General features: G+C 32.7%; 3 protein-coding genes and 3 pseudogenes across 3 annotated transcripts; 4 read left to right on the top strand and 2 right to left on the bottom strand.

Annotated features, from left to right (window-relative positions):
* The first annotated feature begins 6490 nt into the window (after positions 1–6490).
* Positions 6491–15154, top strand: LOC115979859 (annotated as a pseudogene).
* A 3735-nt stretch (positions 15155–18889) lies between these two features.
* LOC115980204 lies at positions 18890–27685 on the top strand. The gene is made up of 5 exons (XM_031102481.1): positions 18890–19801; positions 20849–20905; positions 23700–23737; positions 24701–25579; positions 27172–27685. The coding sequence occupies exons 1-3, from the start codon at positions 18890–18892 to the stop codon at positions 23718–23720; spliced, it is 990 nt and encodes a 329-aa protein (XP_030958341.1). The 3' UTR covers positions 23721–23737; positions 24701–25579; positions 27172–27685.
* Positions 27686–37329: 9644 nt separating this feature from the next.
* LOC115979860 (uncharacterized GPI-anchored protein At5g19250-like) lies at positions 37330–39173 on the bottom strand. Its single transcript, XM_031101929.1, has 2 exons — positions 38849–39173; positions 37330–38017 (listed from the first exon to the last, which is right to left on the bottom strand). Exons 1-2 carry the CDS (start codon positions 38928–38930, stop codon positions 37509–37511), a joined length of 591 nt encoding a protein of 196 aa, XP_030957789.1. The 5' UTR covers positions 38931–39173; the 3' UTR covers positions 37330–37508.
* Positions 39174–39291: 118 nt separating this feature from the next.
* Positions 39292–52124, top strand: LOC115980203 (annotated as a pseudogene).
* Positions 52125–55457: 3333 nt separating this feature from the next.
* On the top strand, positions 55458–56531 carry LOC115979858 (annotated as a pseudogene).
* A 10403-nt stretch (positions 56532–66934) lies between these two features.
* Positions 66935–69011, bottom strand: LOC115982397 (uncharacterized GPI-anchored protein At5g19250-like). The gene is made up of 2 exons (XM_031104984.1): positions 68911–69011; positions 66935–67551 (listed from the first exon to the last, which is right to left on the bottom strand). Exons 1-2 carry the CDS (start codon positions 68993–68995, stop codon positions 67055–67057), a joined length of 582 nt encoding a protein of 193 aa, XP_030960844.1. The 5' UTR covers positions 68996–69011; the 3' UTR covers positions 66935–67054.
* Between the last annotated feature and the right edge of the window lie 3078 nt (positions 69012–72089).

Raw genomic sequence — 72089 nt, 5'->3', positions numbered from 1 at the left:
AAACATGAATTTTTAAGAACAGTTGTGGGTTTCAAATTTGTGTCTATATTTAATTTTTGTGATGTGTTTGTTTGCCAAGAAAGTTTAAGAAAAGTTGCTATAAATTTTTTTTCTCAATCTTTAAAATTGAAAATTAAATTTTTTTTTTTATTTTCATTAATTTTTATTTTTTTCCAATTAAACTAAAATTGAAAAATCAAAATGTATTTGTTTTTATTTTTTTAATTAAAATTATGACGTGTCATTTTTTAAGAGTCAAATAAAAAGATTTATTATTATTTTTTTGGCCACGTTAGTATTTAGTGTGTCAATAGTACATTCCGTTTGTCATGTAAAACTTTTCTGTTAGTGGGTTGATGGCAGAAACCAAAATAAAAATGATTTTATATTTTCAGGGACTAAGGTAAGTGCAAAATCAATTTAAAAATTAAAATAAGATTAGAGCATCTCCAACCCAAAATTCTCTCTATAATAGAGAGTGAAACCCAAAAAAAGCTCTCCAATGGACTCTTTATTCCTAGATTTTTTTTTGGCTCATGAACAGTAGCTCATGAAGTCTGATGAGCTACTGTTCACTCTTCAAATGCATTTTTCCTATTATAATAACTAGTCGCTAAACCCGTGCGATGCACGGGAAAAACTATAAAATAAGTTTAGAAGAGAGTATCATTATATTAAGTTGAAATAGTTAGCATAATAATAACTAAAAAAAGAGAGGAATATTTAGCATAAATGTATGAAATGCTTTTAAATAGGAAATGACATTAATAATACAATGTAAGATGCCATTTGAAAATTATTGATATAAACTATCCAATAGACATTGCATTCATTCTAAAATAAGTTATAGTCATAAATAGCATTTTTTTTTTTAAGAAACAAATCTTAATAACATTGTATAACTAAAAAAAAAAATGTCTATTGGATAGTTTAAAACATATATTCATAGATAATTGCATTTTTTATAGTATATTTTCTTAAAAAGAAAACATAATACATAAACCTTTGAATTATTATTTTTTATTTTTTTGACAGTAATGATTTATTAGCAAAATCTAGCAAAAATAATAATATTAATACTAAATGTAACACATTTAAATAAAAGGTTTATATAACATGTACATATTAAAAAGTTTCATTCTAATGTTATGAATGTAGTTTCGATGCCCATTTCAGTTTGTCTATTAGAATAGAATATGAACAATGCTAAGGATATTAAAAATCCCACATCGCCACAAAACAAAAATTGTGTCCTTAACATTTTCTATAAAATATTTCAACGTTGACATATTAGGTCCGTTTGGATTGAATTTATTGTTGCTGAAACTGAAAACTGAAAACTGAAAACTGAAAACTGAAAACTGAAAACACTGTAGCAAAATAATTTTTAAATATGTAAATAGTACCGTGGGACCCATTTTTAATATTTTTTTAATATGTGAATAGTGTATGTACAATGCATGAACAGTACATACACTGTTCATAACAGTATATTTTGTCCCCCAAAGTCAACAAATGCGGGCAAAAGAGGAAAAAAAAAAAGAAACAAAGGAAAACGCAACACTAAAACGTGGACGCAGGATTCCTTGGAATCCAAACGCCCTCATTGTGGGTTATTGCTAATATATATAAATTAGTTCTATAATAATAATAATATATTATTATTATTATTATTATTAATCTAATGCACAGTAAAAGAATATTTTTTTTTTTTTTTGACGGAAGAAGGTAGAATTGATATATTAAAAAATGGCGACTGCAGATGGTCTTCAGTTCCGGTAGGTTATCCAGACTCAAAACCCTCAATTTGGGGAGAGTGATTTTGGTAGCGTCCATTCCTTTCTCCTCTTTTTCCTCTTCATCTTCTTCAAATTCATCACATGCTTCTGCTATTATTTCCTCCAATTCCAAACAACTCACAACCCGAATCTCTTCCAGGTTGTGCAGGTGCAGTAACAATCCAAGCGGAAGCAGCTTCTTTATTGGACATTCATAGATGAAAATTACTTTGAGACTGGAAAATGTATCAAGTGGGACCCGTGCTGATGCAGCTCTCTCTTTCATAAACAACCCGCGTAAGTTTTTCAATTTTAGAAGTTGTAAAATCTCGAGAGTTTGAAGAGAATCAGTAAAAGAAGAGGACGGGGAAGTAGAAGAAACCACGTGCTCTATTCCTTCGCAGTCGTCAATTCGTATTTTCTTCAATTCAGTCGCGTGCTTCAAAGATGGAACATCGCACAGACTTCTTAAAGAATATCTTTTTTTGATGGTCTGCATTTTGTTTGTCGAAGGTGAAGATCTGGGATTTGGGGTGCTGGTTTGGCCTTTAGCATAGCTTCGTGAAAGGGAAAAGCAAAGTCGGGATTTCAAAAAGTTTTATTACGTTTTTTTTTTTTTTTTAATATTATGCTGACGTGGAAATTTGTGGGAGCTTCAAAAGCTTCGGTTTTATATGTATATATAGATTAGGTGTTAAATAAAAAAATGTTGGAAGATGTGTAGTTAAAAAAGAATAAATAATGAATGAAGAAATAATATTTAAATGAGATAGAGAATCTGTTGGAAGTGTATTTAAAAAAATGAGTGACTAAAAGGTAAAAAGTACTGTTATTCTTCAAATAGTATAAAAATTTAAAGATTCTACTGGAGATACTCTTGGAGCCAAAAAAAATTAAAGACAAAAAAATGTGTGTTTATATATATATATATATATATTATATATTTTGCCCTTTACGCAACCACAAGTTATTTTTTTTAAAAAGACAGTCATTCCCTGTGGCTTTCCAGGCCCCACCTCCTTTTTGATATTACCAAAAATACCCTAACCTCCTTTCCCTTCTCTCTCAAACCCACCCTCATGCACCGACACACAAACAGAATCACACACACTCTCTCTCTCTCTCTCTCTCTCTCTCATATCAACGTAAGCCTGGTCTGCTTGTAAGATTGAGATCTCAAATTTGCGTATTTGGGTAAGTGTCTTTATTGCCTAGAGTTCTTTTTTTTTTACCATATTTGGCATTAATTTTACAAGGGTTGGATTCTAGTGATGCTTGTAATTTGCAAAAGTTTGGTCTATTAAACTATATATGAAAAATATACTATATATATATATATATATATATATTATATTATATGTATAATAGTATATCATTATACAATTTTTTTATTTATGTATATATTTATTAATTAATATTTATATATTGAGAGAGAGAGAGAGTACCATCGCAATCACTCATTGCGTTGCCTTGCAGTTGCACAACATGAAGAACAAGCAAAACAAGGCTAAGTTTAAGGATGGCCATGGTTTCGGACTTGAGAGCTGTGCCTTGTGATGTGCAGTATATAAAAAATTAACATGTGCCCTAAGGGCATATGATAGTATACTATTTTTGAAAAAATTTTATCGGGAATTGAAAAAGTTTTAATAGTTTTTTCAATTCTCAATAAAATTTCTCCAAAAATAAATTTATTAATTTGTTAAGGGTATACATTAATCGGACTCAAAATAAAAACACTATAATAATTAAGAACACATTAATAGGACAAAGAAGAAAAGAACTTGTAACTTTTCTTAGCTATAATTGTCCTTAGAATCTCTGCTTTTTTTGTCAGTTTGCCGTGCATGTCAAGGTTCTCTAGGTTCCATCCCTTTTTCTTGTACCAGTAACAAGTGGAGTTGGATTCTCTTACGGCGATAGTTTAAAAGATATTTTTGGTAATGCATTGCGCTTACAGTATATCATTGCAAAGATAGATATTTTAATGTGAAAATTCTCGCTTTGAAAATATTAGAGTGTTTGGTACATGTGTTTGAAAGCATGTGTTTTATTATTTGAAAACATGTGTAGAAATATGTGTGGGTAAAAAAGTGTATAAAAATACGTGTAATATTGTTTAAAAACTGAAAACATGTGTTAGAGTTTGTCTACCAAACAACGCCTAATTTTTGCTGTTACAATGACGTGCTTTATCTTTTCAAAATTTTTGCTCTTAAACTTTAATATCTCTGGCAAATTGGTCCTTCGATTTTTTGTTGTCTATAAAATTGCTGATAAAGTTCAGAATTTTAGTGATAAAAAAGTCAAGAGTCTTGCAGATTAATTGGTTGACACTTTTTAATGTTTTCAAAACATCGATCCAAGATTTAAATATTTGTTTCCCGTTGTAACTATTAACTTAAAAAAAAAAAAAAAAAAAACTAAAACAAGATGAAAACTAGACTTTGAGATGAAAATGACAATTCATCTAAACGTAGAGGATGCTATTTACATTTTAGCAGAAAAAAAAAATGATTGGCATGAATTATATAAAAAAATGTTGATAAATAATGGCCACATAGCAGTAAATTGATTAAAAACATCGTAATCAAAGTTTTCATCATCCATGTGTAATATTGTAATTACCACAATCTGCTTCAATCAAATAAGCAATTCTTGTTCATGTATTCTTTCACAAGAACAATCCACTAGATATATTTATCAAACTTATAGAGCTCATATAATAGCCATGGTTATTAATAAAAGAAAAACACAACAGAACCAATAATTGTGTTAGACCCAATTAGAGGTTAAAATAGATGTTATAAAGGTATGGTTTTCCTTAAAATAATTCACAGATTTATTGTAAATGCCTAGGCTATAGAACATACCGATTCAAAAAGTAGTAAACAACCGGCTTGCTAAGCAAAGCTTCTCTCTCCCTGGATGCTTCCTCAGAGGTACTTGCTTCTGCACTCCAATCCCTTGTGAATCTAACGGTCCCAGCTCAATTGCTCAAACCACCCAAATTTATTTAAGCCCCCCCAAAAATACCTTAAAATTAAAAACCCACTTCAGCATATGAAAAACAAGTCTGAAACAAACAAATATAGTAATCAGAATTTTCGAATTTCAGATAAAAAAAGAAGAAGAAGAAGCATCTTTCTTTAGCTCAATTGGAAATATCTTAAATCACAGTGGGACTGTGACTGGGTTTATGAGAGACTGCGAACGAAAATGATAAGTATTTTTTTAAAATTATTTTTGGTACAATCCTATAAGTATTATTGATTAAGGTATGGATGAAGGTTTTGGTACAATCCATAATGATCCTCCCACATAACTCAATAAGTAACAGAACTACCAAATTGACATAAAAGATAGACGTACGTATAACAAAGTCACATGTATTATGGCTACAGTCTAAGGTTCAGATCATAAACTATCTACTATAGTGTGACGAGAATATTGTAAACCACATATGGAAATTGACTTGCAGGCTGCAACTATTCAAAAACAATGAATCTTGACATGTTCCTTCTTCACAGTGCCAGCTTGCACAAGGAAGGTGGAAACGTTCTTCCTCTTATCACCCTGAAGTTGTATAACCTTAACTTGATATACAGACCTTAAGTTGTAGACCATAAACTCAATACCCAAATAGAAAAATATAGAAGAATTAACCCTAAAATTTTTAATATACATGGAAAATCAAATTTGAGTATACCTTAACTTGATATACAGACCTTATAGCCAATGTAAATGTTGACAGCTCGTATCGAGGAGACAGCTAACAACTCCTCACCATTAAAGTTAACGATGGCCTTGAACCTGGGCCTGTGGTCAAACCAATTTGCCTCTTGCAAAAGGATACGAATAGGAAATAGAGTGTTGATTGAATTACTAAAATACAAAAGAGAGAGCAATGCGGTCAATAATTGAAATTAGCAAAATCTACTACAGGGCTCTAAACCCATCAATCTAAGCTAATCATTTAGAAGAAACACTCCTAAATGAAACATTAATTTTTAAGAAAAGTTGTGGGTTTCAAATTTGTGTCTATATTTAATTTTTGTGATGTGTTTGTTTGCTAAGAAAGTTTAAGAAAAGTTGCTATAAATTTTTTTCTCAATCTTTAAAATTGAAAATTAATTTGTTAATTTTCATTATTTTTCAATTAAATTAAAATTGAAAAATCAAAATGTATTTTTTTTTAAATTAAAATTATGACGTGTCAGTTTGTAAGAGTCAAATAAAAAAATTATTATTATTTTATTAGCCATGTAAGTATTTATTGTATCAACAGTGTACTCTGTTTGTCATGTATGACTTTTTTGTTAGTGGGTTAACTGCAAAGATTAAAATGAAAATGATTTTATGTTTTAAGGGATTAAGGTAGACACAAACTCAATTTAGGAACTAAAATGAGATTAGGCCCAAAATGTAAAGAGCAAAAATATATTTTCGTTTTTTATTTATTTTACACAACTACAAGTTATTAAAAAAAAAGAAAAAAAAAAAAAAGACACTCATTCCACGCGGCTTTCCAGGCCCCGCCTCCTGTTTTTTATATTACCAAAAATACCCTTACTTTCTTTCCCTTCTCTCTCACACCCACCCTCATACACCGACACCCAAACAGAATCACACACAGTCACTCTCTGTCTCTCTCTCTCTCATCAACTTGTAAGATTGAGGTCTCAAATTTGCGTATTTAAGTAAGTGTTTTTATTGCCTAGAGTTCATTTTTTTTTTTTACCATATTTGGCATTAATTTTACAAGGGTTGGATTCTAGTGATGCAAAAAATTAATGGGTTGAATTGGTTAAACTTAATTTTCCTTTGTTTGCATTCCTTATAAATTTCACCTGATAGTGTTTTTTCCTGTCAACCTTGTGTGAACTATTTTCTTGTAGTTTGTCAGTACTTGGGTAGTTGGTCACTGTTATTGGGTCAGATTTGAACCAAAACATGGTCTGAAAATGGGCACAAAAAGCTCATGCCAAAAGGGATGTTTCGGAGGCATTCTCTCGCTGTCACTGATATTCTGCATCCTAATGGTCAAAACTTGCTTGCCTTTCTTGTTCATCCACCAGATCATCTAGAATTACATTTATGATTTTGGATCCCATGCAAGTGGAGTGATGGAGTAAAAATCTAAATTTTGATATGCTTGGAATACATGCAATTTTACAATAATTTTTCTTCATGCTAGATTGGAAAAGATGTTGCAACACAATACGTTCTGGGTTGGGATTGGATGGCTCCTATAAGGTGACTATATTTGTTACCTTTGATCGTGGTTAATTTTTTTCCATAATGATATTGTTATCTCTAGTTTCTTGTTGGAAAATGAGAGACAGTAGATGCGTATTGATAAGAAATTATTTGAAATTTCCTGTCAGAACAAAAATGAGACAGGTTTCTACAGATATTTGAAACTTATTTTTAGTGAACAGTGTCAGTGTGATAAATCGTTGAGAGGTCAGTTATACAATGGAGAATTATTCAGTTGAACATGGGTCACAGCTATAAGAATAATTCTTATGTAGTTTTTTTTTTTTATAAGTAATGCAATTCTTATTGATATGAAAAATAGGGTTGCCCAAGTATACATGGAATATACAATAGGGGACTGTACAATCAATTATACAAAGTACATGAGTCTATCAAATCAATAGCAGAACATAAAGATAGACTAGGCAAAACTGACATCCAATCCAACAAAGTTCTAAAGATAACGAATTTTAAGGGACACAAAATCTTGTTAACTGAGTTTGACCTGGAAGAACAAAATATAGACATACAATATACAGTGGATTCATCAAAAACAGATAATTTTTTATCCTTCAAAATTCCAAGCTTTTTTTCATTTCATAGATCCTTATATGAGTGGATATCAGCTTCAGGACAGTTTCATTTCTAATTAGATGCTTGATCTTTGTAATTTTCATTAATAATTGTTGTTGTATGTCTTGCATACTTCCCTTGTAAATGGGTTGCACCTCTGCTATTTAATATATTATTTACTGAAAAAAAGGGTTTTGAAAGAGAAAGTCATGTGATGCCGGAACTTCTATATGCATCCTCCCATGATAAAAAAGGGAAATTCCACGGACATTCACTTCTTATTGTGTCTTTTGCATTTAAGAATGTGCTTTTTTCTTATTGTAACTTATCCATATGTTCTCTTGACAGTTGAATGAACCATATATTCATAGAATATATCAAAGAAAAATAATTCTGTTTCTAAGTACTTGACATTTGTATGATTACAGGGATAGGAACACTAGCATATGGGATGAGGTGTCTGTATCAATAACTAGGGTGAGCTGTATTGCATAACTTCCTTCCATAACAATTGATATGTGATAAACCATCATGTTAATAATATTTGGAACTTTTAAATGAATGCACTAGTGTAAGTGTAAGATTAATGGTACCCTCATAAGCTGTCGATATGCATGGTTATGAAACATGTAGTATAGATTTCTTCTGTAGTTCCTTATAAACTTTTATTTGTAGTCATGCCATTCTTTCTGAATTAGAATTTCAATATTTAATGGTTAAATGAATGCACTAGTGTAAGATTAATGGTACCCTCATAAGCTCTCGATATGCATGGTTATGAAACATGTAGTATAGATTTCTTCTGTAGTTCCTTATAAACTTTTATTCGTAGTCATGCCATTCTTTCTGAATTAGAATTTCGATATTTAATGGTGCTATTGTTTTGTTGGGAGAATTGTTCTATTTATTTTGTAATCGTATAATTTTGATATTGATGCTTTATTATTTGATGCAGCGAGTGAAAATAATTGATCCCCACTTGGTTTCATCGTTTTTTGATGATTACAAGAGGGCATTTGCATGCTACAACAGAGTTAGAAAATAGAAGTGCCTGAGTTGCTGAGTGGTCTTTGAATATCCAAGTAACAATGGGAGTTGAGGGAAACATTTGTTTAGTACAACATCTTCAGACTCAAAACTTGTCATTCCCTACTGGATCACATATGCAATATACATTTCCTGAGGTCAGTGATAGCATTCATTCTTATGAGAATTTTGAGAAGAATTGTCTTCTTTCAACTTGCCTCTTTCATAAGCAATTCAAAATTTAAGATACTCTTCTTTTGCTAAGAAGTTACCAACCATTTAGAGCAAACTTCATAGTATCTCTAGCACTATATTAAGTCTTTGCCCCCATTGGATTGCCCCCACATGGAAAATCTAAAAACAAGATTAGACCAGCTTGGAAATAAAGTTTAGGAGCTAGGCTATGTGAGCTATCTACGTCCTTCTTCCCAATTGAGGTGAAGAAGACTTGTCGACTTATTCTAGCATCTTATGTGACCTTTAATATTTATCATAGAAGTCTGATTATTAATAACCCTGTCTCTTTTGGTGTTAATATATTCCTCCTAATGCTTCTGACACTTGGTATAGCCTCTCTTTTTTACTCAAGTACTTGTTCTTCTTTTTTCAGCTAAAGGATTGCTTTTGTTTCTACTCATTAAATATGCTCTTAGGTCTTATCTATTTGATGTATAGAATTTTCTGTGGTGATGGTGGTTCACCTTGTTTTATATATATATATATATAGAGAGAGAGAGAGAGAGAGAGAGAGTTATACTTGGTGTAATTCCACAAGAGTTACACCTTTTTATAGTAATTGATTTTCATAAGATCTAAGTGTGAAAAAGACACCACTTAACATGTCATTAATATAGAGTTATTAATTGCCACATTAGCTAACTTTCGTAAAAAGACCCACCCACATTCATTGTACCTAACACTTAATCTTCTTCCATTTAAAAAAAAAATAATGAAGGAAAATGATATTTTCATAATATTGTTCATACTTTCGTAACTATCTCTCACATATTGAATTTCTCGTAGATTTTGCGATTGAGGGCGTTTATTACACAAATAATAAAAAGAAATTAGAAAATTAGTAATTATTTAGTAATCCATTAATGATGATCCCTCCCCCCACTGTCTCTGATCTTAACAGTACCAGTTAGTCAATCTCATTCTATGGAATTGTAACATGGGATCCTTACTAAGGCAGTGCACTTTTGCACATTTAATATTGCATGTCCATGTAGTAAATCGTGTAAAGAAATAAAGGCAATGAGAGAGAAATTTATCAAAATTAAACACAGAATCACATCATCAACAAAGTCTTGACCAAGTAACAATAATTAGCTAGTTTTCAGTATCCAAAGAGGATGAAACACAACAAAATTAAATAGGGACACAAGTGCAACTTAGGTTGAATTAAGGTTTTATTTTATTTTATTTGTGTAATAACCTTCCTCAATAGGAAAATCTACCAGAAATTCAATATGTGAGAGATAGTTATTGATATTGTACATTACCATTAAAGAAAGGTGGAGCCATAAAAGACCCCCTCCTCCCCCAAGTTAAAAAATTGCATACTTCGCCCAAGGAATATAGCCTTAATTACTTATCCGTGCCTTGAATTATCCAGAATGGTCTCAGTTGGGAGAGCGTCAGACTGAAGATCTGAAGGTCGCTTGTTCGATCCACGCTCACCGCATTATTTAGATTTAAAAAACTTATCAAAAAAAGAATTATCCAGAATGGTATCTAGAGATGTGTAATTTCTGATTACTGAGCATTTGGAGCATCCGATTATTATGGATTCAAATATCCTCAATTCTCATTAGGAGGTCGAACCAAGGACCTATGGAATTTGGGGTAGCCCAGTCCCCATGGGCGTTTTTACCTAGTTTTAGGCTCTCAATACTTCTGTTGTAGGTTATAATGGAATGAATTTGCAGCTTTTCTTCTACAATCTTGACTTATGGTGGCCGAATGGTTTGGGAAAACACTCCTTGTAAAATGTTCATATTACTGTTGATGTAAAGGGATATGGAGAATCTGATGCTTGGAGCCATCTATTTGGCTTCCGAAAAATTGAGAGCCATATTGATAGTGCCACGGGTGGAAGGTATTGCTTTATATGCCTTCTAGAACATATCACATAGGTTTTTATTTTGATATTATGATATGTAGTCTATAAATTTTTTATTTATAGGTTGTTCAAGGTCAATGGACAACCTATGTTTATCCATGGTGGTAATTGGATATTGTCAGATGGGTTACTATGTCTTTCAAGGGAACATTATGAAACAGACATCAAGTTTCATGCTGATATGAATTTTAATATGATCCGCTATTGGGGTGGTGGATTGGCTGAGAGGCCAGAATGTTATCATTATTGTGATATATATGGACTTTGGTGATCTCTCTCTCTCTCTCTCTCCTATGTGTGTGTGTGATCAATTTAGAGGGTGTATGGAAAATAGAAATAGAAATTTAGAACAAACAACCACATAGGGAACATAGAAATAGAGACTTACATGGTTCAGCTTTGGACATATGTCCAAAGGTGGGCATTGAGGAGAAAAATTTACTAACAAAGGTGACTGCAATAGTTGCACAAAACTAAACTCCAAATACACCCAAGGAGCTCTTTCTTAATAATAACAAATATTATGGCTACAAAGTCGGACCAAATAGGACTGGCAATACTATTTGCTTTCTCGTACACAACAAGAAGATGAAAAACAAACCATACCAAAGTCAGCAGCTGTTCTTAGTGCACATGTAAGGGTTAGTTCCACATCGAGAGAAAAAGTAAGGAAAGTGAGAAGTTAATGGACATAGTTGGGTCTAAACCATTTGGCTTAAGCTTGAGTGGTACCCCAATATATATCAACAAGTACCTCTATATTTCTATAGGCTCTTGGTGGACCTCAGGGACACTTCTCAACCCAAAAAATTGGTATTAGAGTTATGGTTCAACTTTTGGTTCGAAATTTTGGACAAGTGTTATTTATCAAAAAAAAATTATGAATAAGTGTCTTGGTTTTCATGTGGTTGGTGTGAATTTGGTTATTGTTGCATTTGATGCAACTCTTGTATGCATACTCTGGATTTGCTAAAGACTCACATGCAATTTGAAGCTAAGTGGATGTGGTAGAGGTTCACATGGGAGGGGGAGGTCCATTGTGAGTGCATGTGTGAGGGTTGAGTCCCATATTAAAAAAAGTAAAGAAAGTGAAGAGTTGATATATATAGTTGGGTGCAAAACCTATTGGATGAAGCTTTTGAGATAGAATGATGTCCCTATATGTATATCAATGGGAAGTTGGTGGGTTACTAAAATTGGGACATCAAAGTTTTCAGTTCACCAAAATTTGTATGCTTTATACTGAGGGTATTGTCACAGGATGCTTGTAGCGTAAGATGCTGAGAATGCCAAGAAAGTGTTGTAGAGAGTTTTATAACTGATAAAAGCTTTTTAAATTACATATTCTCCCAAAAGCTTAAGCTATTGGGAATAGTAAATTTAATCATTTAACCACATACTTCTAGTATTGTTACATGTGGACTCAAACTCCCGTTTATAAGGGGAGGCCCAACACATGAGATTTTAATTGAGAGGTTGAGTGGAGGAGTAGGGATCGAACTCAAAACCTCCCACTCAGATACCATGTTAAATTACCGATTATCCTAAATGTTCAAGTGATTGGGATATGGTAAATTTAATTATTTTACCATGTACTTCCAACAAAGCTAACAACTATAATCTGCAATTCTTTCCTAAGAATGATGGTGTTCTTGTAACCATATAAATTGATGATATGTTAATCACTGAAATCAGTCCGATTATGAAAGTTACCATAAATTGTGGCATTGTTGATTTTTATAATGCTTTTAAAAATTATTGGGGTATTTATTTTCTTAGACTTAAATTGTCCACCAAGCTTTTGCCTTCAGCTGTAGAGTACCAACATAATGGCAATAGTGTGTCACAAGCAAAATTTATTTCCTTTCCTCTAAGTGTCAACAGTTGATTTTAAAACAAGCATTACTGATGTTATAAGAACAAGTTAAAGACATGAGCAAGCCTATGCTTGTGAGAAAATTCTTTATTTTCTTTGGTACAACTCAACACTTCTTGATTTCTAATTTCCAGGTCATCTACATGGATTATTACTACCATCATTTTCATTTGACCTTGACCTCTATTTCAGGCTATACACTTTGTTAGACAGTTGTCTATTTTATCTTTTCTGACTGCCTCTGCCTTAGACCTAATATATTTCTAGTCTCCTCTTGTTCTCGAATGATTTGAAATTTAAATAAAGGACTCCTTACTAGTCAGCTCAGCAGTTTTTGTTTTCAAAAATTGTCTTAATCAAATTTTCTATATCTTCTCCTCAAAGCTACGTCTAGATTTTAGTGAATGCATTCATTCTTTATTCTATCTTTTATTGCCGTTATCAATGATTTAACTAAATTACTTAGGATAATGGCTTTGTTGAGTTCAGTTGTATTTTTTAATTGCCATTAACCTATTTATGCATTGTTTTTCTCAAAAAAGTTATTTGACATTGTCTGCTGTTTGATATATTGCAGTAGGAGCCTTTGGTACTTTTAATTTTGGTACACTTGGTTATTTAGTAACTGAAGCTTTAAAATGTTCCTATCGGAATGAATTCTGTGTTGAATTATTTTGAACGATTTATTCTCCTAAGACCCAAGCCTGTCTACGGGGTTAAATATGGCTGAAGGATAACCAAACCTAAGGATTCCAATATTCTAAGTTATTTCAGTATTAAATTACTCTAGTATAACTTGGTCCATTGGGCTGATTTGATTTTTGTAGGTGTGGCTAGAGTTTTGGAGTACTGAAGACATTGAAATGGTGACCCAGTATCAAATCTGAATGGTCCCCTGGATCATGATCTTCTCTTGCTATGTGCAAGAGACAATGTCAAGCTTCTAAGGAACCATCCAAGTCTTGCTCTTTGGGTAGGTGAAAATGAGCAAGTTCCACCAGATGACATCAACAGAGCTTTGAAAAATGACTTGAGACTCCATCCTTATTTCGAAAACTCCAATGAAATCAGTAAATCTTCTGAAGCTTTATTTGCAGTGTCAAAAGATCCTAGCCAATATTTTGATGGTACATGTGTTTACATCCAAGGATCCTTGTGGGATGGATTTGCAAATGTAAGGGGGGCTTCACTGATGGCCCTTACGAAATCCGAAATCCTGAAGCAAATTTTAAGAATGATTATTACAGCCATGGATTCAATGCCGAGGCTGGTTCTTTCGGGATGGCTGTTGCAGATACTATCAGAGCAACAATGTCTCAAGAAGGCTGGCAGATTCCGTTGTTTAAGCAAGTTCCTAGTGGGTACACGGAACAAGTTCCAAACCCCATATGGGAATAACATAAATACATTCCCTATTCAATGCCAAAAAAATGTGTTGATCAGATTGAACTTTATGGAACCCCAAAGGATCTTGAAGATTTTTGTTTAAAGGTAAATCAAAATTTTCTCTAGCTATTCTAGATGCCTATTGCCTTTTTTTTTTTTTTTTTTTTTTTTTTTTTTTTTTTTGTGGTGACCTAATTTGAAATGATCATCAAGCTTAACTGGCTAACTACATTCAATTAGAGCACTGCTGGAGGGTTGGACTTCCCGTAAATACACTAGTCCTGATTTGGAAGGCACAGAACCCTTGGACTGGTCTTAGTGATTAGTTAAATGATCATCTCCTACACCAATCGGCAGGTTTCTATGGCTGTCGCTGTGCTGCAGAACCAATCCATGTCCTGCTGAATCTGGCTACATATTTTATAGAGGTAATTTCTACACTATTAAGAGTTATAATTTATGAGTTTGGATTGGATTTAGAAATTCAATGAATATTTAATATTTGATGAAATGTTTTCATAGGACACATATTGAGCCTGAATAATCTTTTGAATTCAATAAATCAATTTGATATTTTTTTTTTTTGACAGAACAAAATAAAACGTTAGTAAAAAAAAATCTAGCAAAAATGCTCATAGCTGATTTTCTTTTTGTTTTTGTATGTGTGGGTTGACAAGACCAGGGGGCGGCTGAAATGCTTAAATTTGTGTTTCTTAAACCAAATAATATTCCAAAAGGGAGCACATATGAAACTAATGCATTTTACTCAAAGTCATTCTTCGTACTTGATGCTATTTAAATTGATACCATGCAACCAGAGACTTCGCAATTGTTTTCTGATCCTGCCATCAGCAAGTTGTCAATACTACGTCTGAGGAACTGTCTAACATAGCTATCGAAGCCTCAGTCTGGGATCTAGAAGGTACATTTCCGTACTACAAAGTTTTTGAAAATCTCTCTGCTTCGGTCAAATAACAGTGCCCATAGTTGAGATGAAGTATCCAAAGTCTAAAAACCTGAAGCTGTTCTACTTCCTTCTCCTCAAACTCTACCACGCATCAGACTATGGTATTTTATCTAGGAACTTTTACTGGTTGCATCTATTTGGTGGAGATTATAAGCTGCTTGAGCCATACGGAATGAAAAAAATAACCCTCAAGATTACATCCAAGGTTTTCATCAAAGGGTTCACTTATAAAATTGAAATGCATGTTGAAATGTGGCCAAGAAAGCTGACTTTAACGGATTAACATATATGAACAAATAACGTAAGAACTTTTTATTACATTATTCCCATTAAGATCACTTTTAAGTTAAGACAAAGCTCCATTCAAGGAGAGTATGAAAGAAAAAAGGACTTTATATCAAGGATCGACCGTTAGAATTCTTTATGTTCATTACTCAGACAACTATTTCTCGCTGGTGTCCCGCAAGGTTATTCCCATTAAGATCACTTTTAAGGTCCCTCCAGGTGTCATGCTTTGAGTTTCACTTCATGGCTAGAATGACCATGACTGTCCATTGAGCTGGGTAAAGAATACTCTTTTAATGTTTGTTTGCAACCTTGTGGAAGTATAAAATCTATTGAGGTCAAGTTTTACAGAGGAAATCATTATCACAAGTTTCCGGAATGCTGAAAATTAATTTCCAACTCTTACATACTTAATTGTCCTTTTTTGCACTGAGAAACATTTTTTACTTAAAGTTTCACCAGTAATACTAGGAATGAAGCAGTTAAATAAATTGAGAGAACCTTTTTTATTTCTGCCAATGTTATTTAGTTCTTCTTAGGTGAAATACCTTCAAATTTTTAATATATGGTGTTGACTCCATGTGTAAATAATTTGCAGATATGGACCTTTTTAACACTTGCTTGCTTTTTATGTGTGTGCTTTCTCAATACTTTATGTCTTGTTTAAGGGAGTGATGGAATGAAAGAAAGATACAGAGAGGAAGGGTGTTTATTCAATTAAAAAAAAGGTAAGGGATGAGTGAAAGAAATGCATACGAATTTAGTTTGTTTAGCAAACTGGGAATTGGACTTTGAATTTGGATGCTTTGAAATCTAAAGTATAAAATTCTATATAATTTTTGAATTGTCCTTTTTTGTTGACATAAACAACAGAAATCAATATTGGAAATTTCGAAAGTAAAATTTTGAGTAAATTCCAACTCAAAATTCATCATCTAAATGTAACACAAGAGATAAAGTTGGCAAGGAAATGTTACTATGAAGATTTAACTCCAAGTTGGCAAGGAAGCATAAATGCCTTGCTTCTTTTGTTCATTTTTTTCTTTTGTTTTCCTTTTTGTTGGAGAAAATATTTCAATAGTAAAATTTTGAGTAAATTCCAACTCAAAATTCATCATTTGAATGTAACATAGGAGATAAAATTTCATTTGTGTATAACCTAGATAGCATAAAGAAATCTCATAAATGAATGAGAAAATTTAATGTTAGTATGGACATGTTTGGAAACACAAAAGAAAGAGAGAAAAAAGATGAAAAAGGAAGTAGGAAATGTTTCTATGAAGATTTAAGTCTAAGTTGGCAAGGAAGCATAAATGCCATGCTTGCTTGCTTCTTTTGTTCCTTCTTTCTTTTGTTTTCTTTTATGTTAGAGAAAGTATTTCTTCTTACACAATGATATGATAACCTATTGAGTAGGACAAGGTATATCTTCATTGGCACAATAGCATGATAATCCTATAAATATAGTAGAAGCTATAAAGTGTTTTCATATGAACTTAGCCTTGAGATAATCGATTCATAAAATAATTAGGAAGCTTCCCAAGGTGTGTTTTGAAGCCTAAATTGGATTCTTCTTGATGTAAGTTTTAATAGCTGCTTTTGTAAATTTGTTCATATGTATGTGTGTTTTTGTATTGATATTCATAAATAGTAGGTTACTTTGCTTATTTAAAATTTGTCATATAAATGTTAAACGTAGTAAGATTATATTGCACTTGTTGCTGTATTTTTATGAGATATATTACTCTAAATGGTTTGGTTTATGTTTCATTTGATGCAATTTTGATAAATAGTATATCACTCAACTTTTTTGTATAAATCATTATTTTCTTCAATTACGTTTTTATTTAATATCTATTACAGGTTAATCACACACCAAAATTTCAAAATAATTAGTTGCCATTTATTGTTAAATTTATAAGGTAGCCGTTTACTATATTTAAGAATGCAAAAAACTATAATTGCTCTTAATAGATTAGTGAGCTTTTCATGTCTAATCACCTTGATATTCAAAAAGAATAATAGATCACCTTAATATTTGGTAAGCATGATAGTTGGAGAAAGAAATATAGTCTAACAGTGGGATTAACAAACTATTATTATGGAAAAAAGGTGTTGAGGAATATAAATTCAGTAAAAGTTATCAAGAAGTCTAACTCTATCCAATCTCTATCAAATATTTGTTTTGTCCTTTATTAGTACTAAAATGGTTTACATTTGATCTCAAACATTACCAAACATTTATTCACCCTTTTTATCACATGTGGGGAAGAGAGGAGTTGAAAATAAATTCTTTTCATGAAGAACTCTTATCAGTACCACCAAGCTAAAAAACTCTTGGCAAAATATTATTATACACAAATGTTAACGGAGTGATAGACTCAGCATTAAAAAATAAAAAAAATATTTGTTAAATGAAAAAAAACCATCATGTTGTAGAACCAAGCTCGCATGAGGTTTACGTAAAGCTCTAAAGGGCTTTACTCTTTCATTTTTGTATCCCTATACTACCTTGATGATGTTTAGTTTTTTCAGTAAAATGATTATTACCTATCCAAAAAAAAATTCTCCCGGAGATTTCGTTGGACTAGCTTTGTCGTTATAAGTTGTAATGGGTAACCTAGGTTAAGTAAAAACTTGCATAAAGAAATAACAATATATAAATATGAAGGCAAACTTTTTTTTTTTTTTTTTTGAGCTGCTGTACTATTTACTTATGTATTGAATATAAAGGTAAACATAGATATGTGTTAGATGATTTTAAATAAATGATAACGATTGACATAAACAAGAGAAAAAAAAAAGTAAAAAACAAATTATATTTTTCTAATAACAAGAATGGAGGATCAATTAAAAAAAATAGTTCGAATTTTTGTTATGCAAGCATTCTTACTATTTTATTTCAAACTTTTAGAAGCATTCCGTTTATTCTTTAAAAAATCACGTTTATTATTAATGAAATCAAGTAAAGTAATTCCTATTTACACGATACTTTTATGCTTTATTTACACGATACTTTTATGCTTTCCCAAAAATAAAAATCACTTTAATTTTTAATGAAAATCAATAAAAAGAATTCCAATCAATACAGTAGTTTTTACGCCTTTCACTATTCACATTAAAAAAATAAAAATAGCCAGTACCCAACAAAAATAAATAGCCACGGGCCAAACCAAAGCCCAAGGCCCTTAAACTTTAAAGAACATTCACGATCAAACTCCAACCAGCTGTGCTGAGTCACGCCCAAATCCCTCTTTTTATTTATTTATTTATTTTACTTTTTTACATTCAATTCTAATTCATTCAGAGCCATATAAAACAAAATTGCTGCCATATATATATATATTATATTCAACTCAAAAAAGCAGCCATTCTCATCACTCGCTCTCTCTCTCTCTCTCTCTCTCTCTTGCTATCTCTCTCGGTTTTTATTTTTTAATTTGGATTCACCCAGCCCTTTCTTTCTACGTATTATTATTTATGCCCTTTTTTCATATTATTTATTTTATTTTTATAAACAATAAAGAAATTTGATGATGATGATGATATGTGTGTGATTGTTGCTTTGCATGTGGTCATACAATTAAATAAATAAAGAAGATAGATTAGATTAGATGGAGCAGCAACAGCAGCAGATTCAGCATTTTTTCCATCTGGAGCATCCCTTGGTCTTCAATCCAGACGACAGAAGAGGATATTACTGTTATGGGTGCGGGGAAGTAGTATATGGTCCTAGCTATAGTTGTAAAGAATGCTTGAGTGAGTACACCGCCATTCATCATAAATCATGTGCGGAGCTACCCCTTGGGTTGCACCATCCCTTGCACCCAATCCATCCTCTTATTCTCTCTCCTGAACAGATAGATTATGGCAAAAACATACAATTTAGCAAATGCGTACTCTGCAATGAATCTCGCAACCAATACACTTATCGGTGTTCCCGCTGCGACTTTAGTCTTCACTTCAAATGCGATTCTTTACCTCCCACCATGGAGGCTGAAGTCCACGAACACCCTTTGACCCCTGTTTGGAAGTGGATCACCTTCACATGTGACCTTTGTGGCGTAGAAGACAAAGGTTTGCCCTTTCTGTGTAATTCATGTTGTTTCTTGATTCATAGAAAATGTGCTTCTTTCCCAAGAACACTCAAAGTTATTCGTCATAGGCACCTCCTCCACCTCACCCATTCTTCTCTTGAATTCCATCCATCCGACTCTCGATTTTGTCAAATCTGTGTTGAAAAGGTGGATACACACTATGGGCTTTACTATTGCTCCAGATGTGATTTTGCTGCCCACCTTGATTGTGCTATGGGAAACAAGGAGAACATAAATTTGCAAGAATTTCAAGATGAGGATGAAGTTTCAGAGCACGATGAATTGGTTGACTCAGCAACTTACGAAGTCAAAAAATTCAATGTGGGGAAGGACGGAATTCAAATAGCTGCAGAATTAAAACACTTCAGTCATGACCATGACTTAAAGCTTACTGATGAGGTTATGAGTAACCAGAAATGCGATGGCTGTGTAAGAGACATTTTTCCCCCGTTTTATAGTTGTGTAAAGTGTAGCTTTTTTCTTCATGACTCTTGTGCTAATTTACCAAAAGAAAAGCGACACCCACTTCATCAACACCCACTAACCCTCTTCCCAAAGCCACCTTATGGAAACAAGGATTTTCGTTGTTGGACATGTGAACGTGATGGCAATGGCTTCAACTATAGTTGTGTGCCATGCAGATTTACTCTTGATATTCCATGTAGTTTGATCTCAGACATTCTTACCCACCCTGGTCATGAGCATCGACTTATTCTCTCTAGTATTGAATCTAGACAGAATTGCAGTTGTTGTGATTCAAATATTTACCCACTATTTCGTTGCACCACCTGTGCATTTGCCTTGGACTTCAAATGTGCTACACTACCATATACCGCAAGATATGGGCAACATGAACATGCCTTCACTCTCAGTTACACTGCTGAAGATGACTCTGGTGAATATTACTGTGATATTTGTGAAGAAGAACGAGTCCCAAAGCATTGGTTTTACTATTGTATAGATTGTAGTTATCCTGCTCATCCCAAATGTATTCTTGGAAAATACCCAAATTACAAGTTTGGAGGTGCTTACACATTTAACTATCACCCACACCCCCTTACTTTCATTGAAGAAACTAAAGACCACCCTCAATGTAACAAATGTAAACGTTCTTGCGAAGAGTTGATCTATCAATGTGCTCAATGTAATTTGTACATCCACATGAATTGCTTATAAAAAGGACAAATGTGATATTAAATTTTCATTTTATACCAGACTTAGCCCACAGAAATTCTGGTGCATGGAATTCATCAAATAACAATGCAATAATTATTTTTAATGCTCTTTATTGGCATCATAGTTCAAATACGATATAAATACATTGTACCAACTTACAAATTGTTTGCGTGTGGTTGTATCCTGCCTTGTCCACTTCTGCCAGAAACAAAATGCTTGTAGATGATAGGAATTTTTAGTTTTCAATATGGTAGAACATTGTTTAGCAATGGAAGTTGAATTTTAGTGTGGAACATACAGTTCAGGGATGATGAACACACTGGAACTAAAAGGCATACTACTGGTATCTCTTATCAGGTGTGTATGACTACTTTTCCCTCTATTTCCTATTTCTATGCAATTCTGATTGCATTCATTTTTCTTGAGCTCCTATTAGTTGTCTATGTTTTCTTCTTCTCCATTAGGGGGTGCCCATTATTTTGAAGAGGAAAATGAGCAATTTGACTCATAACATGAATGGAAAGATTCAACAACATTTCAAGTTATTATAGATTTACATGTTTATCAACATTTTTTATATAATTAGTTTTAGTCATTGATATTATTACTATTATTGTTATTTCTAAGAAAGCTCAATTATGCATGATTTAATTATCATTGATGGTGAGGTTCTTTTCTTTTGTGTTTTCTCAACTTAAACTTTATACATCGTCCTAGTGAGAATTTGGCCTAGTATTTTAATATGAAGGCACGACATGGACTTTGTAAATGTTGATGTTAAGAATATGGTGATTTGGGGAGCAGCAATTGTTAATAACATGGTTGATTGAGTTATATAGTCTAATTGAATGTACTCCAAGATATTCTTTAAAAATTTTTTGGGCAAAGAAACTAAAAATCTTGTCTGATAAGTTCAGGGCTCAGTTTAGAAAATGTTAGTCAGACCTTTCCTGATTTGAAGGATGTCATTGTTACATAGTAATAATACTTCTAAAATTTTGAGGGAAAAATAATTTTCTGCGACTTACCTGTGTACTTGTGTTCAAAAAGTCATGCTTTTGGTTTTTTTTCCCCTACTTAATTTTTAAGCATTCTAGTACTGTCCCATTGTGTTATTATTATTAATATTTGAATAATGCTATGTGATGCACCTGTTCTGATCTAATCACTCAGTCCTCTTTTTCATTGCCAAATTCTTATGTTATTTGGTTTTAGTCTCCTAATGACTAGATGGTGAGGTGCTTTTCTTATCTTTTCTCAACATAAATTTTACATGTCATCTTTGTAAGAATTTTGGTCTATTATCTTAACTGAAGGTACACCAATTACTTTGTAAATGTTGATGTTAAGAACATGGTGATTTGGGAGAAGTAATTGTTAATAACTTGGCTGGTTGAGTTATCTGGTATAATTGAATGTACTCTTTGCTAATCTTTTAGAACCTTGTTGGGCATAGAGACTACTTCAAATCCTATTTGATATGTTCAAGGCTTAGTTTACAGAATGTTAGTCGGACCTTTCTTGCTTTGAAGAATGTCAATTACATAGGACACATAAAATTTAGGGCCTCTAATTATTATGCTTCTGAAGTTTTTGTTCTATAACATCCATTATTTATGCCCTTGTTGATAATACTTGTAGAAATTTTTGTTCAATTATAGAGGTTGGCAAATGTCATGTCTATAGTATACACTCATGGTTATGTTATAGCTGTTGGAGTACTTTAATTTGGGGCAGAAAAAGAAATTGGAGGCTGTATTTTTCAATCAGCCAGGGCTAACAGTGATTTAATTGACAGTGTTTTGGCCACCTAGGTGGGGGAACAACATCTTTTATGTCATTAGTTTTATTATAGATTTACATGTTTTTCAACATCTTTTATGTCATTAGTTTTAGTCACTGATATTATTACTATTACTGTTATTTCTATGAAAGCTCAATTATGCATGATTTAATTATCATTGATGGTGAGGTTCTTTTCTTTTGTGTTTTCTCAATATAAATTTTATACATCGTCTTGGTAAGAATATTGGCTTGGTATTTTAATATGAAGGCACAACATGTACTTTGTAAATGTTGATGTTAAGAACATGGTGATTTGGGAGCAACAATTGTTAATAACATGGCTGGTTGAGTTATATAGTTTAATTAAATGTCCTCCAAGTCCAAGGTAATCTTTGAAACCTTTTTGGGAAAAGAGACTAAAAATTTTTTTCTAATAAGTTTAGGGCTTAGTTTAGAAAATGTTGGTCAGGCCTTTCCTGGTTTGAAGGATCTCATTGTTACATAATACTTCTAGAATTTCAAGGAAAAATCATTTTCTGTGACTTACCTATGTACTTGTGTTCAAAAGTCACGCTTTTGGTTCTTTTCCCTTAATTTTTGTGCATTCTAGTACTGTCCCATTGTGTTATAATTATTATAATTTTAGTAATGCTGTGATATGCCTGTTCTGATCATCTAAGTCAGTCCTGTTTTTCATTGGCTAATTATTATGTTATTTGGTTTTAGTCTCCTGATTACTGTGCAATTAACATAACCATTATTTGCAACCATGAGACTGAATACTTTGCATCTCTTGAGCTTCTTTGTATTCCTCTTTTTTTTTGTTAAATGATTTAAGGTACTATTTGCCCCCCTCAAATTTAAAGTTAGGTTAGGTTCTTGTGCTTCTGCTTTCCACACAAATGAGTTCCAAGCCTCTTCAAAGTTTATAGATTTTGTTATTGGTTTTGGAATCCCACATAGTTAAAAAATAAACAAGGAGATGCAATAATTCCTATCAAGAGTGTTAGTACCACATTGGTCAGAAAAGAAACAGGGAGATGATATAGTCCCTATACATTGAGTGGTGGTGTAGTTTTTGTTTTGTGCTTGTAGGAGTTTGACATCAAAGATTTGACTTGTCTTTAGTGTGAGAGATTTGTGAGAGGTTTGGTTGTCATCCTCTTTTAAGTAATTTTGCATTAGCAATTGCTATATTCTATGGATAAAATTTTGATACAATACCTTAGGTGCATTACATTAGGTTATCTATATGTTATTTGTAGTATCCTTTTTTAATTTTAAATTTTAATTACTTCTACAATAGTTGTCACTACTGATTGGTGATTATACCTACTAATTGTTTTGGGGCTAAAAATATGTGCAGATATTATCAAACTACAGCTGATCAGAGATTATTAAGAGGTAAACCCATTGCTATGTTTCTTGAATTTTAGCAGTGATGTGCTAAGCTGTGCTTATTTTTTTCATTTTAATTTATTTTTCCTTTTTCCTTTGCCTAAGCTATATCCATTCAGTTGTTGATTAGGAATGATTAATTGTTGTTTGGTACAAGTACTCAAGCATTCTAACAAAACTGCCAACTTTCTGAACAGTTATTAATAATATATTGTTCTTTACTTTTGATAATGTATCTGGATATACTCTATCCAGTATTAACTGATGTGTGCTATTTTACTAGCCCAGCTCGCACGCAAATACATATGTCATAATAATTGATTAAAATGACTTCTATGAATCATAATCATTTCACTTGGGAACTTAATGATGTAATCTATATGTAATTCATTATTTATCTGTTTTTTCTTTCATTGTTCAATTTTTCTTTTATTCTTACTATTGAGGTTCCATTTGGTAGGGAATGTTTAGATCCATTCGAAAAACTAGAATCTGAAGGATTTGATATCTTTGTTAATGAGGTCTTCTGTGTTGGCAAGGGTACTGCTGCATTAATTTTATTCTAGAATACACTTGGTGGATCCATTCTTACCATATTGCTTGTACACACCTACCACCAAAAGAGACACCCTTGGTCATTATCATGTGCACAAACTACTCTTTTGTTATTCTACCTATTTTTGAAGATCATAAGCTACTCCCTCTGTTGATTATTCATATTTGGTAAACTTAGAAATGCTTGTTCAATCATATGACCATACTCAAAAAAAAAAATTTATAATTAAAAAATTACTACATCAAGGCATTATCAACCTTTTGGGATGAGTGTACAACCATATTTGTGAAAACCACTATATAAAAATAATTTTCCATTTGATGGTTATCATTTAAATTATTTTTCCAACCAAAATGTGATATCTTTTGTATTTCCTCTCCCGCTCATCTATGCAATTTTTGAATCATCTGCAGGGTGTCCATATTCATGTGTAAAAAGGGCCCCTCATGCTTTGCTTCTACTGGAAGTGCTAGGGAGTCTACACAAGGTTGGTTAATTCTCTTATTTTTTCCATTCCTTGTGAGCTTGTATGTTGTTAAGAGTATTCATTCTAGGCCCACTTCCCCAATAGCTTATGCTATATGTACTCAATTGTACTATTATACTACCAGCTGTACTATACTTCTGTACCTCTATACTATCCTAACTAGGTTGAGAGCTTATCTAAAGGTTGCTCTTGTGAATAGTGCCAAGGCAGCTCATGGTTGAATTATATTGTCTCAAACAAGAGCTAGGGCAATCTATTGATGAATTTTTTTTCCACACTTGCAATATCTGTGGGATCAAATTTCACTGTATGAACCAACATGGATTATGCATGCAATGCCCAAAATTTCGTGAATATCGGGATCAACTGAACAAGTTTTCTCCTTTGCCTTCAATTGAAAAAGTTTTCAAGGAGCTTGTTCAAGAGGTAACATTTACAAGTCTTACTATCTCGGCCAGTCGGCCTTTTAACACAATCTTGGCCACATCATCCCTTGATCCGCCTTCAGCATCTGCAATTTGTGAGAATGAGCACTATGATTGCCTTGGCCCTCGGCGATCTAACTCTAAATGTGATCATTCTCACTTCTGCACCTTCTGTAGGATTCGATGCCATTTTATTGAATACTGTCAAAAGCATGCTTGTGTCACTCAATCCTCAGCTTCCATGGCCAACATCAACAGCATACAGTTGCATCCTCCAACCCCATCACCCAACACCAGTAGTTTTGGCAAGTCTTCCAACTCATGTTTACATTAACGGCAGTTGACCTAAAGACTCTTATCAATAACATTTTGTCTGTAAGGTGCATCTTCTTCTATTCTTTATGTTGCACTAGGTAAACACTCATTTTGATATCTTGACCTTGCTTGCTGCAATCATATTACATCTGATTCTACCTCTTGTACTATACAAACCCATACTTTTCATATGCCTATCAATCACATTGCCTGTGGCTCTACTGACCATTATAGCCTTTGTTTCTACTACTTAATTATCTATTTCAAATGTTAGTCTTATGCCTAAATTTTCATTAAATTTCTTATATATTTGGCCAATTGTGTGAGCTAGGGCTTCACGTAAGATTTTCTTCTATTGGCTGTGTTGTACATAATCCTCAGATAGCATAGACCATTGGGACAAAACAATAAATTTGGATGGCTTTTTTTCTTACATCTTGACACGTAATTGTCTTTGTTACATAGCATCACCTCTTTGGAATTGTGGTATTCACGGCTAGGTCATGCTTCTCTATCTTGGGTCCAAACTTTAGTGTCTAAGGGTATTTTAGATTAGGTCTATTTTTGATCCTTTGATTGTATCTCATCCTATCTTGGAAAACAATAGGCTTTGTCAATTTTCTTGATGACTTTTCATGTTGCACATGGATATTTTTCTATTAAAATTTTTCTGAGATAATATATGTCATGAGTTTACTAAAATGACTGAAGGTTCTAATGTCTACTGATTTGAAAATGTCCTATATGACAAACATCATGACTTCCTTAGTATTTTCAAATTATACAGAATCATTTCTTATACATCTTATTGAAGAAGTTGACAGAAAAATGGTCAAGTAAAATGTAAACTTAGATATATTTTTTGTTCAGAATCTCATTCTTTTTGCACTTGCTGTTATCCATAGAGGACAATAAATTTTTTGCTTTAATAATATAGCCATTTTACAGGATGGTGTTAAGGATATTTTAGAAAAACAAAATAGAAGAATTTGAAAAAAGGCACAAGTTGCCAGTTTGGCTTTTTATTCATTAAAAAAAAAAAAAAAAAGGTTTCCAATTTGGTAATTCCAATAGTATTATAACAACTATTAACAAGAATTTGATCCGATGATATTAATTAAATTTCAGTTTTAAAACATCTGTGCATATGATTAGGTCATGGTGAAGACTACCCAGTTCAGTAGGTCAGTGTCCAAAAAGTTGTTACCATTGCATTACACCTTCACAGAGAATTATATTAGAGAAGCTACTAGACAGGTAGATGGTCATATCTCTTACCTTCTTGGAAATCACTGTTGACGGTTGTAGGTGCAAAAATTGATACAAATAAACTATATAGAATCACTTCACTGTAGCCACACTTGTGAAAGAAATGGAGGGAGCATGTGTTCTTGTCTCAGCTTGATTAGTGTATGACCTGCATTCTCATGCTCCATATCTATTACCGCCAAAAGACCAGGATAAACATGCATTGGTTTGTGCTATGAATAATCTTGATGTGATCACATATCACTGACAAATATACTATCTTACAAATTTGGGATATATCTTATATCTTCTTACTATGATTTCTATTTCTAGTTTATTTGATATCTTAGTATCTTGAGCATGCCTTATAATTCATCCGCCGAGGCAAAATTTCTTTATTTTCTTGTAGTTAAAGCCAAGTTTGAGAACAATCAATACCGAAAGCCAAAGAAGCAACCCAAAAATTCAACCCAACATGTTGATTGGTTTTAACATTTGGATGGTGATGTTTGTATGCAGCTTCAAACTCATGTGGCCAATCACACCCAGATTATTGGAGAAAATGGAAGCTGATACTGCTTATAGATGCCTCCAATCATCTATGTGAATAGTGAATGTTGGTGATGTCAATTTAACTCATCATCTATCTGACTCGCTGCTTGGAGATGCCTTCTTGTAAAGTGCATGTACATTGAAAAACAATCTTGGGAAATAATTATTCTGCCAAGGAGATGTGTAAAATCCTTTTTCTTCCCTCCACTCCCCGCCCCTTGGGCATGCGAGGAAGGGGGAGGGGGGTTGTTGGATTTATGTCAATGGCATGTGTATGTAGTTGGAAGTTCGCATTTCATTTTTGTTATTGTTACAGAATCTATCATATTTTTCTAAATGAAGTTCAGTTAGTAAAAATTGATGTGTATCAATCGATTATGCTCTTACGCTCCATGAAATAGTTCTTTGCTTGCTAAACCTTCCTTAATTAAGCCTCTAGTTGGTCAACTCCTCATCTGCTACAGGAAGGGTAACACTAATTTGTTCCTATGAGTGAAGTTCTTGTGGTTCCACCACCACATTCTGTAACGACCCCGCCCCAACTGTGTAGATATTGTCCACTTTGGAGCCCATACCCCTCATGGTTTTGTTCTTCCCCAGGTTGCGCTGGGGAAAAGGCCTCTTTATATCACTTTGGGGCCCATACCCCTTATGGTTTTGTTCTTCCCCAGGTTGCGCTGGGGAAAAGGCCTCTACACATTGAAGGGAGGTCATTCCTTATAAACACATTCCCATGTGCTTCCCTAGGCGATGTGGGATTCCATGGAATGCAAGACCCCCCTTTTTGGGTCACTACAATCCACCCCCCTTACGGGCACACGCGTCCTCGCGTGTGGGGCCCACACTTCCGGCTAGGGCATGGCTCTGATACCATCTGTAACGACCCCACTCCAACTGTGTAGATATTGTCCACTTTGGGGCCCATACCCCTTATGGTTTTGTTCTTCCCCAGGTTGCGCTGGGGAAAAGGCCTCTACACATCAAAGGGAGATCATTCCTTATAAACACATTCACATGTGCTTCCCTAGGCGATGTGGGATTCCATAGAATGCAAGACCCCCCTTTTTGGGTCACTACAATTTCTGTAACGACCCCACTCCAACTGTGTAGATATTGTCCACTTTGGGGCCCATACCCCTTATGGTTTTGTTCTTCCCCAGGTTGCGCTGGGGAAAAGGCCTCTACACATCAAAGGGAGATCATTCCTTATAAACACATTCACATGTACTTCCCTAGGCGATGTGGGATTCCATAGAATGCAAGACCCCCCTTTTTGGGTCACTACACATTCAGCACCATTGATGCAGGAAAAATACCAGTTACTCGTCAAGATATAAAATGATTAGTGTACAATTTTTCTTATACAGGCTATCCTATTCTTCAGCAAAATACTTTAAGCACTGTTCCAATAACTTTGTCATACTTTCATGATTTTACAAAAGGTTGCTGCCTGATGGCTCTGGATTTTGTTTGATTAAGTTCACAAAAATCTAGTTTAGCAACTTAATGAAATTCTATAAGAATCCTATGTAATCCTTATTACACAGGGCCCGTTGATTGGAATTGAGCACATGCCTGTTCAAAACTTTGTTTCTCCAACAACTCAAACTGAATATCAAATTGAATTTCATGTTTCTAGTCTGAGGAACAAACTAACTGAAGTTATGATTTCAGTTGTGTCTGTATGGTGTGTGTAACATTGCTAAAAAAAATGTGAGAGAAGACTTACCCATATTGCAAGCGTGTATACAAACACACACTCCAGTGGCGGGGCTATGTTATGGCCAAAGGGGGCCACGGTCCCCCCAAATTTTTTTAAAATTTTTAGGAATGTAACTTACGAGCTTAACAATTTCTTGTCTCAAATTTGTGTCCTGAGAAAATATTAGGAGTAGGAAACTTATTTCTTCTTTTCCTTGACTTGTTTTCTAAAGCCTTTTAGTGCTTCACGGATTTCTAAGTTCAAAAATACTTTACTATTTGCTCTAATCCTAAAGGACCACACGTGTATGGTTTTAAAACCATACACTTCAAAAGAAAAAGGTGATCTCAGTTACTCGCAGCTAGGTACTTGGCTTATTGGCTTTCATTTTCTTGTTCTATTATTCTTTAATTTTTATTTTTTTTTATAAAAATGCTACACTCACAATATTTTCACAATAAATTATAGTTAATAAGTTAATATTGATTCTAATTTTTTAATTAATTTTTAATTTAAATTCACAATTGAAATTAATTTTTTGCCCACCAATAACAACCAATAATAACTTGTTACTTAAAGATTTATGGTGAAAATGTTGTGAAAATATTATGAACATAACATTTTTTTTTTATTAAAATGGCGAATGATAAATATACTATATTAATATATCATATAAATGTAATATATTATTATAAATTTGACAAAAATATATGATTGGCTATTCACTTATTTGATTATATGTTTTTTTTATGCATTTAATGACAGAAAGATTATTGTATATAGAAAAATGTCATGTCCATAATATTTTAACAATATTTTCACAATAAAGTTTAGGGGGTGGGTTGTTATTTGTTGTTATTGGTGGGTAAAAAAATAATTTTAGTGGTGGTCTTAGATTAATATCAGTAACAACTTGCCACCTAAAATTTATTGTGAATATAACATTTTTCATTATACAAAATATAAATATAGTATATACATGTTAAAAATTTATGATCTCATTTTAAATTTGGCCCCCCCAAAGAAAAATTCCTAGCTCCGCCACCGCGCACACACACACACACACACATATATATATATATATATATATATAGAGAGAGAGAGAGAGAGAGAGAGAGAGAATATCATCCCAACCACACGATGCTTTGCCTTGCACAACATGAAGAACTAGTAAAAAGAGGGAGAGGTTAAGTTTAAAGAAGGCCACGTTTTAAACTTGACTAGTGCCATACAAAGTTGTGCTTTGTGATGAGCAGTAAATTAAAATACACAAGAGAATAAGGAAAACAAGAGCTTGTAGCTTTTGATAGCATTAGTTGTCCTTCGAATTTCCTTGTTGTAAGTTTCTGTGCATGTGAAGGTGCTATAGGTGCCATCTATGTAGTGAAATGAGGCTTTTACCGCGACATTTTGACTTAGGAACCTTAAATGTAGTGTTTACTGATAGTAAATAGTTACAGTAAATGGTTACGATAGCTATCTAAACGCAAAATTTTAGTCGTTGTTACAGTTACTTTGTCTTAAAGTTTAATGCAAATTGATCATTCCATTTATTGCCATCTATCGTATGCTTAATTTAAGTTATCTTTATGACCAACTTTACGAAAATGTTAAAAGTGTAAGAACTAAAATAACAAAAAAAAATTCTCAAAAGAAAAAAAAAAAAAAAGGCAAAAATAAAACTTTAGGAATGAAAATGAAATTTCACGTACACTTAAAAGGGTGTAAATTGTGTTTTAACCAAAAAAAAAAAAAAAAAAAAAAAACGATGATAAAACATGTGTTGTTAAGAGTTAATATCATCTCCTTCAAAATTTTGAAGAAAAAAACTAATATGAAATATACCGACTAAAAAAGAGAGGAAAGCACACATATGCATATCTAATGGCAAGAAACTACCTCAAATATAAATAAATAAAAATAACCTTTAACCTCTTGTTTTCTCAGTTTGCTTTTGTTTTCCTAATGATCAGGGGAAAAAAAATTGTTTACTAAATAATTTAAAATTTTTAGCTCATAAAATTCAAAAAGCATAAGAATTAAAATAAAATAAAAATTTTCTATTAAAAAGTCTCTTTTTCTCCCCTTAGAATGACCATATATCATGGGCCAACCATCTAATCTTTTTTTTGACCTCTTTGGGTAAATTAAATTCTTGGAGAGAAGTTGTAAATTGTGATTATTGTAGACCAATAAGATTTTTTTTGGTAGTTCTTGGGGAGTAGTTAACCTCTTTGTCTTGTAACTTAACTAGTCGGTACTTCTTGATATTTCTAATAGATCCATATAGGGTTCGAAAACTCCAACTCCAACTATCAAATTATTCAAAAAAATAAAAAATAAAGAGTTCAAAATGGAAGAGGGTGTTAATTTGTTATAGCCGGGGCATTATAAAATATTTTGAGGGGATAGTGGTGGCAGTTAGGGGCTTAGGGCCGAGAGCCAAGACCTTATTGGTCTTACCCTAGTCCTAAGTTGGGTCCACTCTAGTCATCCCTTAGAGCATTTGCAGTAAAACATTTAAAAAATTTAGTTTTAAACAACTTAAAATACTATTTTATCTATTTTAACAACTCACTTTATAATATACCCTACAGCAAATGTTTTATATTAACATTTAACAAATTAAAATAATATATCTAACACAATAACTAGTAACCACAATTATCAATATATTAAAATACTTTTTTTTAACACTCTACATTAAAATATTATTTTTTGTTTTGAGTTTTGAGCCACAGTGGGTTGCTAATATATGGCAAAACGGGCGGGTCAAGTCAATCAGGTCGCAGGTCAAATGGGTTGTAGGTCAAAAACGAGTCATTTTAAGCGAGTTAAAAAGGGGTTCAGGTCAATCGGGTTGTGAGTCGGGTTGAGTTGACCCATATTTTTCACATGAATGTTTTTTTTTTTTTTTAAGAAAATAATATGTATTTGCCATTTAGAAAGTCATGCAACAAATTACTTGATGTAAAATGCATTACTTTGAATTCACCACTTATATCAAGAATGAATTACACTTATTAATACTTATTCAATAATTTTAAAATTATACAAATCCTAACATTGCTATCTAAAACAAAATAACACAAAGATAAGTAAAACAAATATACAAATTTTATTTCTACACAATATTAACATCCCAAAATATAAAACAAAATTACAAATGGCTTATTGGATAATTCATTCGACAAAGAATAAAAACATATAAGAAATTTACAATCTTGAAAATTAATTTTATAATCTATTATCATTTGTGGCTGGCACTCTATTTCAATTTAAGATATACATTAAAGTTTGATTATTTACTTATTTATACATGGTCTCTTTTATGAATATCATATCATTATTAAGCAATACACACTCTAGGAAATATCATAATTTATTTTGAAAAGTTGTTTATTTTGGACATAAATTGTTAAAAAAATAGGTCTAAACATTTATAATTTATGTTAATTTGATACTTTGGCTTCACTATTTTCACACTTGTGAATGTTTCTCACACATGTCTACAATTTTGAATCTATATTTTTAACTATATTGTAACCAAATTATCTTGACATATACTTTCCTATTTGATATCTAAAAATCTTTATTCATTACAGAATGCTCAATCATTCATCTTTTAATTAATTTGCATATAGTTATGTAAATGTTTCAATTGTTTCTTTAAAGCTCACAACAAACAATTAAACCAATATTGTCTTAATTTAATTATTTTTTTACCAAAAAAAAGTTTTAAAAAATATTTCAGGTTCGGGACGTGCAAAAAACACGGGTCGGGTCATGGGTCAACCCGTTTTTGCTTCGGGTAAAAAAAATTGGGTTCGAGTCAGATATTTTTCAAGTCAGTTTGGGTCGGGTCAAAAAATTCTGACCTGTTTTGCCATGTATAAGCCCACTGTAGCTCAAAGTTTTTTTTTTTTTTTTTTTTTTTTTTTTTTAAAGTTCAGCTACTTTGCTGTAGCCACAATTTTGGAGGATTGGTTGCTAAATTGACTTTTTTTGTCAATTTAGCAACCCCACTGAGATGCTCTTAGCACTATCACAACAAAGCAGTTCTTTAAAATTGGCCACTCACATAATTTAGTGAATCACCATGTAATACCATACTAGTTCTTGATGTATGAAATATGAATAATTTTATATAATTTTTTAAAAGTAAATTATATTTTTACTATAAGTTTATTGGATTTTTTTTTTTTTTTTTGAGGAACAGATTTTAGTTTAGACTTATTAATTAATTAAATTACTTTATTTTATTTAATTTTCTAGAGTAAGAATTCAATAATTAGGCCGCGGCCCAAGTCAATTAGGATTAGAGTTTATTCATAATAGTCTACATATAAATACATTATTGTAGTCCAGTGAGGACAAGTTTATGGTTGATTATTTCATGCAGTCTTAGATACTCATTCTTAGGTTTTTATTTTTATTATTATTTTCTCTTTCACTTGGTTTTAATTACAAATGGGTTTGGCTTACATCCAGTACTTTTTTAACTAGAGATTTCCTTTTATTTTAAATATACAATGGCAAGTGATAGTGAGTTTTAATCTCCAACTTTTATTTAGTTAGTGGGTGATATGACAGTTTTTTATTAAAATAAAAGGAGATTCCAGTTAAAAAAGTACTGGAAGTAAATCAAACTCATTACAAACAGATCTAAGTGCTGATTTCTAGATGTATTTTATTTTTCTCTTTGCAAAATCCTTTTTGAAAATAATTTGTGATGCATCATTTCTTCATTTGAAACTTGGAAAGCATAAGCTGAAAAGATGCTTAACATCATTTGAATGTACTAATAAACAAGGTCATGTTCCAGTGCCTTTGGTTTCTTAAATAAACAAGGTCGTGCTAAAAGTATGCTTAAAGAGAAACAGTCTCTTTATGTTATGCAAATTTGAAAATAGTTGTTTTTAGCACAAAGACAAGGTGATTTTTTTTTTTTTTTTTTAAACTGTTATAAACAAACATTCATTCCACGTGGCTGGCCTGGCCCCACCTCTTTTTTATATATTACCAAAAATACCCTTATCCCTTTCCCTACTATCACACACCCTTATACACCGATAAACACACAAAGAATCAGACACAATCACTCTCTCTCTCATTTCCGAGCGTGTCATGACTCGATGGGCTTAAATGACGAGTACAGGGGAGACTGGGCTCAACTCGGGCTAGCTCGTGTCGAGGTCAACGGAGGTTAGCCTGAGTGGGACCCACCACCTCCCATTTGGTTAAACGCCGTCGTTCCCGGAACGTAAATTTGTGTAATTGAGTAAGTGTTTTTATTGCCTGGAGTTCATTTTTTTACAGTGCTTGGATTCTAGTGATGCTTGTAATTTGCAAAAGTTTGGTCTTGAAATTTCATTTAAATTCATTAAATTTTGTAAATCCTGCCAATAGAAACAAAAAATGTAAATGGTTAAACTTAAAACAAAAAAAATAAAATTAATGGGTTGAATTGGTTAAACTTAATTTAGTTTAGTAACTAGTGTTCAGTCACCTGCAATGGGAAATGGATGTTGGTAATTTTTGAAATACGAAGCCTCGCATATTGTTGTGTGATTAAAAAATTAGATGGTATTTACGCCTCTGTTGATCATACTTCTAATTTGTGTTCAATAACATCCACTATCGTTTATATAAACAAAGGTTTGGCAAGTGTTGTATCTGTATATACTTATGCTTATGTTATAGCTGTTTAGGAAATTTTGGATCAGAAAAAGAAAAATGAAAGTTGTATTTTTTTTTCAATTAGTGAGGGCTAATGGTGATTTGATTGACAGTGTTTTGGCAATCTTGGTAGAAAACAAAGTTGTTCCTTGCACAACATGAAGAACAAGCAAAAAGAGGAAGAGGTAAAGTTTAAAGAAGGCCATGTTTCAAACTTTTGAGTGTCACATAGGTGTGCCTTGTGATGGGCAGTATATAAAAATACGTTAGAGAATAAAGAAAGCAAAGAGCTTGTAGCTTTTCTTAGCAATAGTTTGTCCTTCGATTCTCTGTTTGTTGAAAGTTGCCGTGCATGTCAAGGTGCTATAGGTGCCAAGATCCGTTTCTTGTACCAAAGTGAAGTGTAACTTTTATGGTGACAGTTTATCTCTGGAACTTTAAATGTTGTGTTTACTGATAGTTTTTGGTAACGCTTTCAGTATATGATTACCAAGATAGCCATCTATATGCAAAACATTTCGCTATTAATATTTTAGTAGTCACTGTTACAATTAATTACGTTGTCTTTTAAAATCTTAGTCCCTAAACTTTAATGTTTCTTGCAAATTGATCATTCCATTCATTGCCCGTCTATTGTATGCTCAATAAAGTTATCATTATGACCAACTCTACAGAAATTTTAAAGTTTAAGGACTAAAATGACAAAAACAATTTTATCAAAAATAAAAAATAAATAAAAGGACAAAAACAAAACTTTAGGAATGAAAATGGCGTTCACCTAAACTTAAAGGATTGGATGTAATTTATATTTTAGCCAAAAGAAAAGAAAGAAATGAAATGATTGACATTAATTTTTAAGAAAATGTTGATAAATAAAAACATGTGTGCTTCATACTTTTTTATTTTATTGAGATCGTTACAATATGTTTCTAACTTCACAACTCGAATTATTTTCCTTAGACCCATAAGTACTTTATGCATGGAGATGTGTCAATTAAGTTTCAATGCTCTAGACATGTGTGCTTCATACTTAATATCAACTTCTTCAAAATTTTGGGAAAAAATGAATATGATATATTAAATATTTATATATTTAAGGAAGCACACATATGCATGCCCAAGAGTAGGAGACGACCTTAAAATAGAAATAACAAAATAATCTTAACTAAACATCCTTTAGCTTTTATTTCTTGATTTCCCTTTAATCTAATTATTAGTAAAAGATTCCTTGTTTACTAAATGATTAAAGAGGCATAAAACACAAAGAAAAAAGAAAAAAGAACAAAAAAAGTTATGTGAGGCTTTTTTTTTTCGTTGAGAAAAAGCAAATGTCAAGGCCAACCATTTATTCTCTCTTCTTCTTCTTTTTTTTTTTTTTTTTTTGTCCTCTTTGGATAATGATCCATTTTTGGGGTAGATGTAATTTTGGATATTGAGAAAGGAAAGAATAGAATCCAATGCTGAAATGCCTCGTGTGTTCTTTGATTAACTGGTAATTGTATTTATACATCACTGAAATAAGAAACTAACTTGATTCTACTAACAACCTCACGTGTGTCACGTGTAACCATTACAATTTCTAAACTACCAAGTCATTTTCTAAAACTACATAACATAAGCTACTTGTAGCTTTCTTCTATTCTTCTTCCTCTGCACTCTCTGCTGCATTACTCCTCTGCACTCCCTGCTGCATTACTTAAGCACTCGTAATATTGGAAGACCAAACTTTCGTGTGCGTGTGTGTGTGAGAGAGAGGGGGGGAGGAGGAGGAGGAGGGTGTCAAGGCCATTATAAAAACTTTTGTACTTTGGGGGGGTGTGGGGGTGTTGATCCTAAGATAGGTTCGTCCTTGACAGCCATCCCTTATCAATTCACTACCAGCTTTTTATTTTTGAAAATTGATCATTCATATATATACTACCAAAGGATACTTTTGACCCTTTAAGTTTAGCAGTTCAAACATGTTGTCTTGTTTGTAACATAAATACATAATATGTGGTCACCATAATAACTTGAAGCTGCCTCTATGTAGCTTTTAGCCTTTTACAAAGACACTTGCCAACACGTTACAAAAGGCTGCAGTGTAGGGTCTTAAGTTTGGAAAAAATGTTGTGTTACATTCATTCACATTTACTATTTCACACACATCCATAATTGATGTGGAAATTGTCATATTTTAATGCAAAAAAGTGGATATGAAAATTGAAAAAGATGTGAATTAGTGGATGTATGAGAATCAAAATATTTCAAGTTTTATTACTTGACATTACCAAAATAAATTTCAAGTTTTAACAATGAAATGAAAACCTTAATAGCTTCATCATTTGCTTGCTTTAATATATATCTTTAGTAAACACAATTTGCTATTTGTCAACTAAAAAGAAGTTAGGGTGAACAACCATAATGAATAGGGAGGAAAAGGACCTTCTGTTTGTGCTACTATTTAAAGGAAGACTGGATATTGGACTTTCTGAAATAAAGCATGATCTAAAAAGAATGCTTAAAATCAATTGAAGGTACTAAGTAAATATGGTCAAGTTTAATTCAGGGCCTTTACCACTCTAATTATTACTCCATTACTAGCTAACAAAGCATAAGTATGGAACTCTATATCTTGTTCATGTACTGCACAAGTTTGCTATTCAGATCTTACCTATTCAGCAAGAATGAACTTGTCATAAGAAATATGCACAATTACAATCATGATATATGTTACAACAAGAAAAACAATCTCACTTAAGTTCACAACTTTACACAAAAAACACACAAAAATAAGGAAAATATGTATATAAATGACAAGCACTTGGAGCATTTCAGCTCACTGCAGAAACAACAAGAAATCCAATGAACAAAGCCACCAAGGATTTACCCATACGGACATTTGCAATCAAAGAAGCAGCACCGGAAAAGTTTCCGGTTGATGTGTTAGTGCTCAAAACAACCACCATCCAATTATCCTCAGAGCCAATCCCAGTCCCTGTGTAGTTTGAATCCTTAAGATATTTTGCATATTGAGGTGTTGTATAATTAGAAAGCACCAAAAATGGGTCTAATCTGGGCACACAGACAGGCAATATGACCCCTTGAACTGTGTTATTCTCTTTTATGTCACAACCATCCATGAGCTTGTCATATTCGGTGACATTAGGCTTAGTGCCTAGAGTAGAGCTGTAGCGAAAGGCGTTTTTACATGTTTCGTTCTTTAATTGGCTTGCAATATTATTAGCTAGGCAAGCTGCATTTCTGTTCTCAGTAAAGTTGGGGAGATTTAGTGACATCCTGTAAAGATTAAGGTCCTCCAAGAGATATTTTTCAGCTGTAGCTGTGAAGATGTAAAAATTGCATTAGTTTGAAGATTAAGTCAATCTATTTAGCAGTAGTCTTCTCTATGTTCTAGAACTAGCTACCAATATTAATTGATAATTTTATACTTTGATGGTATTAAGGGGTGAAGGAGGGGGGCAAGCATCAGCCAAAACAGAGGGAAAAAAAAAAAGAGAGTAGAAGACAACAAAATCACTTTAGTATATAAAGATATTTGATTTTTGCATCGAGGTTTATAGTATGCCCTTGTTGGAGCTTGAGAAAGAAATGCTAGTCTATACTTTGTCAATTCCCTCTATTTTTTTTTTTTTCATCTTAGCAGGATAGTAAAGTAAAGCTATAGAGAAAAGAAAAAGAAAAAGGCAAAGACTATTTAGCACCAAATACCAGTTACTCATTAACATATAAAATGGTTGAAGTGTACCATTTTTCTTTTACAGGCTATCCTATTCTACGGCAAAATACTTTAAGCACTGTTCCAATCACTTTGTCATACTTTCATGATTCTACAAAAGGTTGCCGCCTGATGGCTTTGGATTTTGATTGATTTAAATTCACAAACAGCTAGTCTAGCAACTTAATGAAATTCTATAAGAATCCTATTTAATCCTAAATACACAGGGCCCATTGATTGGAATTAGGCACATGCCTGTTCCAAAATTTTGTTTCTTCTACAGCTCAAAACTGAAAATCAAATTGAATTTCATGTTTCAAGTTGAGGAACTACTTAATTGAAGTCATGATTTCAGTTAAAAATACATGTATGTGTGTAATAACCATTGCTAAAAATACACACACACATATATATAGAGAGAGAGAGAGAGAGTACCATCATAATCACAAGATGCTTTTCCCTGCACAACAGGAAGAACAAGAAAAAAGAGGGAGAGTTTAAGTGTAAAGAAGGCCATGTTTCAAACTTGAGTGTCATACAGAACTGTACCTTGCGATGAGCAGTACATAAATATAGATAAGGGAAAAAAGAAAACAAGTGCTTGTAGCTTTTCTTAGCCATAATTGTCATTCGAATCTCTTTCCTTATTGTAAGTTGCCGTGCATGTCAAGGTGCTCTAGGTGCCAATAACTTTGTCACCTGTACCAAAGTGAAGTGGTTTTGTAATGCTTTCAGCCTTTCAGTACATGGTTACAAAGATATGCATCTAAGTGCTAAATTTTAGTCGCTGTTACAGTTACTTTGTCTTTCAAAATTTTAGTCTTTCAACTTTAATGTTTCTCGCAAATTGATCATTCGTGTCTATTGCCATCTACCGTATGCCCAATAAAGTAATTCTAAAGACCAACTTTACTGAAATGTTAAACGTTTAAGTTGTTTAACCAAAATGATAAATATAATTTTTCCAAAAGAAAAAAAGAAGACAAAAACAAAACTTTAGGAATAAAAATAACATTTCACGTAAACTTGTGTTTTAGCAAAAAAAGATAGATAAATAAATAAACATATGTGTTGTTAAGAGTTAATATCATCTACTTCAAAATTTTGAAGAAAAAAACTAATATGAAATATATTGATTAAAAAAGAGGGAAACACACATATGCATATCCAATAACAAGAAACTACATTAAAAAAAAAAAAAACCCTTAAGCTATTGTTTCTCAGTTTGCTTTTGTTTTCCTAATGATTAGGAAAAATGTTTTTTGTTTACTAGTAAATGATTTTAGCTGATAAAATTCAGAATGAAGAAATCTGTGATCTTTGGAGTAGATCAAGGTTGAAGCAAAGCAACTAAAAATACTGTAGAATCAAGAAGGAAATCTATGGAGGATAGAGGTATGAGAAAGAAGAGAGAAGGGAGAGATATTTTCTATATGAAACTGAATAACGCTTCTTGATTAATTACTTTCGGTGTACAACTCTGATTATATGCTACAACTAACTCACACCAAATCACTAATACAAGGATTACACCATAATTAAACCTTTGTAACAAACTCTAACAAACCCAGAATTTTCTCGCATCTGTTATAGTTAGTTTGTAACTAACTCTCTGAGACTTCAACGGCTATTACAGAGACGACACCGTTGAGTAAGTAACACACGCGTGTCATTTTGGTTTTAAGTATTGTTACGTGTGACTTGTAGAACGACATCGTTAGTCTTTTCTTTGAAAGTAAGACTTGTGGAAATGACACTGTTATCTACATCCACAACTGTTAACACAAAAAACATAAGAATTAAAATAAAATAAAAAATTTAATATTAAAAAGTCTCTTTTTTCCCCTTAGAATGACCTTATGTCATGGGCCAACCATCTAATCTTTTTTTTTTTTTGACCTCTTTGTATAAATTAAATTCTGGAGGAGTAGTTGTAAATTGTGATTTTTGAAGACCAGTTAGAATTTTGGGCGAATTATAACTTACCTACCTATAGTTTGGCTGAAATTTAAGTTACCTACCTGTGGTTTAAAATTTGACACTTTACCCACCTAAGTTATGCTCTATTAGGGTTTTGTAACCCACCTCCTCACTTCTCCGTTATAAACATGAAAAACATAATAAAATCAAAGAAAAGAAAATCTAAAAGTAGTATTTATAAAAATTTCTAAAAATTTGGCTCAAGAACTTCAATAGAACTCAAATAACTAACAATTATGGGCAAAATCGGCCATTTACCACTTATCACAAAAATTATTAGTAATATACCACTGTTTGCAAAATAAGTAGCAAAATACCACTTTTTTGAAACTCGAGTTCATGAAACTCGAGTTTGTTGTGTAAATCGAGTTTTAAACACTCGAGTTTCATAAAAAAAACTTGTACTGATGTTGATTTTTTTATTGAAAAAATGCCACATGGAACTCGAGCTTATTAAACTTGAGTTCCATGCAACACAATACTCCAATTTACCAAGTTTGAGTTTAATAAACATAAACATAAAAATAAACATAATTAATTTTTTTTCATTTGAACGCACAAACATACGTTTTTATTTATTTAAATAGAAGTATTATAAAATATAGAAATTTTAATTTCAAAATATTAATTTTTAGGCCACTCATACCCCTTGTTCATTCATTTTTAACACACTCATAAATTAGATTATTTTTTTTTCGAGAAAGGGATTTTATTTTAGACTTATTATTAATTAATAAAATTATTAGTATTAAATTTAATTTTCTAGAGTAACAAGTCAATAATTAGGCTCGGCCCAAGTCAATTAGAATTAGAGTATATTCATTTTGGACTATACATAATAAATACATTATTGCAGTCCAGTGAGGACAAATTCAATACTTTGCAAGGAGGGCACATCTCACTGTCTTGAAGTAACAAAACGACACATCGTCTGAACCTAACTAACGCATTCCAACACATCGTTGTTTTTTTTAACACAACGACAAGTTTTTTTTTAAAAAAAAAAAAGACACTCATTTCACGTGGCTTTCCCGGTCCCACCTCCTTTTTTATATTACCAAAAATACCCTTATTCCCTTTCCCTTCCCTCTCGCACCGACACACAAACAGAATCACACACAGACACAGTCACTCTCTCTCTCTCTCTCTCTCTCTCTCTCTCTCTCTCGCTCATACCAACGTAAGCCTTGTCTGCTTGTAAGATTGAGCTCTCAAATTTGCGTATTTGGGTAAGTGTTTTTATTGCCTAGAGTTCATTTTTTTATGGTTATGTTATAGCTGCTAAGGGAATTTTGGGGCAGAAAAAGAAAATGGAAGTTGTATTTTTCAATCAGTGAGGGCTAGTGGTGATTTGATTGACAGTGTTTTGGCAACCTTGGTAGAGACACAAAGTTGTTCCTGATCCTTTCTATGGGCTGCAAAATGACAGACAATTATAGAAATTGCTGATTCTGGTTTTTACAACTTTTTAGAGTAAGCTGGTATGCAATTCATGACATAAGACATAAGATATGATCTTGAGATTTTATACTTCTTGAAATGATTTGCATGCTAATTTTTAAGAGATTGGAAGGTTTTTCTTTGGTTGCATTCCCTATAAATTTCACTTGACACTGTTTTTTCCTGTCAACCTTGTGTGAACTAATTTCTTGTAATTTGTCAGTACTTGGGTAGTTGGTCACTGTTATTGGGTCAGATTTTAACCAAAACATGGTCTGAAATTTTTTATTTTTCTGGAAATTGCCAATGTTCTTTGGGCCAAATTAATGGCACCTCCAAAACCCATATACGTATGGGTGGTGAGTGAGGTTGGGGGTCCAAATCCCTTTGGGTGTATGAGTAACTTACCAAGAAAAACAAATAGTAATAGAAACTAAAAAATAAAAAAAGATTGTAAATTTTTATCTGGTTTTCACATTTCAAATTGAATTGGAATTTATTAAACTTGTCTTGAAGCTGGAAGTTCCTGAGCCTTTCCACTTCTCAGTATCAAATTAAAATGGGAAAAAGAGAAAAGGGTCTAATTGCTTGTCCTTCTGCAGTTAGGAAAGCAGTACCTGGATCTGAATTATTGTGGAATCAGTTATTCTGTAGAAGTTTTAAATCGGCACAAAAAGCTCATGCCAAAGGGGATGTTTCAGAGGCATTCTCTCGATGTCACTGATATTCTGCATCCTGATGGTCAAAACTTGCTTGCCTTTAGAATTACATTTATGATTTTGGATCCCATGTGAGTGGAGTGATGGAGTAAAAATCTAAATTTTGATATGCTTGGAATACATACAATTTAACTTTAATTTGTTTTCATGGTAGATTGGAAAAGATGTTGCCACACAATACATTCTGGGTTGGGATTTGCTGGCTCCTAGAAGGGGACTATGTTTTTTACCTTTGGTCATGATTAATTTTTTTCCATAATGATATTGTTATCTCTAGTTTCTTGTTGGAAAATGAGAGACAGTAGATGTGTATTGATAAGAAATTATTTGAAATTTCTTGTCAGAACCAAAACGAGACAGGTTTCTACAGATATTTGAAACATATTTTTAGTGAATAGTGTTGGTGTGATAAATCATTGAGAGATCAGTTATACAGTGGAGAATTATTTGGTTGAAAATTGGTCACAGCTATAAGAATAATTCTTATGTAGTTTTTTTTTTTTTTTTGATAAGTAATGCAATTCTTATTGATATAAAAAATAGGGTTGCCCAAGTATACATGGAATATACAATAGGGGACTGAACAATCAATTATACAAAGTACATGAGTCTATCAAATCAATAACAGAACATAAAGATAGACTAGGCAAAATTGACATCCAATCCAACAAAGTTCTAAAGATAATGAATTTTAAGGGACACAAAATCTTGTTAACTGAGTTTAACCTAGAAGAACAAAATATAGACATACATATACAGTGGATTCATCAAATACAGATAATGTTTTATCCTTCAAAATTCCAAGCTTTTTTTCATTTCATAGATCCTTATATGAGTGGATATCATCTTCAGGACAGTTTTCCATTTCTAATTAGATGCTTGATCTTTGTACTTTTCATTAATAATTGTTGTTGTATGTCTTGCATACTTCCCTTGTAAATGGGTTGCACCTCTGCTATTTAATATATTATTTACTGGAAAAAAGGGTTTTGAAAGGGAAAGTCATGTGATGCCGGAACTTCTATATGCATCCTCCCATGATAAAGAAGGGAAATTCCACGGACATTCACTTCTTATTGTGTCTTTTGCATCTAAGAATATGCTTTTTTCTTATTGTAACCTATCCATATGTTCTCTTGACAGTTAAATGAACCATATATTCATAGAATATATCAAAGCATAATAATTCTGTTTCTAAGTACTTGACATTTGTACGATTACAGGGATAGGAACACTGGCATATGGGATGAGGTGTTTGTATCAATAACTGGGATGAGCTGTATTGCATAACTTCCTTCCATAACAATAAATATGTGATAAACCATCTTGTTAATGATATTTGGAACTTTTAAATGAATGCACTAGTGTAAGATTAATGGTACCATCATAAGCTGTCGATATGCATGGTTATGAAACATGTAGTATAGATTTCTTCTGTAGTTCCTTATAAACTTTTATTCGTAGTCATGCCATTCTTTCTGAATTAGAATTTCAATATTTAATGGTGCTATTGTTTCGTTGGGAGAATTGTTCTCTTTATTTTGTAATCATATAATTTTGATACTGATGCTTTATTATTTGATGCAGCAAGTGAAAATAATTGATCCCCACTTGGTTTCATCGTTTTTTGACGATTACAAGAGGGTGTATTTGCATGCTACAACAGAGTCAGAAAATAGAAGTGCCTGGGTTGTTGAGTGTTCTTTGAATATCCAAGTAACAATAGGAGTTGAGGGAAACATTTGTTTAGTACAGCATCTTCAAACTCAAAACTTGTCATTCCCTGCTGGATCACATATGCAATATACATTTCCTGAGTTCAGTGATAGCATTCATTTTTATGAGAATTTTGAGAAGAATAGTCTTCTTTCAGCTTGCCTCTTTCTTAAGCAATTCAAAATTTAAGATACTCTTCTTTTGCTAAGAAGTTGCCAACCATTAAGAGCAAACTTCATAGTATCTCTAGCACAATATTAAGTCTTTGCCCCCATTGGATTTCCCCCACATGGAAAATCTAAAAAAAAGATTAGACCGGCTTGGAAATAAAGTTTAGGAACTAGGCTATGTGAGCTATCTATGTCCTTCTTCCCAATTGAGGTGAAGAAGACTTGTCGACTTATTCTAGCATCTTATGCAACCTTTAATATTTATCATAGAAGTCTGATTATTAATAACACCGTCTCTTTTGGTGTTAATACATTCCTCCTAATGCTTTTGACACTTGGTATATCCTCTCTTTTTTACTCAAGTACTTGTTGACGCAGGACAACCAAAACAAAATTGAAACAACAATAAAATAAAGGGATATGACCTAGGAGTTAGCTCCTAGGCCTAGCTTGGAGTCAACTCCAAGCGGGAAACCACTAGGAGTTGGCACCTAGCGTAGACCTGGGTTCAGCACCAGACCAAAAGAGACCAAACGGTTATTTTTTTCATTCATCAAAATATCAACTATCTCCTCAAGGAGTACAATAGGTTGCTTATAAAGGATTGCTAAACCCTAGTTCTAATTGGCTAGGAAACCCTAATTGCCTTATTACAAAAATAACCTTGCTTCCAAATTAAAATACTAATAGCCTAATAAACTACTAGGACCTAAAACATAAAAATACAATTGACTTGCAAACATAAATAATACAAAATAATAATCTTCTTGTATCTCCCGCATCACTTGTTCTTCTTTTTTCAGCTAAAGAATTGCTTTTGTTTCTACTCATTAAGTATGCTCTTGGGTCTTATCTATTTGGTGTATAGAATTTACTGTGGTGATGGTGGTTCACCTTGTTTTATATATATATATATAGAGAGAGAGAGAGAGGTGTTCTAGTTACACTTGTTGTAATTCCACAAGAATTACACCTTTTTATAGTAATTGCTTTTCATAAGATCTAAGTGTGAAAAAGACACCACTTAACTTGTCATTAATATAGAGTTATTAATTGCCACATTAGCTAACTTTCCTAAAAAGACCCACCCACATTCACTGTACCTAACACTTAACCTTTTTCCATTTAAAAAAAAAAATTAATGAAGGAAAATCATGTTTTCATAATATTGTTCATACTTCCATAACTATCTCTCACATATTGAATTTCTCGTAGATTTTTCGATTGAGGGAGGTTATTACACAAATAATAAAAAGAAATTAGAAAATTAGTTATTATTTAGTAATCCATTAATGATGATCCCTCCCCCTGTCTTTGATCATAATAGTACCAGTTAGTCAATCTCATTCTATGGAATTGTAACATGGGATCCTTACTAAGGCAGAGCACTTTTGCACATTTAATATTGCATGTGAATGTAGTAAATCGTGTAAATAAATAAAGGCAATGAGAGAGAAATTTATCAAAATTAAACACAGAATCACATCATCAACAAAGTCTTGACCAAGTAACAATGATTAGCTACAGTTTTCAGTATCCAAAGAGGATGAAACACAACAAAATTAAATAGGGACACAAGTGCAACTCAGGTTGAATTAAGGTTTTATTTTATTTTATTTGTGTAATAACCTTCCTCAATAGCAAAATCTACCAGAAATTCAATATGTGAGAGATAGTTATTGATATTGTACATTACCATTAAAGAAAGGTGGAACCATAAAAGACCCCCCCCCCTCCCCCAAGTTAAAAAATTGCATACTGCGCCCAAGGAATATAGCCTTAATTACTTATCCGTGCCTTGAATTATCCAAAATGGTATCTAGAGATGGGTAATTTCTGATTACTGAGCATTTGGAGCATCCGATTATTATGGATTCAAATATCCTCAATTCTCATTAGGAGGTCGAACCAAGGACCTATGGAAGTTGGGGTAGCCCAGTCCCCCATGGGCGTTTTTATCTAGTTTTAGGCTCTCAATACTTCTGTTGTAGGTTATAATGGAATGAATTTGCAGCTTTTCTTCTACAATCCTGACTTATGGTGGCCGAATGGTTTGGGAAAACACTCCTTGTAAAATGTTCATATTACTGTTGATGTAAAGGGATATGGAAAATCTGATGCTTGGAGCCATCTATTTGGCTTCCGAAAAATTGAGAGCCATATTGATAGTGCCACGGGTGGAAGGTATTGCTTTATATGCCTTCTAGAACATTTTACATAGGTTTTGATATTATGATATGTAGTCTATAAATTTTTGATTTACAGGTTGTTCAAGGTCAATGGACAGCCTATCTTTATCCATGGTGGTAATTGGATATTGTCAGATGGGTTACTATGTCTTTCAAGGGAACATTATGAAACAGACATCAAGTTTCATGCTAATATGAATTTTAATATGATCTGCTATTGGGGTGATGGATTGGCTGAGAGGCCAGAATGTTATCATTATTGTGATATATATGGACTTTGGTGATCTCTCTCTCTCTCTCCTATGTGTGTGTGATCAATTATAGAGGATATATGGAAAATAGAAATAGAAATTTAGAACAAACAACCACACAGGGAACATAGAGATAGAGATTTACATGGTTTGGCTTTGGACATATGTCCAAAGGTGGGCATTGAGGAGAAAAATTTACTAACAAAGGTGACTACAATAATTGCACAAAACTAAACTCCAAATACACCTACTTATAAATTATAAAAAAATAAAAAAATAATAATAAAAAAAAAAACTCCAAATACACCCAACGAGCTCTTTCTTAATAATAACAAATATTATGGCTACAAAGTCGGTTTGGTGACTTTTTGTGGAGACTACCCAACCAAATAGGACTGGCAATACTATTTGCTTTCTCGTACACAACAAGAAGATGAAAAACAAACCATACCATAGTCAGCAACTATTCTTAGTGCACATGTAAGGGTCAGTTCCACATCAAGAGAAAAGTAAGGAAAGTGAGAAGTTGATGGACATAGTTGGGTCTAAACCATTTGGCTTAAGCTTTTAGGTTTGAGTGGTACCCCAATATATATCAACAGGTACCTCAATATATTTCTATAGGCTCTTGGTGGACCTCAGGGACACTTCTCAACCCAAAAAATTGGTATTGGAGTTATGGTTCAACTTTTGGTTCGAAATTTTGGGCAAGTGTTATTTATAAAAAAAAATTATGAATAAGTGTCTTGGTTTTGATGTGGTTGGTGTGAATTTTTTATTGCTGCATTTGATGCAACTCTTGTATGCACACTCTGGATTTGCTAAAGACTCACACACAATGGGAAGCTAAGTTGATGTGGTAGGGGCTCACATGGGAGGGGGAGGTCTATTGTGAGTGCATGTGTGAGGGTTGAGTCCCATAGTAAAAAAAGTAAAGAAAGTGAAGAGTTGATATATATAGTTGAGTGCAAAACCTATTGGATGAAGCTTTTCAGATAGAATGATGTCCCTATATGTATATCAATGGGAGGTTGGTGGGTTAGTAAAATCGGGACAAATCCTGGAACATCAAAAGTTTTCAGATTCACCAAAATTTGTATGCTTTATACTGAGGGTATTGTCGTAGGATGCTTGTAGTGTAAGATGTTGGGAATGCCAAGAAAGTGTTGTAAAGAGTTTTATAACTGATAAAAGCTTTTTAAATTACAGATTCTCCCAAAAGATTAAGCTATTAGAAATAGTAAATTTAATCATTTAATCACATACTTCTAGTACTGTTACATGTGGGCTCAAACTCCTGTTTATAAGGGGAGGCCTAACACATGAGATTTTAATTGGGAGGTTGAGTGGTGGAGTAGGGATCAAACTCAAAACGTCTCACTCAGATACCATGTTAAATTACTGATTATCCTAAAAGTTCAAGCGATTGAGATATGGTAAATTTAATCATTTAACCGTGTACTTCCAACAAAGCTAACAACTATAATCTGCAATTCTTTTCTAAGAATGATGGTGTTCTTGTAACCATATAAATTGATGATATGTTAATCACTAAAATCAGTCTGATTATGAAAGTTACCATAAATTGTGGCATTGTTGATTTTTATAATGCTTTTAAAAATTATTGGGGTATTTATTTTCTTTGACTTAAATTGTCCACCGAGCTTTTGCCTTCAACTGTAGAGTACATAATGGCAATAGTGTGTCAAGCAAAATTTATTTCCTTTCCTCTAAGTGTCAAAAATTGATTTTAAAACAAGCATTACTTATGTTATAAGAACAAATTAAGACATGAGCAAGCCTATGCTTGTGAGAAATTTTTTTATTTTCTTTGGTACAACTCAACACTTCTTGATTTCTAATTTCCAGGTCAGCTACATGGATTATTACTACCATCATTATCATTTGACCTTGACCTCTATTTCAGGCTATACACTTTGTTAGACAATTGTCTATTTTATCTTTTCTGACTGCCTCTGCCTTAGACCTAATATATTTCTAGTCTCCTCTTGTTCTTGAATGATTTGAAATTTAAATAAAGGACTCCTTACTAGTCAGCTCAGCGGTTTTTGTTTACAAAAATTGTCTTAATCAAATTTTCTATATTTTCTCCTCAAAGCTACATCTAGATTTTAGTGAATACATTCATTCTGTATTCTATCTTTTATTGCCATTATCAATGATTTAACTAAATTACTTAGGATAATGGCTTTGTTGAGTTCAGTTGTATTTTTTAATTGCCATTAACCTATTTAAGCATTGTTTTTCTCAAAAAAGTTATTTGACATTGTCTGCTATTTGATATATTGCAGTAGGAGCCTTTGGTACTTTTAATTTTGTTACACTTGGTTATTTAGTAACTGATGCTATAAAATGTTCCTATCGGAATTAATTCTGCATTGCATTATTTTGAATGATTTATTCTACTGAGACCCAAGCCTGTCTACAGGGTTAAATATGGCTGAAGGATAACCAAACCTAAGGATTCCAATATTCTAAGTTATTTCAGTATTAAATTACTCTACTATAACTTGGTCCATTGGGCTGATTTGATTTTTGTAGGTGTGGCAAGAGTTTTGGAGTACTGAAGACATTGAAATGGTGACCCATTATCAAATCTGAATGGTCCCCTGGATCATGATCTTCTCTTGCTATGTGCAAGAGACACTGTCAAGCTTCCAAGGAACCATCCAAGTCTTGCTCTTTGGGTAGGTGAAAATGAGCAAGTTCCACCAGATGACATCAACAGAGCTTTGAAAAGTGACTTGGGACTCCATCCTTATTTCGAAAACTCCAATGAAATTAGTAAATCTTTGAAGCTTTATCTGCAGTGTCAAAAGATCCTAGCCAATATTTTGATGGTACACGTGTTTACATCCAAGGATCCTTGTGGGATGGATTTGCAAATGTAAGGGGGCTTCAATGATGGCCCTTGTGAAATCCAAAATCCTGAAGCATTTCTTAAGAATGATTTTTACAGCCATGGATTCAATGCTGAGGTTGGTTCTGTCGGGATGGCTGTTGCAGATACTATCAGAGCAACAATGTCTCAAGAAGGCTGGCAGATTCCGTTGTTTAAGCAACTTCCTAGTGGGTACACGGAAGAAGTTCCAAACCCCATATGGGAATAACATAAATACATTCCCTATTCAAAGCCAAAAAAATGTGTTGATCAGATTGAACTTTATAGAACCCCAAAGGATCTTGATGATTTTTGTTTAGAGGTATATCAAAATTGTCTCTAGCTATTCTAGATGCCTATTGCTTTTCTTTTCTTTTCTCATTTTTTTTTTTTTTTTTTTTTTTTGGTGACCTAACTTGAAATGATCATCAAGCTTAACTGGCTAACTACATTCAATTTAGAGTTCTATTGGAGGGCTGGACTTCCCATAAATACACTAGTCCTGATTTGGAAGGCACAGAACCTTGGACTGGTCTTAGTGATCAGTTAAATGATCATCTCCTACACCAATTGGCAGGTTTCTATGGCTGTCGCTGTGCTGTAGAACCATTCCATGTCCTGCTGAATTTGGCTACATATTTTATAGAGGTAATTTCTACACTAGTAAGAGTTATAATTTATGAGTTTGGATTGGATTTAGAAATTCAATGAATATTTAATATCTGATGAAATGTTTTCATAGGAGACATATTGAGCCTGAATAATCTTTTGAATTCAATAAATAAATTTGATATATTTTTTTTGACAGAACAAAATAAAACGTTAGTAAAAAAAATCTAGCAAATATGCTCATAGCTGATTTTCTTTTTTGTTTTTGTATGTGTGGGTTGACAAGACCAGGGGGTGGCTGAAATGCTTAAATTTGTGTTTCTTAAACCAAATAATATTTCAAAAGGGAGCACATATGAAACTAATGCATTTTACTCAAAGTCATTCTTCGTACTTGATGCTATTTAAAATGATACCATGCATCCAGAGACTTCGCAATTGTTTTCTGATCCTGCCATCAACAAGTTGTCAATACTACGTCTAAGGAATTGTCTAACATAGCTATTGATGCTTCAGTCTGGGATCTAGAAGGTACATTTCTGTACTACAAAGTTTTTGAAAATCTCTCTGCTCCGGCCAAATAACAGTACCCATAGTTGAGATGAAGTATCCAAAGTCTAACAACCCAAAGTTGGTCTACTTCCTTCTCCTCAAACTTTACCACACATCAGACTATTGTATTTTATCTAGGAACTTTTATTGGTTGCATCTATTTGGTGGAGATTACAAGCTGCTGGAGCCATACGGAATGAAAAAAATAACCCTCAAGATTACATCCTAGGTTTTCATCAAAGGGTTCACTTATAAAATTGAATTGCATGTTGAAAATGTGGCCAAGAAAGCTTACTCTAACAGATTAACCTATATGAACAAATAATGTTAGAACTTTTTATTACGTTATTCCCATTAAGATCACTTTTAAGGTTAGACTGAGCTCCATTCAAGGAGAGTATGAAAGAAAAATGGACTTTATATCAAGGATCAACCGTTAGAATTCTTCCTGTTCATTACTCAGACAACTATTTCTTGTGGGTGTCCAGCAAGGTTATTCCCATTAAGATCACTTTTAAGGTCCCTCTAGGTGTCATGCTTTGAGTTTCACTTCATGGCTGGAATGACCATGACTGTCCATTGAGCTGGGTAAAGAACACTCTTTTAATGTTTGTTTGCAACCTTGTGGAAGTATAAAATCTATTGAGGTCAAGTTTTACAGAGGAAATCATTATCACAAGTTTCCGGAATGCTGAAAATTAATTTCCAACTCTTACATACTTAATTGTCCTTTTTTGCACTGAGAAACATTTTTTACTTAAAGTTTCACCAATAATACTAGGAATGAAGCAGCTAAATAAATTGAGAGAACCTTCTTTATTTTTGCCAATGTTATTTAGTTCTTCTTAGGTGAAATACCTTCAAATTTTTAATATGTGGTGTTGACTCCATGTGTAAATAATTTGCAGATATGGACCTTTTTAACACTTGCTTGCTTTTTATGTGTGCACTTTCTCAATACTTTATGTCTTGTTTAAGGGATTGATGGAATGAAAGAAAGATACAGAGAGGAAGGATGTTTATTCAATTAAAAAAAAGGGTAAGGGATGAGTGAAAGAAATGCATATGAATTTAGTTTGTTTAGCAAACTGGGAATTGGACTTTGAATTTGGATGCTTTGAAATCTAAAGTATAAAATTCTATATAATTTTTGAATTTTCCTTTTTTGTTGACATAAACAATAGAAATCAATATTAGAAATTTAGAAAGTAAAATTTTGAGTTAATTCCAACTCAAAATTCATCATCTAAATGTAACACAAGAGACAAAGTTGGCAAGGAAAAAAGATTTAACTCCAAGTTGGCAAGGAAGCATAAATGCCTTGCTTCTTTTGTTTTCTTTTGTGTTGGAGAAAATATTTCAATAGTAAAATTTTGAGTAAATTCCAACTCAAAATTCATCATCTAAATGTAACATAGGAGATAAAATTTCATTTGTGTATAACCTAGATAGCATAAAGAAATCTCATAAATGAATGAGAAAATTTAATGTTAGTATGGACATGTTTGGAAACACAAAAGAAAGAGAGAAAAAAAGATGAAAAAGGAAGTAGGAAATGTTACTATGAAGATTTAAGTCTAAGTTGGCAAGGAAGCATAAATGCCAAGCTTGCTTGCTTCTTTTGTTCCTTCTTTCTTTTGTTTTCTTTTATGTTGGAGAAAGTATTTCTTCTTTGACAGAATGATATGATCGATAATCTATTGAGTAGGACAAGGTATATCTTCATTGGCACAATAGCATGATAATCCTATAAATATAGTAGAAGCTATAAAGTGTTTTCATATGAACTTAGCCTTAAGAAAATCGATACATAAAATAATTTGGAAGCTTCCCAAGGTGTGTTTTGAAGCCTAAATTGGATTCTTCTTGTTGTAAGTTTTAATAGTTGCTTTTGTAAATTTGTTCATATGTATGTGTGTTTTTGTATTGATATTCATAAGTAGTAGGTTACTTTGCTTATTTAAAATTTGTCATATAAATGTTAAACATAGTAAGATTATATTGCACTTGTTGCTGTATTTTTATGAGATATATTACTCTAAATGGTTTGGTTTATGTTTCATTTGATGCAATTTTGATAAATAGTATATCACTCAACTTTTTTGTATAAATCATTATTTTCTTCAATTACGTTTTTATTTAATATCTATTATAGGTTAATCACACACCAAAATTTCAAAATAATTAGTTGCCATTTATTGTTAAATTTATAAGGTAGCTGTTTACTATATTTAAGAATGCAAAAAACTATAATTGCTCTTCATAGATTAGTGAGCTGTTCATGTCTAATCACCTTGATATTCAAAAAGAATAATAGATCATCTTAATATTTGGTAAGCATGATAGTTGGAGAAAGAAATATAGTCTAACAATGGGATTAACAAACTATTATTATGGAAAAAAAGTATTGAGGAATATAACTTCAGTAAAAGTTATCAAGAAGTCTAACTCGAACCAATCTCTATCAAATATTTGTTTTGTCCTTTATTAGTACTAAAATAGTTTACATTGGATCTCAAACATTACCAAACATTTTTCCACCATTTTTATCACATGTGGGGAAGATGGGACTTGAAAATAATTTCTTTTCATGAAGAACATCCGCCAGTGCCACCAAGCTAAAAAAACTCTTTGCAAAATATTATTATGCATAAATGTTAAGGGAGTGATAGACTCAGCATTAAAAAATATATATATATATATATATATTTATTAAATGAAAAAAAAAAAAAAATCGATCATGTTGCAGAACCAAGCTCACATGAGGTTTACGTAAAGCTCTAAAAGACTTTACTCTTTCATTTTTGTATCCCCATACCACCTTTATGATTTTCAATTTTTCAATTGAAGTGTTTTCACCTATTAAAAAAAAAAAAATTCTCCCGGAGATTTTGTTGGATTAGCTTTGTTGTTATGAGTTGTAATGGGTAACCTAAGTTAAGTAAAAACTTGCATAAAGAAATAACAATATATAAATATGAAGGCAAACTTAGTTGTACTATTTACTTATATATTGAATAAAGGCAAACATAGATATATGTTAGATGATTTTAAATAAATGATAACGATTGATATAAACAAGAGAAAAAAAAAATTTAAAAACAAATTATATTTTTCTAATAACAAGAATGGAGGATCAATTAAAAAAAATAGTTTGAATTTTTGTTGTGCAAGCATTCTTACTATTTTATTTTAAACTTTTAGATATATTCTGTTTATTTTTTCAAAAATCACGTTTATTTTTAACGAAATCAACTAAAGTAATTCCTATTTATGGTATACAATACGTTTATGCTTTCCGGAAAAAAAAAAATTCACTTATATTTTTAATGGAAATTAATTAAAAGAATTCCAATCAATACAGTAGTTTTTACTTTTTACTCATTTCACTGTTCACATTAAAAAATTACAAATAGCCAGTACCCAACAAAACTAAATAGCCACGGCCCACAACCAATGACCCAAGCCCAAGGCCTTTAAAGAACATTCACGATCAAACTCCAACCTGCTGTGCTGAGTCACGCCCAAATGCCGCTTTTTATTTTTTATTTTACATTTTTCTACTTCACTGAGAGCCATAAAAAGTAAAAACAAAATTGCTGCTATATAATATATTCAACTCAAAGAAAAAAAGCAGCAATTCTCATCTCATCACGCACTCTCTCTCTCTTTCTTTTTTGCTATCTCTCTGAATTTTTATTTTTTTTATTTTTTATTATTTGGATTTGCCCAGGCTCCCCAGCCTTTCTTTCTTTCTTTCTACTTATTATTATTTTATTTTTATAAACAATAAAGAAATTTGATGATGATGATGATATGTGTGTGATTGTTGCTTTGCATGTGGTCATACAATTAAATAAATAAAGACGATAGATTAGATTAGATGGAGCAGCAGCAGCAGCAGCAACTTCAACATTTTATCCATCCCAACCATCCCTTGCTCTTCAATCCTGACGATGACAGAAGAGGACGTCGTTGTTGGGGGTGCTGGGAACCGGTACATGGACCTAGCTACAGTTGTAAAGAATGTGATTATTGGGTTCATCACAAATCATGTGCGGAACTACCCCTTGAGTTGCACCATCCCTTGCACCCAATCCATCCTCTTATTCTCTTTTCTCCACCGATATGGGCAGCATATTACGGTGACGACAAACAAGTTTACAAATGCGAACTCTGCAAAGACTATGAAGATGTATACACTTATCGGTGTTCCCATTGCGACTTCAACATTTACATCACATGCACTTCTTTAGCCCCCACCACCATGGTGGAAGCTGAATTCCACCACCACCCTTTGACCCCCTTTTGGAAGTGGATCACCTTCACTTGTGAAATTTGCGGCAAAGAAGACAAAGACAAAGGTATGCCCTATATGTGTCAACCATGTGCTTTATGGATTCATAGATCATGTGCTTCTTTTCCAAGCAGAGTTAAAGTTGTGCGTCACAAGCACCTCCTCCACCTCACCCATTCTTCTCTTGAATTCCTTCAACCCGACCCCTAATTTTGCCAACTCTGTGTTCAAAAACTGGACACACGCTATGGGCTTTATTATTGCTCTAAATGCGATTTTGTTGCCCATCTTGATTGTGTTATATTCAAGGAAAACAGGGAGGATATAGATTTGCTAAAATTTGAAGATGAGGATGAAGTTCCAGAACTCGATGAATCAGTTGACTCAGTAACTTACAAAGTCAACAAATTCAATATGGGGGAGGACGGAACTCAAATAGCCATAGAAATTAAACACTTCAGTCACGAGCATGACTTAATGCTTAGTGATGAGGTTTTAAATAACCAAAAATGCGATGGTTGTGTAAGAGACATTCTCCCTCTGTTTTATAGTTGTGTAAAGTGTAGCTTTTTTCTTCATGAATCTTGTATTAAATTACGCAAAAAAAAGAAACATCCACTTCATCAACACCCACTCACCCTCCTCCCAAAGGCACCTTATAGGCATAAGTTGTTTAGGTGTAATGCCTGTGGCCAAGGTTGCAATGGCTTCACCTACAATTGTATTATATGCGAGTTTGACCTTGATGTTGAATGTAGTTTGAAATCGGACACCTTTACACATGAAGGTCATAAGCATTGACTTATCCTCTCCAACACAGCACATGGGCAGAAATGCAATTGTTGTGATAACGAAAGAAACCAAGTATTTCGTTGTATCACTTGTGAATTTGTACTAGACTTTCAGTGTGCTACATTACCACATACCACAAGATATGGACAACATGAGCATCCCTTTACTCTCAGTTATAGAGCTGAAGATAACTCTGGTGAATATTATTGCGATATCTGTGAAGAAGAACGGCAGGACTCAAAGTATTGGTTTTACTATTGTAAGGATTGCAGTTATCCTGCTCATCCAAATTGTATTATTGGGAAATACCCAAATTACAAGTTCGGAGGTGCTTATACATTTGCCTGTCACTCACACCCTCTTACTTTCGTTGAGGAAACTAAAAACAGCCCTCAATGTAACGAATGTAATGGTTCTTGTAAAGAGTTGATCTATCAATGTGCTCAGTGTAAATTCTACATCCACAGAGGTTGTTTATAAAAAGGACAAATGTGATGTTAATTTTTATTTTATACTAGATGTAGTCCATGTAAGTTTTGGTGCGTGGAATTCATCAATAAAAATGCAGTAATTATTTTCAATGCTCTTTCTTGGCATCATGGTTCAAATACAACGCAAATACATTGTACCAACTCATGCTTGTTTGTGTGTGGTTGTACCCTGCCTTGTTCACTTCTGTTAGAAACAATAAGCTTGTTGATAATAGGAATTTCAGCTTTCAATGTTTTATGGTAGTACATTGTTTTGCAACGGAAATTGGATTTCAGTGTGGAACATAAGTTGATGAACAAATTCTGGAACTAAAACGCAAACTTCTGGTATCTCTTATCAGCTGTGTATGACTACTTTTCCCTCTATTTTCTATTTCTATGCTATTTTGATTGCATTCATTTTTCTTGAGCTCACATTAATTGTCTATGTCTTCTTCTTCTGCATTAGGTGAGCATCCGTTATTTTGAAGAGGGAAATGAGCAATTAGAGTCAAAACATGAATGCAAAGATTCAATAGCATTTTAAGTTATTATAGATTTATATGTTTATCAACATCTTTAATGTCATTAGTTTTAGTCACTGATATTATTACTATTACTGTTATTTCTATGAAAGCTCAATTATGCATGATTTAATTATCATTGATGGTGAGGTTCTTTTCTTTTGTGTTTTCTCAACATAAATTTTATACATCATCTTAGTAAAAATATTGGCCTGGTATTTTACTACGAAGGCACAACATGTACTTTGTAATTGTTGATGTTAAGAACATGGTGATTTGGGAGCAACAATTGTTAATAACATGGCTGGTTGAGTTATATAGTTTAATTGAATGTACTCCTAGTCCAAGGTAATCTTTAAAACCTTTTTGGGCAAAGAGACTACAAATCTTGTCTAATAAGTTCAGGGCTTAATTTAGAAAATGTTGGTCAAGCCTTTCCTGGTTTGAAGGATCTCATTGTTACATAATACTTCTAGTAACAATTCACTTAGTATCAAAGATGAAGTTCTTGAGCTTATTAGTATCGATTCACTTAGTATTAGGTAAATGTTTCAAATTGAATGAAGTGGGTTTATATATTTTTCTGATTATTAAGCACTTTCCAAAGTGATACTATAGTTGTTTGACACATTTAGTACTTGAAATTCAAAAGAGCTATGATTTTTCCTGTGTTATTCAAGGTCTACAATTGAGGTGAGTTGAAGTGCTCTCATGTTAGCTTATTTTGTAATGATCAAGCACACATGCTATAAGATTCTACACTTATTTATATTGGGACCCTATCTTCCTCTATTTTGTTTTCTTTCAATTACTTGTATTTAATTGAACTTCTTCATGTAATGGTTTCCTGTGCCATGTCATCTTGTAGGTCACTACTTTGGACACTAGTAGACACAACCTTATTATTAGCCATTGCAATTCTAATTTTTGGACTGAGTGTTAGTTTGATATGAATTTGAGGCGCAAGTAAAATAAATACATAATAAATTCCTTCTTTAGGTGCCAACAACTCATCCCTATTCTCGTCACCAAGCACATGTGCTGTACTGTCCATCCTCGTTGCAAAAAACCTAGACATTGATGAACCAGGGAAGGAAAGTCACATTTTCATATGCCATTGACAGGCCAAGTAATTTCGTATCTTCTTTAGCTTTTCCATTCTGAGTCACAGCCACAACCTCAGCACGATTGTGATTTGTACCCAATGTACTATCCTCTAATAACTTGGCTAGTTGTAATTAAATGTACTCCTGGGTAATTTTTAAAACCTTGATGGGTGACGACTCTTCTTGTTTAATATGTTCAGGGCTTAGTTTAGAAAAGGTTAGCCAGCCCTATCCTGCTATGAAAAAAGTCATTGTTACAGAGTAATTCTAAAATTTCAAGGGGAAAAATATTTCTGTGACTTACTTGTGTAGTTGTGTTCAAAAACCATGCTTTTGTTTCTTTTACCTGAAGTAATTTTTTAAGCATTCCAGTACTATTCAATTGTTTTATTATTATTGTTTGTAAATGATGCTATATGGATATGCCTGTTCTGATCATCTAACTTTGTCCTTTTTTCCCTGTCCAATTCATGTGTTCATATTTATTTTAATCTCCTAATGACTGTAATTACCATAGCCGACAGTATTCGCCACCATGAGGAAGAGTACTTACATCTCTTGAGGTGCTCTATGAGTCTATATGCCTCTTCTTGCTTTTAAATGGCTTATATTCATTTTTTAAAAGTTTGTTACTGACAATTATAATTTATAAATGACAGGAGTCCTATTCATTTTGCTGGATACCACTTTCCAGGTACTATTTTCTCCCCTCACATTTAATGTTAGGTGAAGACCTCTTCTTTAGCATATACGCTTTTGGTGGGTGACCATTATTTTGGAGGGAAATGGTGCATTTATATGCAAAACTTGAATGCATAGATTCAATAGCATTTCAAGTTATTACATAATTACATGATTATCAACATATTTTATATCATTATTTTAGTTATGATTATTATTACTGTTGCTGTTATTTCCATGAAAATGCTCGATTATGCATGGTTAACAAGTGTCGTTCGTCTTATCATAGATGGTTAGGTTCTTTTCTTATCTTTTCTTAACATAAATTTTATACATCATCTCTGTAAGAATATTGGTCTAGTATCTTAACTAAAGGTACACCATTTACTTTGTAAATGTTGATGTTAATATCATGGTGATTTGGGAGCAGTAATTGTTTATAACTTGGCTGGTTAAGTTATATAGTATAATTGAATGTACTCCTAGCTAATCTTTTAAAACCTTGTTGGGCGTAGAGACTACTTCAAATCTTGTTTGATAAGTTCAAGGCTTAGTTTGCAAAAGGTTAATCAAACCTTTCCTGCTTTGAAGAATGTCAGTTACATAGGACTTCTAAAATTTTGGGCCTCTAATTATCATACTTTTGAAGTTTTTGTAAAAATAAAATCCATTATTTATGCCCTTGTTGATCATACTTGTAGAAGTTTTTGTTTAATAATAGAGGTTGGCAAGTGTCGTGTATATAACATACACTCATGGTTATGTTACAGCTGTCGGGGTACTTTTAGGGCAGAAAAAGAAAATGGAAGTTGTATTTTTCAATCGACCAGGGCTAGCGGTGATTTAATTGACAGTGTTTTGGCAACCTTGGTGGAGAACAAAGTTGTTCCTAATCCTTTTTTTAGGCTGCAAAACTAGGCAATAATGGATATTACTGATTCTGGGCGAGAGTACACATTCTTGTTTCTTATAACTTTTAAGAGTTGGAATGCAATTCATTGACACAAAATATGGTTTTTAAGATTTTATGGTAATTGAATAATTTTCATGCCAAATTTTTAAGAAATTGTAAGATTTTCCTTTTGTTGTATTCCTTATAAATTTAACTTGACTACGCCTTTGCCTTTTCTTGCCAACCTTGTGTATTAACTATTTTCTTGTTGGGTAGTTGGTCATTGTTTTTGGATATGATTTTAACCAAAAGATGATCTGATGAGTTTAATTTTTCTTGAAATTGCCAATGGCCTTTGGGCCAAATGGCACCTTCAGCACCCATATAAGTATGGGTAGCGGGTGAGGTTTGGGTGTGTGACTAACTTACCAAGAAAAAAACAAAGATAGTAATAGATAATATATATATATATATATATTTTAAATATGGAAATTGTTATCTGATTTTTTCAAACCCAAAGTATTGTTATCTGATTTTGACATTTCAAAATAAGTTGGAATTTATCAAACTTGTCTTGAAGTTGGCAATTCCTTAGCCTTTCTACTTTTCAATCTCAAATTTAAGTTTTAAATTGCTAGATGCATATTGATATGAACATTATTAGAAATTTTCTATCACAACCTAGCAGACAACCAAAAGGAGACAGGTAACTGCTTATGGTTGTTTGAAACAATTTTTTGTGTAAATAGTGTCAGTGTGATAATTCATTGAGAGATTAGTTATACAGTGGAGAATTTTTTGGTTGAAAATGGGTCACACATTTTAGAATAATGCTTATGTAGTTTATGTTGCTCATGCATGATAGTTCTATTGAGAGAAAAGCAGGAATTATGAGAACAAGTGTAAGCGTGTCTTGGTAAAAACAAATTGACCGATGCACTAGGCGAATTGCTGAAGATATGTTTAGAGATTAGGCGTGAACATGGATGGACTTACAGGTCAGGAATTTTATGTTTTACTTTTACAATTCTAATTCAGAGCCGTAGAAAACTAAATTGCTATTCAACTCTAAACTCACCAATTCTCACGTGCTCTCTTTGATTTGTATTTGGATTCACTAAGCCCTTTGCATGTATGATGCCCTTTTTCTTTTTTATAAACAATAAATTTGATGATGTCTATGATTGTGACTGTGACTTTGCATGTCATAGAAGAAGATGGAGCAGCAACATCTTCAACATTTTTGCGATTCAAAACATCCCTTGGTCTACCATCAAGACTACAGAGGTGGAGATACTTGTTGTGGGTGCCAAGAACCAGTTTATGGTCCTAGCTACTAGTTTACAAGAGGTGGATGCCCAAAGTACACTCATCATAAATCATGTGTTGAACTACCCCTTGGGAAGCACCATCCCTTGCACCCATTACATCCTCTTATTCTCTTTCATGAAGCCAGAGATTATCTTGAGAAAGAGAAGAGCAAATGTGGACTCTGCAAAAGAGATTGTGGGAATACACTTATTAGTGTTCCAGCTGCAACTTCAACCTTCACATCGTATGTGCTTCTTTAGTGCCATCACCATGGAAGCTGAATTCCACCACCACCCATGTGATGTGAAGGTCGAAGTCACAAAGGTCACAAAGCGCATAAATTCAACAGCATTTCAGGTTATTACATAATTATGTGTTTATCAACATATTTTATATCATTAGTTTTAGTTATGATTATTATTACTATTACTGTTATTTCCCTGAAAGCTCAAAAATGCACGATCAACAAATTCCCTTCCTCTTATCATAGATGGTGAGGTTCTTTTCTTTTATCTTTTCTCAACATAAATTGTATGCATAACCTCTTTTAGAATATTGGTCTAGTATCTTAACTAAAGGTACACCATTTACTTTGTAAATGTTGATGTTAAGAACATGGTGATTTGGGAGAAGTAATTGTTAATAACTTGGCTAGTTGAGTTATCTAGTATAATTACATGCACTCCTAGATAATCTTTTAAAACCTTGTTTGACATTGAGACTACTTCAAATCTTGATTGATAAGTTTAGGCTTATTTTGCAAAATGTTAGTCAGACATTTCCTGCTTAAAAGAATGGCAATTACATAGGACCTCTGGTAATTGTATTTGTAAAGTTTTTGTTTAATAACTTCCATTATTTATTCCCTTGTTGATCATACTTGTCGAAATCTTTGTTCAATGATAGAGGTTGGCAAGTGTTGTGTCTATGGTATACACTCATAGTTATGTTATAGCTGTTGGGTGTACTTTTGGGACAGAAAAAGAAAATGGAAGTTGTATTTTTCAGCTATGGTGATTTAATTGACAGTGTTTTGGCTAACTTGGTGGGGAGCAAAGTTGTTCTTGATCCTTTCTTTAGGCTGCAAAACTTGGCAATTATGGATATTGCTGATTCTGGGAGAGAGTTACACATTCTTACTTATCCAAAAAAAAGTTACAAATTCTCGTTTTTTACAATTGACAGAGAAAGCTGGGATACAATTCATTGAGACAAATTCTCGTTTTTTACAATTGACAGAGAAAGCTGGGATACAATTCATTGACACAGAATTATGATTTTTAAGATTTTATGCTACTTGAAATAGTTTTCATGCCAAAATTTTAAGAAATTGTAAGATTTTGCTTTCTTTGCGTTCCTATAAACTTGACTAGGCCTTTTTCCAGTAAACCTTGTGTATTAACTATTTTCTTGTTGGGTAGTTGTTCACTGTTTCTGGTCCGATTTTAACAAAGAGATGATCTGATAAATTTATTTTTTCTTGAAATTGCCAATGGCCTTTGGGCCAAATGGCACCTCCGACAATGATATAAACTTCAACAACCATAAACCTTCGCAGGTGAGGTTGAGGGTTCAAGTCCCCTTGGGTGTGTGAGTAACTTACCGATATTTAAAAAATAAATAAAAAATAAAAAACTATGGAAATTGTTATATGATTTTGACATTTTAAATTGTATTGGAATTTATCAAACTATAAGTCTTTCTACTTTTCAATCTCAAATTTGATTCTCCCTCACCCCCTCCCTCCCCCCACCCCATAAAAAATTAAAAATAAAAAATAAAAAAAAGAATTAAAAAGAAAAAGGATGCTAGATGCATATTGATATGAACATTATTAGAAATTTTTCTGTAACAATCTAGCAAACAATCAAAATGAGACAAGTAAATGCTCATGGGTGTTTAAAATAATTTTGTGTGTAAACAATGTCAGTTTGATATACAGTGGAGAATAATTCTTATGTAGTTTATGCTGCTCATTCATGGCAGTTCTGCATTTGAGAGAAAAAGAGGAATTATAAGAACTGAGTGTTAGGGTATCTTGGTAAAAAAAAAAAAAATGACCAATGCACTAGGTCAACTGCTAAAGGTATGTTTAGAGTCTTAAAAAATAGATGTGAACATGGATGGACTTATTGGTCAGGAATTTTATGTTTATTTGGTGCGCATAAGGGAGACAAAAGACTACCTATCAAAAAAGCATAAGGGAGACAAAAGACTGAAAGAGTGTTAACTAAGTTTAGCCTTGAAGAAAAAAATATAAACATGAAATACATAGAGGATTCTTCAAATGTAGCCAAATTATCTCTGGTGTACTTCCCATGTAAATGGGTTGTCTACTCATGCCCTTTAATGAATTATTTACTAATTAAAAAAAGGTTTTCAAAGGGAAAATCACATGATTCCAAAACTTCTATATGTATCCCACAATTCCCACCCATGATAAAGAAGAAGAAATTCCACGGATCTTCTTGTGTTTTTTTACTTTAAAGAATGTATTTTCGTCCTATTTTAACCTGTCCATATGCTGTCCTGCCAGTTGAGTGGAGCTATATATTTATAGAACATATCAAAGCAAAATAAATCTATTTTTAAGGTACTTGACCTTTGTTTTATAATGAGGATAGGAAAATTGAGCATATCAGATGAGGCGGCTGTATCAATTATCGGGTTGAGTTGTGTTCCAAATGCATAACTTCCTTCCATAACAGTAGATGTATGATTAACTATCATGTTAATGACTTTCAGAACTTCATCTTGTCATACAAGTTAGTTAATCTTTCAGTACAATTATAATTAGTAGTAGTAGACTAGTAGTAGTAGTAGTAGTAGTGCCCTCTTAATCTGTAAATATGCATGCTTGTGAAAATTGTAGTGTAGATCTCTTCCTTTTTTCATGAGGTTCTTTATAACATTTATTCTTGGTCATGCAATTCTTTATTATTTAAAATTTCAATATTCAATGGTGTTTTTGTTCCCTCAGGAGAATTATTCTATGCTTGTACGTTGTAATCAGATTATTTAGATACTGATGCTTTACTATTTGCTACAGCTATTGAAAATAATTGCCTGGGTTGCTGAGTATTCTTTGAATATCCAAGTAACAATGGGAACCAGAGGGAAACATTTGTTTTGTAGAACATCTTCACTCTTCAGATTCAACATTTGTTGATCCCTGCTAGATCTTGAGTGCAATATACATTTCCTGAGGTCAGTGATAGCATCCATTATTATGGCAAGCATATGACGGGAAATATTTTCTATAACCTGAGAGGGGGAAAATTTGTAAGCAATTCTATAATGGTGAAATTTCTGGATATAACCTTTAATGGTTTGTTACGTATGTAACTCAGCATTTCTTCTATTGTTCCAAACCAATCTAAGTGCTGATTCCTAGATTTATTTTATTTTTCTCTTTTCATTTGACAGTTATCTTTTAAATTATTTTTCCAATCAAAATGTGATATCTTTTTTTTTTCCTCTCTCACTCATATATCTATGTAATTTTCGAATCATCTGCAAGGTGTCCATATTCATGTGTAAAAAGGGCCCCTCATGCCTTCTTATTTGAAAAAAGGCACAAGTTGTCAGTTTGGCTTTTTTATTCATAAAAAAATAAAAAGGTTTCCAGTTTGGTAGTTCCAATAGTATTATAACAACTATTAACATGAATTTGATCCAATGATATTAATTAAATTTCAATTTTAAAACATCTGTGCATATGATTAGGTCATGGTGAAGACTACCAAGCTCAGTAGGTCAGTGCCCAAAAAGTTGTATCCATTACATTACACCTTCACGAAGAATTATCTTTTAGAGGAGCTACTAGACAGATAGATAGTCATATCTCTTACCTTCCTGGAAATCACTGTTGACTGTTGTAGGTGCAAAATTGATACAAATGAACTGTATAGAATCACTTCACTGTAGCCACACTTGTGAAAGAAATGGAGCTAGCATGTTCTTGACTCAGCTTGATTAGTATATAACCTGTATTCTCATGCTCCATATCTATTACAGCCAAAAGACCAGGATAAACATGCACTGGTTTGTGTTATGAATAACCTTGATGTGATCACATATCACTGACACGTATACTATCTTACAATTTTTGGATATATCTTATAGCTTCTAACTATGATTCTATTTCTCGTTTATTTGATATCTTAGTATCTTAAGCATGCCCCAAGGCAGAATTGCTTTATTCTCTTATATTTAGAGCCAAGCTTGAGAACAATTGGTACCAAAAGCTGAAGAAGCAACCCAAAACTTCAACCCAACATGTTGATTGGTTTTAACATTTGGATGGTGATGTTTGTATGCTGCTTCAAACTCATATGGTCAATCTCACCATAATTATTGGAGAAAATGGAAGCTATACTGCTTAAAGATGCCTCCAATCATTTATATGAATACTGAATGTTGGTGATGTCAATTTAACTCATCTGACTTGCTGCTTGGAGGTGCCTTCTTGTAAAGTGCATGCACATTGAAAAACAATACTGGGAAATAATTATTTTGCTAAGGAGATGTCTAAAATCCTTTTTCTTCCCCTCACTCCCCGCCCCCCAGGCATGCGGGTGGGTGGTGGTGGTGGGGGGGGGCAAGGGGTTTATTGGATTTATGTCAATGGCATGTGTATGTAGTTATAAGTTTACATTTCATCTTTTTCATTGTTACAAAATCTATCATATTTTTCTGAAGGAAGTTCAGTAAGTAAAAATTGATGTGATATCAATTGATGATGCTCTTATGCTCCACAAAATAGTTCTTTGCTTGCTAAACCTACCATAATTAAGCTTCTAGTTGGACTACTCCTCATCTGCTACAGGAAGGGTAACACTAATTTGTTTCTATGAGTGAAGTTCTTGTGGTTCCACCACCACATTCAGCACCATTTATGCAGAACAAATAAAATTAACAAGAAAAGTAAAGATAAACCCTAACTTAGGGGTCGCTTGGAATTAGCACAAAGCAAAACTTAGGCATCAGCACCTAAGGTGTTAGGAATCAACACCCAACTATTGGACAATCTCCAATCGGAATATCATTAATCAATCCATTGTCTCCTATCAAATATAAATAAACCAGGCTCTTTTATAGACTTAGAGCTTCTAGGAAATAAAGAGGTAAAAGATAACAACTAACAAAAACTAATCCTAACTAAACTCAGAATACTAATCCCTATCTAATCTCAAATCTAATCTCTATCTATATAAAAGTTTACAATTATCCAACTTCCTATGAAATAAATACAAAATCTTAAAATATAAATTCTAAAATAAATTTTGTTTTGCTCCTGCATTATACTCCCCTGGTTGGAGAAAACTCAACCTTGAGTTTTTAAGCTTTGAGGGATGAAAAATCCAGTACATGACACTCGCTGCAGTTGAGGAATTATCTTTGGGAGCATTGATAATAGGTAAACCTTGTATTCCACCTTATGAAACTCTTCTAGAATCACAAACCCGACATGTGGAATTGGAGTATCAACCTTTTTGACTTCATCGAATCATAGATCTTCATGCACCATGGATGATTCTTCAAGTAGAGAGGTTTCTACTTCTTTGTCAAAACCGGGGTGTGGTAGTACTTGATCTCCCTTCATTACCGAGATTCCATTACCAACATTGTCTTCTATGTGGGAACTAGTAATCTCATTGTGATCTGTCATTTTTTACACCTTTAGTCAACATTGTCTTCATGCATCATGTTTCAGTGCCTTAAATAAACAAGGTCATGCTAAAAATATGATTAAAATCATTTGAAGATACTAATAAAGGCCCTTTACCCCCTAATAATACCCTGTTAGTTTGATAAAGCATAGTTATGGAACTCCATTCATTCTTCATGTACTCCATAAAGTTTGTTATGCAGATCTTACATATTAAGCAAGAATGAACTTGCCATAAGAAATATGCACGATCACAATCATAATATGTTACATAAAGAGAAACACTCTCTGCCAAGTTCACGACTTTACACATCAAACACACTGAAAAAAAGAGGAAAATTTGTATAAATGGCAAGCACCTGGAGCATTTCAGCTCACTGAAATTACAAGCAATCCAAAGAACAAAGCCGCCAGGTAGTTACTTATATTAGCAATCAAAGAAGCTGCACTGGAAAAGCTTCCAGTTGATGTGTTAGTGCTCAAAATGACCACCATCCAGTTTTCCTCAGAGCCAATCCCGGCCCCGGTGTAGCTGGAATCATTAAGATATTTTGCATATTGAGAATTTGTATAATTAGAAAGGACTGCAGTTGGGTCTAATTTGGGCACACAAACAGGCAATATGACCCCATCAAGTGTGTTGTTGCCATTTATGTCACACTTATCCAGGAGCTTGTCAAAGTCAGTGAAATTAGGCTTGTTGCCTGGAGCAGAGCTGTAGTCGAAGGCATTTTCACAAGATAGGGCATCTAATTTGTCTGCAACTTTTTCAGCAAGGCAAGCTGCATTGCTGTTCTCTGTGAAGTTGGGGAGATTTGATGATGACCTGTAACCATTGAGTCCTTCGAAGAGATCATCTTCTTCATCTGAAGATGTAAAAATTGCATTGGTTAGCACTAAACAAATGAAGAATAAGAAGGTAATGCGGCAAGGTTGACCTATTTTAGTAGTAATTTTCTCTATGTTCTAAAACTATCTACCAATGTTGATTGATAATTTTATACTTTGCAAGGACTGGGGTAGGGATTAACCAAAACAGGGGGAAAAAAATCACTCTAGTATATAACTTATTGGATTTGTGTTCAAGTTTTATAATGTGCCATTTATCTTAAAATAAGATGCTAAAGTAAAGCTATAAAGAAAATAAAAAGAATAGGAGAATAAGCAAAAACTATTCAGCTGTGTTTTCCTGAAAGTACCAAGTACTTCTGTAAAGCCAGCTACAAATCATCAACAAATAAAAATGGTCAAATTGTTCCATTTTTCTTCTGCAGGCTACACTATTCTACATCAAAATGCTTTAAGCACTGTTCAATTCACTTTATTATAGCACCTTCAGGATTTTAGAAAAGGTGGCTGCCTGATGGTTTTTAGATTAAGTTCACAGATAATTGGTTTAGTAACTTAATCAAATTATATAAGAATTGTATCTAATTCTTTATATACGGTCCACTGATTCGAATTGAACAAATGGATGTTCCAAAATTTTGTTTCTCATACCACTGAAACTGAAAATCAAAATAAATTTTCAATTTTGTGCTTCAAGACTTCCAAGTCACAATTAACATGCCTAAAAACACATATTTACAATGGTAATGACATACAATTAAGATCAAACAATAGTTATTACAAGGCACCTACCATTAGGAACACACAACAGTAACTACAAGGCCTAGTTCATAACAGGTGACAAACTGAGAATGGAGAAATTACACAGTCCTCTGGTGGACCACGTCACTTGTCTACCAATCCACTGAAAAACTCCCACTTGTTTAAAATTGCTGAGTCAGTAATCAATTTCTGTTTAAAAAAAATTTCCAACTTAGCAATTTTAAATAGGTGTAAGTCTTTTAGTGGAATGGTGGACCACGTCACTTGTTCACCATGTGGACCTTATAATTTCTCCTGAGAATGGGGACACATGCATTCAAAGTTTTACAATTATACATGGGACCCGTACAAAAACACTCAGGTAGCACATCTGGAACGCAAAAGTTGATGATAATACTATGTGGGCAGTAACAATTCAATATAATATTTTTAAACAATTAAACTCCAAAAAATCAAATTCACGCTATCAAAAAAAAAAAAAAAAATCATATTCACAATGTCACATTTACATGCACACATAAAGCAAAATCCATGGATGATATCTCCTACTTTGGAGTAAAACTCACTTATTCACATGTGTGTGCACACACACACACGAGAAATAGAGTGTGTACCATTATTGTGATACATTGGTTTGCAGCGCACACCATGAAGAACAAGCATAAAGAGTAGGAGGAGGCTAAGTTTAAGGAAAGCCATAGTTTCAGAGTCAAGAGCTGTGTCTTGTGAATTGTGATGACTGATGAGCAATATATGTGAATACAAAAGAGAATAAAGAAAACAAGAGCTTGTAGCTTTTCTTTGCGTTATTTTTCCTTTAGAATCTCTGCCTTTTGTAAGTTGCCGTGCATGCCAAGGTACTCTAGGTGCCATCTCTTTGTTTCTTGTATCATTAATAAGTGAAGTGTGACTTTTACAGCAACTTTTTAACTTAAGAACTTTAAATTGCCGCCTTTACAGATATCTTTGGTACTGTTGTTTACAATTACATTATGGGTCATGTTAAGGGATATCCTTAGGACAATTATTAATAAATTATAATAGAAAAGTTTTAGCACTATTTTCATGGAAAATATAAAAAGCTGTCAACAATATTAATTATTTTATCATTTTCCCAATAAAATGTTTCTAAAAATAATTCCTAAACCAATATCCGTAGTGTAGGAAGATATCCATCTAAACGCAAAAATTATCGCTTTGAAAATTCAAATCGTCATTACAATTATTTTACTAGTCAAGACTCATTTGGCAACACCATTTGCCTTGAAAACCACAAAGCACTGCATTAACAAATAGCAAAAGCATTTGCAAAATGTTTGGAAATTAATAACAGAAAATAATAATGGAATAGAAATAAAAATTATTATTTTTCTTTAGAAAATTTAAAAATTCATTAAAAAAATTGAAAAGAAAATGAATATGTAATTTTATATATGATTATATCTTTAATATTTTACCCCTCAAATAGAGACAATCAATGTTTCACTTTTATTTTACAAAGGCTTATAAACTATTATACAAAAGATAATGGAAAGGAATATAAATTCTAATTCCTCCATTTTCAACACACTATTTCAATTGTACATATCAATTTGGATATTAAATATCCAAACATTTAAAGTTTGGATATCTCTAAGAAAAAAAAATCAAATAGTATACATTTTATTACGAAATCGTGTCTTGGAAACTCAATTTCAGTTCACATATAAGTTTGGATATCAAGCATCCACCTCTAAAAGAAATTATACAATCTTACTCCTATTATAAAGAAATCATGTTTGTAAAACACGATTTCAGCTTTACCTATTACTTTGGATATCAAAAATCCAAAGCTTTAAGGTTTGGACATCTTTAAAGCAAAAACTCAACATTATTCATTTTATACTAATATGATGTCTTAGAAGCACTATTCAGTTCACATATGAGTTTGGATATCTAACATCCACCTTTAAGGCAAATATACAATCTTATTGTTATATAGAAATCATGTCTTAAAAACACGATTTCAAATCTACATATCAGTTTGGATATCAGTCATCCAAACTTTACAGTTTGGATATCTCTAAAGAAAAAATTCATATAATTCATGTTATACAAAAATCATGTCTTAAAAACATAATTTTAGTTCTACATATAAGTTTGGATATCAAACATATAAAACTAAGATTTGGATTTCTCTAAGGCAAAAATTCAATAGTATTCATATTATACCGAAATCATGTCTTAGAAACACTATTTCAATTCTACATATTAGTTTGGATATCATCCAAACACTTAAGGTTTGGATATCTTTAAGATAGTATTAATTTTATACTGAAATCGTGTCTTAGAAACAATATTTCAGTTTGCATACGATATGAGTATGTACATTAAACATCCACTTTTAAGGAAAAAATACAATCCTATTCATGTTATATAGAAATCATATCTTAAAAACACGATTTTAGTTCCATATATTAGTTCTTCTCATAGCTCAACTGATTGGCACATCTAGATCAAATCCCCTTCTTCCTTCTTTCAACTATCGAATTATCCACACACACACACACACCAAAAAAAAAAAAAAAAAAATTCATTCCATTTCTCTTGTACTCAAATTCCTTCCATCCAAGCCGATTGTTGGTAAACTAATCTGTGGTCCCCCTTATAACTTGAAGCCGGGTCTAATTAAATTGCTTTTATAAAGATACTTGCAACATGTTACCAAAGGCTTCAGAATGAGGTTTCAACTTTCAAGTTTTCCTCTCCCAAAAAATTATTACTTCATTACCGAAAGTGATGAAATCACCTTCAATGGTTCAATGAAAACCATAATAACTTCATCTTTTGCTTTATTTATCAGATATATTTGGTAACAACAGCTTGCTATTGATCACATGAAAAGAAGTTAAAAGGCAAAGACAGAATATTGTCTCAACAAATCCACGTGAGCAGCCTTTATTTTCTTTTTTGAAAAAAATCATATGTGCCTTCCAACTCGGTCATATGGCACTTTTTTATTTATGGAGCATAGAATGGAGAAGGAAGAGTGAGACAAAAGATTTAAACTCCAATTAGGGGTATTTTTTTCCGACTAAAATAAAAGACTAATAAAATTCTATTAACTTTTTAAAATCTATCCCCATTTAAATAGAAATCATTCTTTTGTGTCAACACAATTCAAAGATATTTTTAAAATGTTAAATACAAAGACATACTTTTGTATGTGAATTGCATTTCTCAAGTTAATGTAATTGCACAGGAATTAGCTTTTGGTGGAACAGTTTTTTAGGCTCGTGTTGCAACTTGCAAGCTACCAGTTTCAAGAATGTAATAGATAAACAACAATACTAACGGCACAATTTTTTTTTTAACAATAGGTGACATATTATGATTAGTAGTGCATCATCACTTTCACTAAGAACACTACTTTATTGTACTTCCATTACCTCAGGTGTTAAAAAACTTTGTGAAATCCATTTGTTTTAATAGAAAACTTTAAGTGAAAATAATTTTCTACATTTTCTTGTATTTAGTAATATAAAAAAAAAAATGGTTAAAGGAAAACTATAAGCTAAATGTAGAAAACAGCTCTATCTCACACAAAACTAAATAAGAAAAATTAAGAAATAATTTTCTAATTCATTTTAAAGTCACTGACAAATATAGGAAATGAGATCTAGAAAATACTTTTTGAAAAAAAGAATCATTTTCTAGAAAATGTTAATGTCAAAACAAACATAGCGATGTTCAAATGTGTGCTTTTTACTTGAGTTTGGTGTCGAAATTGATGTCTAACTTTAGTAGGTCCAAC

This window comes from Quercus lobata, chromosome 3 (assembly GCF_001633185.2).
Source record: "Quercus lobata isolate SW786 chromosome 3, ValleyOak3.0 Primary Assembly, whole genome shotgun sequence".
In the NCBI taxonomy this organism is placed as follows: Eukaryota; Viridiplantae; Streptophyta; class Magnoliopsida; order Fagales; family Fagaceae; genus Quercus; species Quercus lobata.
Note: the sequence above shows the minus strand (reverse complement) of the source record. Positions and strands in the feature narration are given on the sequence as shown.

Excerpts from the sequence above, each read along its gene's own strand:
- LOC115979860 (XM_031101929.1), bottom strand. The coding sequence starts at position 38,930 with ATGGCCTTCTTTACACTTAAACTCTCCCTCTTTTTTCTTGTTCTTCCT. Across the intron at positions 38,018-38,848 it reads AGCATCTTGTGATTATGATG|CTACAGCTGAAAAATATCTC; the intron begins GTACTCTCTCTC and ends ACATCTTCACAG.
- LOC115982397 (XM_031104984.1), bottom strand. The coding sequence starts at position 68,995 with ATGGCTTTCCTTAAACTTAGCCTCCTCCTACTCTTTATGCTTGTTCTT. Across the intron at positions 67,552-68,910 it reads ACCAATGTATCACAATAATG|ATGAAGAAGATGATCTCTTC; the intron begins GTACACACTCTA and ends TTACATCTTCAG.
- LOC115980204 (XM_031102481.1), top strand. The coding sequence starts at position 18,890 with ATGGAGCAGCAACAGCAGCAGATTCAGCATTTTTTCCATCTGGAGCAT. Across the intron at positions 19,802-20,848 it reads ACCAGAAATGCGATGGCTGT|TTCAGGGATGATGAACACAC; the intron begins GTAAGAGACATT and ends TGGAACATACAG. Across the intron at positions 20,906-23,699 it reads CTACTGGTATCTCTTATCAG|ATATTATCAAACTACAGCTG; the intron begins GTGTGTATGACT and ends AAATATGTGCAG.